At 41.2% G+C, this 72,089-nt stretch overlaps 1 protein-coding gene and 7 non-coding genes across 8 annotated transcripts; 5 read left to right on the top strand and 3 right to left on the bottom strand.

The window, feature by feature from the left end:
- The first annotated feature begins 18,454 nt into the window (after positions 1–18,454).
- Positions 18,455–28,104, top strand: LOC116678242 (olfactory receptor 13C2-like). Its single transcript, XM_032508252.1, is given in 4 exon segments — positions 18,455–19,020; positions 19,022–19,329; positions 19,332–19,373; positions 28,034–28,104. Coding segments are annotated over 4 exon segments (987 nt in total).
- A 10,491-nt stretch (positions 28,105–38,595) lies between these two features.
- Positions 38,596–38,667, bottom strand: trnam-cau (transfer RNA methionine (anticodon CAU)). Its single transcript has one exon. It is a non-coding gene; the product is annotated as a tRNA-Met (tRNA).
- Positions 38,668–40,533: 1,866 nt separating this feature from the next.
- On the top strand, positions 40,534–40,605 carry trnaq-uug (transfer RNA glutamine (anticodon UUG)). The gene has a single exon. It is a non-coding gene; the product is annotated as a tRNA-Gln (tRNA).
- A 2,662-nt stretch (positions 40,606–43,267) lies between these two features.
- trnat-ugu (transfer RNA threonine (anticodon UGU)) lies at positions 43,268–43,340 on the bottom strand. The gene has a single exon. It is a non-coding gene; the product is annotated as a tRNA-Thr (tRNA).
- Positions 43,341–44,283: 943 nt separating this feature from the next.
- trnak-uuu (transfer RNA lysine (anticodon UUU)) lies at positions 44,284–44,356 on the top strand. The gene has a single exon. It is a non-coding gene; the product is annotated as a tRNA-Lys (tRNA).
- Positions 44,357–45,750: 1,394 nt separating this feature from the next.
- On the top strand, positions 45,751–45,823 carry trnar-ccu (transfer RNA arginine (anticodon CCU)). Its single transcript has one exon. It is a non-coding gene; the product is annotated as a tRNA-Arg (tRNA).
- A 20,264-nt stretch (positions 45,824–66,087) lies between these two features.
- Positions 66,088–66,159, bottom strand: trnae-cuc (transfer RNA glutamic acid (anticodon CUC)). Its single transcript has one exon. It is a non-coding gene; the product is annotated as a tRNA-Glu (tRNA).
- A 973-nt stretch (positions 66,160–67,132) lies between these two features.
- On the top strand, positions 67,133–67,249 carry LOC116678244 (U5 spliceosomal RNA). Its single transcript, XR_004329204.1, has one exon. It is a non-coding gene; the product is annotated as a U5 spliceosomal RNA (small nuclear RNA).
- Positions 67,250–72,089: the final 4,840 nt, after the last annotated feature.

Here is a 72,089-nt window from a genome sequence, read left to right as displayed (position 1 = left end):
CAACTACCAACGACCAACAAACAACAACACTTCTCACAAGAAAGTAAGTGATACAGTTACATGATGTGGTGGTTGTAACACTTTGTTATAGTCTGGCAACAGAGAAGCTCTGTTCACGAAACTGCAGGCTAACCTACTAGCTTTGTGCTACTAGCTAGCTAGTTAACTAGCTAACTAGCTAGTAGCACGACCAAAGTTTCTTGCTGTATTGAGCATTGTGTCTTTAAAAATAGCGAGTTTGACACAATTATTGTAACGCTATGATAACTTTAGTTACTGTCACAGCTGAAAATATTGATTGAGAATAAATGGTCAATGTTTCAGATTGAACCTACATCCAGCTAATCACCACAACCAGTGATACATGCTTTGCCTGCATTATGTGTTTTGTGTCATGTCAACCTGCTTGCGGTTTTTCTTTTTTTACAAATAAGACCTGTTACTAAATTTAGTTTATTTTGCTGTGTCCCATTTAAAAACTACAATTAGAAATCCTGTCACATGCGTTGTTAACACTGCACATTATTTGATTTCAGCAGGAACACATTTGTTGCAGTACAATTGTACACGGTGAAAAGGAAAGATAGGCAGGATTACACGAAGCGCTGGAAGAGGGCCCAACGAGAGATGCTACTACTGGACCGGGCTCTTCTTCAACAACAACAACAACAACAACAACAACAACAACCACCACCTCATCAACACCCTCTGCAGCAAATGGAGTGTGAAGAGGAGCCAGAACTTGCTGTAAATTATGCCAGCAGCTCTAAGGGGGACAGCAGCAGCGTTGCTTCTGCAACTTGTCAGGAAATGTGGGAGACGCCCATGGACAAACTTATGAATGAGACCAGTGACTCCTGCAGCGAGAAATGCAAGCCACAAAGTTCACTCAGAAACGTCTTACAACACTGGGCCTTAAAACACCAGATTCAGCACTATGCTCTTGATGATCTTCTCGTGGGACTGAAAGCCAATGGGCATCCAGAGTTACCTTCAACAGATACAGTTGCTTAGAATTTCGCATTTGCAATGAAGTACAATTTAATGATAAGGAGCACTAGAGTAACATAACGTTTTTGTTGTTGTAAACAGAAGAACTCACACAGAGGGAGGTGAGTCATCCCACAGAGGGAGGTGGCTCAGACAGGAAGATGGAAATGAGAGGTAAGAAGACTCAAGTTGTTCACATGCGTGTGTGTATGATAACTGAGTACTAAACAAACATTTTTTTCCCCCTTAGGCATGAGGGCATCCATAAACGGAATGAGGGCATCCATGCACCTCATGGCACAGGTCATCCATGATCTGAAGGATCAGACAGATGAGCTCTTAAAGCGCTCCCTGTCACCTCCTGCTCCTTCTGTTGAAGACTTCCTGCTGTCTCCCTGCTCGACTGTCACCGAGCTGCAGGAGTTTGACAGGACTCTTTGTCAACCGGAGAGGAGGAACAATATGGTAATTAAGTGGCCATAGTTCTGCCCTAAGATGAATGCTATATAATTGCATAAAATCCATTATCTTAACTGAACTGACTTCTCTTACAAAATGAGATTGTACAAGCTCTGCACTATATGTATCATTTGTTACTATATGTTTTACAGCAACTTTTCCTGTCAACCCTCGGTGGTTGTACTGGAGGTGATGCCATCCGCCGCATGCTGCAGCGAGTTGCAACAAACGAGGTGCTGAAACAGTACAGCTTGCGGGGAAGAAAAACCAAGAGGGCCTTCCAGGACCTGGCTGTATGCAGGGTTATAACAGGCAGGTGTTATTTTATTGTTCATATTAGTGTTGTGCTTAGCTTGGCTGACAAAAGGTTTTAATTTGACTTACAACTTTGCTTCATTTGGACTTCTACTCTAGCGGCCTGCCAGAAAAACTTCCCTGCGCTGACTGCTGCAGAAGCGGAGGTTTTGATTGGGCAAGTTCTGAAGTTTGCCCCACACAGACGGTAAACTGAAGTTCTTCTGCGTGATGTTCATGATATATTGCTTTTGTTAATGTGTTCATTCTTATTATTACATGTCTAACTTTTGTTTATTTCTTTATAGGCCAGCTGAGAAGGACTGACCGTGAAACCATGGAGCCCCTTTTTTTAGATATTTATATATATTTTCTTTCTTTTTTTTCTTATTTTGCGCACACTTTACAAACACATCTTTATACATCTTGCACTATATTTACAATACACCCTTATCTTTTTTGTATTTATTTTGTTTGAATATTAAAGTTTTGAAATGCCATCAAGTTTGCCTGTACATTCATTCCTACTAATGCTAGTGCTAATCTATGGGGTTGGTTTTCTGACAACTGAATACCAGGATTTTAATTAAAGTCTTAACAGTAACAGCTATTTTACGTTGTGTTATTAGTTGGAGAAAGCTAAAATGTTTTATAGTTCATTCTAGATTGTGTTTCTGGGTAAATGATTGTTTTGGTAAGTCATTCTTCTTACTCTAACTTTAGCATTGACTTGACTGTTGAATTCAGTAAGTGCTACTTGTTGGGGCAGTTGAACATGACAATGCTACAGACTAACTGAAGATGGATGTCATTGTAATCACATTCAGATCGTCTCAAATGGAGACACTGATGATTATTGGGTTCATAAGTGCTTCTCTTTGGGGTTGTCTTGGTAGTGATTCATCATCAGACATATCTCTGAGTAAATGCAGAGACAGTCTATTTCACAAATCTTCCCAACACTAGTAAAGCACCAGAACTACCCAAACACAAGCCTGACTGGAGTTATGTATGCAGTAACTGCTACTTTTTGGGGTAGTTTTGCTGACCTGGAGGATGGCCTCCATAAACACATGTTTAAAAGGGATTTTCTCCATTACTGGTTGAACAATGCTGAAATGTTTTTCTAAGTTACTGCAAACAGGTTATGAACATTCGTGCAAACAGGTACAGCACCACTTTTTGGGTTATCGTGGTCGAGTGTTTAAGGCGATGGACTAAATCCTTTGGGTTGATGATGTTGGAACCTTGGTTGCCAGAGGTTCCCAAACCTTCTCTCGATATGTGAATCACAGATTTTCCAGTCCGACTAACAGAGCAGAGTGGCACAGCGGAAACGTGCTGCGCCCATGACCCAGAGGTTGATGGATTGAAACCATCCTCTGCTAATTCATATGCTTTTTTTCAGCTATAAGTCTGTTTCCTGTTTGTTGATGTTTAACGATGCATCTCTTGCTGCAAGTGTCTGAAGTGAAATGTCTACAGTGCTCATATCTGCCGTAACACCCATAAAAACTGGAGCACAATACAATGAATATACTCCACAACAGTACACGTACATAAATACTGTAAAATAGAAACTGCAAAACATGTACTGTTAAAGTGCTTGTGGTCCTGTCTGATAGTCTGAGGTATAAAAGAGAGAGCATACCGCTTAGTTTGTGTCACAGGAGGTCTTAGTCTACCACTACGTTCTATAACCCTACCAGTCAGATTACCACAGGAGGTCTTAGTCTACCACTACGTTCTATAACCCTACCAGTCAGATTACCACAGGAGGTAATATCTTTTAGCTCTTTTAAAGACTCTACCATAATTCCTGCTGGTTTCACTTCAGACACTTGCAGCACCTGATCTTTCAACAGACTTGACATTGAAACAAAGCATAGGAATAGCAGAGGATGGTTTCGATCCATCGACCTCTGGGTTATGGGCCCAGCACGCTACCGCTGCACCACTCTGCTCTGTTATTTGGCCAGGGGCTGGAAAATCTGTTATTCACATTTTGACGGAATGTGGCAACCAAGGTTCCACCATCTCACTAAAAAATTATCTTTGGAAATTGATTTTAATGCCTTAATTAATTAAAAAGGAAAATCCAACCTGTAAGGACACAAGCACTTTGCCCATCGATGGTGGTATAGTATAGTGGTGAGCATAGCTTCCTTCCTAGCAGACATGGGTTTGATTCCCAGCCATTGCAGTAGCTTCTTTGTGTGGTTACTTGCTTTATTGTCAAGAAGTAACCAGAAAGGGTAATTGCCCAACCCAATTTGATAAATATTAGATCTCTTTATGCTACAATAAGAAGCATATCAAATCAATCAAGCTGCCTCCACAAGGATCCACAGACACAGGCAGTGCACTACGATTTGCACATTGCCCGTGTCGGGTGACTACTACTAACCATTGAAAAGTTCATGAACATTTGTGCAAATAGGTCTAGAACTGATGTTCAGGTTGTTGTGGCCGAGTGGTTAAGGCGATGGACTACGATTCATTGGGATTTTTACTTGTGCAGGTTCAAATTCTGCCAACAATGAAAAGCATTCTTCAAGAGTGGTAGCAAACCAATGACACATCACAGTATACCAAATCGCAGATGTGCCTTCATGAACAATGTTGTGTTATCTCATTGGTACTGGAAGCAAGCCGTGTTGTGCAATGCATCTCTTAGCATTATTTTCAGTCTGATTTACAAGATTTGCAGTGAACGTTGTGTTTTTCCAGCAGAAAGGCAACAGGTGTGGTACACTTTTCGACTATGATTTATACCATAGCAGTGCACGCATTTTGCCCATGTTTGATTTCCAGCCACAACAGTTGCATGTACAGTTTTGAAGCCATATACAACATTAACATTACATGTTTTACCCAGGTTTCTCTTTTATTCAGTAATATTTCAATTTCCTTGCGGGAGTCATCCCAAAGGATTAATAAAGATAATCTAAGTCTATCTCAGAAAAAAGAAAAAAAAAATCTGAAAATCTTCAGGGGATGTAGCTATTGGCTTTTTCCTTGCCCTTCCTTGCTTTTTCCTACAGCCCCTGATGATCAGAAAATCCCTCCAGGGGGGGGTCCTATGTTATTACATCAACAACAATGGGAAATGTGTTCATATACTTCGTCGCCCTTCGATAGCTCAGTTGGTAGAGTGGAGGACTGTAGACTGTAGCAAGAATCTGAAATCCTTGGGTCGCTGGTTCTAATCCGGCTCAAAGGAGAAGTCTTTTCAAGAGTTTCCCTTCACAGATCAATAAAGTCTTTCTGATTCTGATGTAGAGATGGACAGACAACCCAAAAGCATAATACTTCTTGCCAAGACAGAACAAGAAAAAAAATAGAAGAGGTGGGGGAGATAGAGTTAAGCCCTGACAGAATAGAGCACTTCAGACAAAAGATGTGAAATAGTGCCAAGTGTGAACAGAAGAATTGGAAAAAAAAACTAGCTTCTCTTTTCTCCTGTTTTGTACACAACCCAAAGTTTTACAAAACAAAAGATAACTTTCCCCGAATCCCTCAGTTGAATCACAGTCAATATTTGTCTCACAAACCATCTCAATGTCCAATTTAAATAATTTATCCAACAGAATTGAAACTTTAACTTACCCCCGCTGTTTGAAATTGATTCCTTGTCGTTTGGATTTCCGAGTGGAATCAGCAGAGCCCTCCTTGGTGGGAGAAAGCAAAGACATAACAAATTCAGTTGTCTCCTACAAGGACAAGACACTGAGGAAAGATACAGAAGTCATATACTCTGAAAGGCATTGGAGATCTTATCATGAATAATTAATATGAAAATCAGTGGTTAAATGTAAATTTTCATTACAAGTTACTGTTTGAAAAACTGAAAAGAATAGTTATTGAGATAGAGGCAGATGAAGTGTTTATGACCATCAATGATGACAAAAAGGATACATCCGCTGTCGGGGTCTGATTTAAAGGAAATGGTACTGTTTTAAAAGTGTTGGGGTTCTAGTGTTATACTAATGAGAAGAATTTGACAAATCTAAATCAATCTAAATCAAGTCCAGAACTTACTCGTTCAAATTTATCTGTCAAGTCCTGACCTTTCCCTAACTGGGAATTGAACCCGTTGATTTGCACAACATCTCACATATTTCTGCCTTGAATGGACTGTATACATTGCATAGATTGTATAGCTATATATATATTATATTAACGGTCTACGATACATCGCTACGTGCTTTACATATACCGCCCTGTATCACACAGGAGGACACAGGAGGACACAGCAAGAGGAGACAGCAGCTGATCCACTTTGGGGCTGAAAACGCAGACGTTTCCTAAAAACGTTTTCCATGTGTTCATGTTGTAGCTACCCATTCATTATTGCATTGGTACTGTATTATTGTAATCATTTGTAATTAATTCCTGTTCATTGTTCATGTACTTGTATATTGTTGTTGGTTTTGATACGGGACACTGATGATATGTGAGGGGGGGGGTTACTGGCCAACATGCATCAGACTGGTCTGGAATATCAGAACAGCTGTAGTTAATTTGTTTGTTTGTGGTGTTGTGTGTATTTTTTGTTTGTTTTATACACATGAGTGCCTTTTTATGTGTGTATTGTATGACATGTTAGTTATGGTTCTAATAGTTGATAATGGTTCTGTAACATCATTTTATGTAATGTTTTTGCCTGTTATGTTCGATTTATCAGCAGTAAACACAGATTTTTGTCAACAAAATGTTTGTACTACACAGATAAGAACATCTGCCTCTGCAACACCAAAGTGAACATAAAATAACTATTAAATATATAAATATATACATGCATATGCCACTGTTGTCAAAACCCACACAACCAACAGACAGAGACGGCATCTTGGAAGTTTGTGACAAATACTGTATGGTGATGTCACCAAGTGGTGTCCCATTTCATAGGGGTATGTATTCACCCCTACCCCTACCCCTTGGTTTCAAGGGCCAAGGGGTAAGGGGTAAGGGGGAGAAATGGGATTCAGCCTAAATCCTGTCCACTTCCGGGTTCGGCCCCGCCAGATACAGATACAGATAATTCATATGGTTAACAGATACAGATACAGCTGTACTTGCTCATCTTTATTAAACACTTCTTGAGTTAATCTTCCACTTTTTTGCCTTTTTACGTACGTAACTACAGCTCTGATTTAATAGAGAAACAATGAGGTGGATCCCCCCCTTGTGTCCTGGATTGTTGACTACCTGACTGGCAGACCACAGTATGTGCGCCTGCAACACTGTGTGTCAGACAGCGTGGTCAGCAACACCGGGGCCCCGCAGGGGACTGTCCTCTCTCCCTTCCTCTTCACCATCTACACCACACCCAGATAGCAAAATTGTTGTGGCCCGGATCCGACTGACACTTGACACTTTCACCTGGCCCACATACCGCATGGAATGATGGCACTTGGGCGGTCCACTCCTGCTTGCCAGAAGTGAGCCGCAAGCAAGCCGTAACCATGCCGCGTGTCAACCAAGAACAAACCGAATAAACCAGAACTGGCCCAAATCTGGGCCACAGTCCATTTTTTTCTGGCCCAGGTGTGGCCCACATTCCATTTTCTCATCCAGCCCGAATACCGCGTGCAATGATGGCGTTTGGGCGGTCCATTTCTATTTGCCAGATCTGGGCCACAAGTGAGCCATAACCATGCCGCATGTCAACCAGGAACAAACCAAATAAACAAGAACTGGCCCAAATTCGGGCCACAGTCCATTTTTATTTGGCCCAGATGTGGCCCACATTCCATATTCTCATCTGGCCCACATACCGCATGGAATGATGGCGACTGGGCGGTCCATTCCTGTTTGCCAGATCTGGGCCACAAGTGAGCCGTAACCATGCCACATGCCAACCAAGAACAAACCAAATAAACCAGAACTGGACCATATCTGAGCCACAATCATTTATATTCTGGCCCAGATGTGGCCCCCATTCCATATTCTTATCTGGCCCACATACTGCATGGAATGATGGTTGGAGGGTTTGCTAGATCTGGCCCACAACATGCGGCATGTCAACCAAGAAATAAACCAGAACTGGCCCTAACCTGGTCTACAGTTAATTTGTATACTATTTTAAGTATACAGTAGTATTAGTATTTAACTACAATAATCCTAGTTAGCTGCATTAATGTCAACAATGTGTTTGCAAAACCATGAACAACCTACCAGGTAGGCTCAACTACTCAAAAAACCAATGTTTTTAATAACGATCAAAATCAAAGATAAAAATCAAGTTAATTTCATAATTATTGTCTTTAATGAATTAAGTGTTTTTGTGTAAACAGAACATGATTCCATTAGCTGTGCATTAAGGGTAAATTAGCTCACACAATAAACATCAGTAAGCGTTATGCTACAGCTGTGAACTTGGAAACGGGAAACCATGCTAACAGGGTTTATTGAGCTTCTTCCCTGGGCTCCTCGCCTCCCATCGGGCAGTCTTGCAGGCCTGCAAGGAATAAACTCTGACTCAGTAACAGACATTGATGACTCAATATGATGAAGGTGAAGTGCAAAACAAAAAAAGTATTTGTAAACCAAAAATTATGTTTCAGAAAACAAATTACAATTTTGAGGAAACAAACCTATACAGTAAAGCTCTGCTTTGAGCTCAGAGAAATTGGCCAGGTGAAAGATGAGATTATCCACATCTTTTACAAGAAGCTAGCAAGAACCTCCCTTCTGTCTGCATTACACAGGTAATCTGGAGGTAGTTAGGTGCCATCACAAACCACATGGTCCCCTGTGGAGTCAGCTCTGATTATGTTCTCTATGTGTCTTAACAGCCAAAGTTAAGGTAGTTATAATGTGCTGTATAACCCGAGACAGGAAGTATTACGAATGCTAAACTTATAATACATTACATCCACCACTTATAATACTTGTTATACACCTTGTTATAAGTTGTGATGCATGATTATAAACTATAAGAGTTTTATAAAGATGTACGTACTATAATTTCTAATGTCGTAATATAATTTAGACAGAAACTTGACAGAGAGCAATGTACTTTGTCAAGCTTTGTAATTTTTTTTTCTCAAAAGCTGACAATGTTTTTGGTTTTGTTAATTTGGTTTACAAATACCCTTTTTTCTGTTTTGCACTTCAACTCTGTAGTAACAAACAGCAGGTTAGATGGTACAGTTACTGTGTATTCAGACCAAATGCAAATGTAATCCATTGAGGTTTTTAGGGACGCAGCGATTACTGGATTTCACTATTAACTAATATTTAAAACGTCAAGGGTAATCCGCTACACCCAGTGTTTCCGTTGCATGAAACAAAACTATTGCAACTTGCACAAAACTAAAACAAGGTTATACGAGCGGTGCACCAGCTGAAAGTGTCATGCTTATGAGAAGCTACTGCACACTGGCTAAACTCTGGCAGAGCTTTTTTCCACCAAAGAAACGGCTGAAGTTGGCAGTGTGGGAACATTTGGAGTACACCAAGACTGACTGACGGGGACGTTACTGAAGATGACGGATCACATGTTAAAAAACTTGCCGTTAAAAGGCTGCTGCTAAAGGACCGAATACCTACATTAAACTTGATGCAGCACCTGTGGGTTCACCACCCAGCATTTCACGCCCAAGTAAAGGTAGGCCTAATACATTATATTAAATAACGTAAGCGTCACTTTTAATCAATGCCGTAGTGGTGAGAGTGAAAGATCTTCAAGTCGCTGAATATTTAACATTATAGCATATTGTCTTCTTCTGTCTGTGTTAAGAAAATGTTTCCAGGTGTAAAACCCTAACATAACATCAGGAGCTTATAGACATTCAGGACTATACCAATTAACTACATTTCAGTTAACACTGCACTCAATTTCTTTCTATCATTTTCACTAAAACACAGGCTATGTGTGGATGAGAGATGATGACAGTAACATTACAGTTTATACCCCTCCTTTATAGCATTTTCCACTGGGGGATAAAAGTTAACATTTCTTTACATTAATAATACATATTATTGAAATAATTGTTTTTGTAATTAAATACTAAAGTAAACTTAAATCATTACCATGTTGTGGATATAATTAATGCATAATTACTGTGGTGTGGCACAAGCCAGTGAAATTAATGGGTTTTGTGTGGTGGGTGAGGAAGGTTACGCCTGCTTTGTTTGTTTACGTTGCACTGAAAAGCCCAACTTATCGCTATGACATTGATTATAAGTGACACATTTATATTTAATTTCCCACCAACTTGCCACGTTATTTACGTAACTCAGTTATTATGTACCTTTACCAGTCCCTCCAAGATTTCACAATGTCGCCAATTCACGCAAATTCAACCAATCACCGCAACTTTGGAGCGACCTGCAATTTTGACCAATCACCGCAACTTTTCCACAATTTGACCATACCGGAGTTTCCCAGTCCCACATGCCAGACTTTGTATCAGTATGTGACTTGACTTTGTATGTAATTGTGCCACCCGCAGCCCTAAATTCGCATTTGGTAAGAAAAAACAGTAGCTCTAAAATTTTCTGTTTGTATTAAAATTATTACACACATATTGCAAAATAGATATAATAATAGATATATAATAATAATAACTGACTTACGTTTTTTTTGGACAGTCCGTCTTCGTTCTTCTCTTTTTCTTCTCCCTCCGTCTCGGTCGCTCGCAAGATGAAGCCATCTTTTTATGTAGGTTTCTGCCTCTTGATCTGTGGCTGATGCTGTGAGCCGATTGTTTCTGACAGTCCCTAAACATAGAGAACATTGTAAAGCCATGGATGGAGTACTCAACTTTTAAAATCTGAGGATCTAAGCTTGGGCCAGCTGCTTGCTGTGCTGCGTCCTGTTCATGGTCCATTGACCCCGGGGTAGAGAGTATGGCGGTACGGACATTTCATATCATGATGACCAAATTTATCACGGTATTGTAAAGATGTGCTGATACACACAATGAAACCATTTGACCAAGTTCTATAGGGCTTGGGCAATTCGTTGAGGTAATCGGCGTAACACTTACCAGTAATTACATCTTTCAGTTGCAGACTGTGGAAAGCTGTTTTTCCATTGATGCCACGCCAGTTGAGCCGTTTGGCAAGGTCTATGAGAGAAAGATTCAAACAACTGGTTTACTCTCTTAACAGCCCTTTTCCTTAAGTTGCTGCGAGCAATATTCCACTTTTCCCTCTCCATGACACAGCAATCACACCAAGTTCTCTTTGATAATTAGCCAACCTGTAGGCTAACCTGTAGGTTGTCAACAGCTCTGCAATACAAAGAAGAACCAACATTTTACATTGATACATATTTTAAATAGCAGCAAGTATATCAGATGGAAGCAGCTTACCTTAATGGTGATAGTGCACCTGCCACCCTGTCTTCACGCCCCGAAATTTCTGTAACAGTAAGTAACAGTATTATGAATCAAAACATCATAACACAGAACAGAGTTTTGGTGAAGGAAATGTATTACTGATCATCTCATAAGATCTTTGAATTGACCGGTGAAGCATGTATGTGTGCATTATTGTAGAAGTGCAAATAACAGACTTAACGTTGACTGTGCGTAATGTTAAGTGCATTATTTTTTACAGTCAGTCTACATAACAGCAAGAGGAGTTGAAGCTTACTTACAAAACAGTCATGCGTGCGTGCAACATTTTGAAAGGTGCCAGTTTAACGAAGAGACGGCTGCCTGCCGGATTTTCAGTTTGTCAGTTTTCGATACTAGCTACATACTGCAATCACGGGACTGGGACATTAGAGTATCATATATAAAATTTAAACAACTTAACGTTTAAGTTGTCAACTGGAAAATTGATGCTGTCTTTCTAGACACAGCTACGTTGTAAATTAAGATCCAGCGTTTTCTTCTTCTTTATCCCAAAGTTAAGTTACATCACGAATGCCTTTGCAGTTGCCAGAAATGTAGTTATTCCACGGTCCGTGCCATGAAAGCAGCTCGTCTCTTAATGTCTAGCTATCGCTAGCTAACAATGAATTCATCAAGACAAGGAGCACTGCTCTGTAGCTAACAGCTAATCATGGCAACGTTGCCCGGGGGAAAAAAACATAGAAATTGTTGTTGTGAAATAACGTTAACATGCCTGTACGGCCTTATGCTTAAACTTGTGACGTTAACGTAATGTTAATGCATTGAATTTGCATTTTAAATTACTGCATGAATGGTTAGTGTTCTGGTAACATCAGCTAGCACTGAGTTAAGTTACAACCATTAGCTAGCTTACGTTAGCTAACTCACGTTTCACTTAAGCATTATTATTGTTCTTACACTGCAAAGACAAAGCATCAATTTATTTATTTTTATTTCTAAACATTTGCCTTGAAATGCCAAAGTTGGCAAGAGTTGCCTTTGAACTGCAAAATAAGTTCTTAAATAATGGGACACAATTTGCTGACTTACCATTAGCTAACCTTAAGCCCAATATCATGCAAAGTAGGAATAACCAGAATAGCTAAATATATCAATTGCCAGCAGAAACATTACATTAAAAATTTACCGTGACTTTATTTTGCTATGCACCGACCGTTTTCCCCCAACCTCTGTCCGCAATCTTTGGGCGCCTTTTTCTCGCAATAACGGCTGCGTTCAAACCGAACGTGTTGTGTTCAAAAGGCCTCGTTAATGGGAAAACTCCAACTTGAATTTACGCTCACTCACTCATCACACAACCTCAAGATCTCAGACATATTGAAATATTGAATTTGAGCTGAACAAGAGAAATATTTTTTCTGTCACTAAAAGATAAAGCCTATTCAAAGTAGGTTTTCCTAGTACCCCACTTATACAGCCTAGTGAAAAGATGGGATGAATTCCCCCTGTGCTGATGGTGTTGCTAGTCAATAAAGAGTAGTTGAAAATGACAATTTTCAGCCCAAACTGTTTTTTTTATTAGTTTTTTAATGTCACCCCCATTTTGGCTCAGTATATTTTCCCAAGAAGAAATGTGCAAGTTTTGCACATATGGCAACTCAAAATGATCTCGGCCAAAAGACGAACATACAGCACGTTTGAACCTGCGCTCGCTCAGACACTTCATTTACACAGTAGGCTACAAAACATTGTCAACTGTAACAATCTGCAGTTGTGTTGTACACCATACACATAAAAACAAGTATGCCAGCACTAAATTAAACTCTGTATTGTGCAACGTAGTGACTGATGGCTTCCCACTGATCTGGGGTCAAAGACTCACCAGACTGATGATCTCTTGATTGTTGCTTCTTTGCTTGCATCAAAACATTATTTTTGCTGTCAACAGGTTTGCTATTATGGGACACATGTAATAGCAAACCATGTTGTTCCTTAATGTTCCTTGTAATAGTAACAGTGGGCTGAAAGATGCCCATGCTGCATTTGGAAGAACCCAAACGTTTTTGAGCATAAAACTTATAATTTCTTGCATTCTGGAGACTGGAGATTTTCTTCTTAAATTTACGGTGGAAATGTGTTTTTTTATATGAGGGAAAACTATTTTGCATTGCATGTTTTCTTAAACCTTTTTAAAGCATTTTCATTAGTTAATTAATATTTGGTGCAAGCTACTGTATTTTTTAGAACAGTGATGGTGACAAACTAGTCATTTCAAAATGTGTCAGTACGATGTCCCCACCACATCAGCGTAAATGACAGCAAGGCATGGCAGTGGGACACCTCAAGCAATTGTTGCTTTTGATAAAAGTAAAATCAATCCATGTCATTGTATTTGACAGGGACAGTATGATTGTGTTTTCATATTAAATTTATGATCAGAGCAGTAATTGTTTAATCATACACCTGACAATGTGCTTTCAAAATCCTTTGTGCTAATTGATGAAGGCAAGGGTGGTCCCACCAAATATTGATTTGATTTAGAATTTTCTTCACTCACTTTGTATTCTGTTTATTGATAAGTATCACATGTCTATTTTTGAAAGCACTTGACAACACTTTTTCAGACTTCTGCACAGTACGTTCAGCTACATCGTACTGAGCAGCTTTCAGGTGTGATGTGTAACTGTGTGAGGGCCTTCCTGCAAATGCTCTCAGTGAACTTCCCTGAATAAATGAATGTTAAAAGAAGTCAGTGCTTTCTGAACTGAGTCTTTACCTAAAGTTGCACAATACTATTTAGCAATATTTGGTCCATATTTGCCATACCATATGTGGCCCACTTTAGGCTCACATCAAGATTAGCCAGTGCAAATTGTGCCAAATCTTTACCTAAAGTGGCCCATGTCTGTTTTAATCAAATTAGAGCAATGCATGAAATGCCAAATGTGGGCCACATTAGGCTCACATCTTGATTACCTGGTGCTGGCTGTGCCATAAAAAGCCAAAAGTGGCCCAAATTGTTGTTAACTATTTGGGCCACTTTTACTACATCACATGTGGGCCACTTTAGGCTCACGCCGAGATTAGCCAGTATGTGACCTTTAGCTAAAGTGGCCCATGTCTGTTTTACCATATTAGGGCCACACATGTATTGTTTAATGTGGGCCACATTAGGCTCACACCTTGACTGGCCAGTGCTGGCTTTGCCATAATTTTACCAAATGTGGCCCATAATTGTTGTTAACTTTTTGGCCCATGTTTTGCACATCACACATGGGCCACATTAAGTTCAAATCCAGATTGTCCAGTACGGATTGTGCCTGACCTTTACCTAAGTGGCCCACGTCTGTTTTACCATATTAGGGCCACACACGCAATGTCAAATGTGGGCCACATTAGGCTCACACCTTGACTGGCCAGTGCTGGCTTTGCCATAAATTTAACACATGTGGCCCATAATTGTTTTTTTAATATTTGGCCCCACTTGCTGCATCACACGAGGGCCACTTTAGGTTCACATCCAGATTAGCCAGTACGGATTGTGCCTGACCTTTACCTAAAGTGGCCCATGTCTGTTTTACCATATTAGGCCACACATGTATTGTCTAATGTGGGCCACATTAGGCTCACAACTTGACCAGCCAGTGCTGGCTTTGCCATAATTTTCCCAAAAGTGGCCCATATTTGTTGTTAACTATTTGGCCCACATTGCTACACCACATAAGGGCCACATTAGGTTCACATCTAGATTAGCCAGTACGGATTGTGCCTGACCTTTACCTAAAGTGGCCCACATCTGTTTTTTATATTAGGGCCCAAACATGCAATGTCAAATGTGGGCCACGTTAGGCTCAAACCTTGATAGACCAGTGCCGGCTTTGCCATCAATTTCCCAAAAGTGGCCCATAGTTGTTTTTTAACTATTTGGCCCACATTTGCTACATCACATGTGGGTGACTTTAGGCTCACATTCAGTTTGTCAGGGCCGCAAGTATGCCGGGAGTGCCGCATCATTGCCTGAAGTGGCGCGCAATCGTTTGCTATCTGGGTAGAGCAGCCGGGGCTAAGACTACTCTTCATCAGTGTTAGCATTGCTAGCACAAGCAGCGGCTTCTTGCTGCTCTTTAGTAACGTTGATGTTCGTGTTGTCAGTAGCCGTCGTGAAAAAGGTTGTTACCTTTGGAAGTTTTGCCAAAAACGTTCTGCTTTCTTCCCGCTTCTTCGTTTTTTCAGAACCACTTCGGTAGCTTCCGTTAATTTTTCAACCATCTGTAGCCTCCAGCTAACAGCCTGCTGAGCCGTTTGTTTACAAACACATGCAGATGTGCAGTAGGATAATGGAATAGTCCAATGTAGTGGGGACTGGGGGGAGTTTCTCATCATGAATTAAACAATCGGATAGCACTTTAGCGTATCAATGTTTAGAGATATAATTATTGGTGAAAAGTAAGACAACAAATCGTAACCATAGGTTTATAAGGCGTTTTTGGGGGCCCTTGGTAGCTTGGGGCCCAAGGCAATTGCCTACCTTTGCCTAATGGTAAGTCCACCTCTGGGAAGAGGCATGTGATGACATTGATGTTGATGCAATTCAGGGATGGATAAGGACCTCAAGGCGCTTCTTTCCCTCGATGCCTGTGATGTTGACGAGGTGTTGTGACCAGACCCGGTTGTGCAGCAAGATGCTGCCTAATTATTTTTCTTGCCTCTTTTTTTTTTTACTGTGATATAGTTTTTCTGAAATTTTCTTTTTCAGTTTACTGCTTTTTTGTAAGAATATTTTTGTTCAGTCCCATGTAAATATATCTGCTGTGCATTTGTTGCGCGTACTTGTTTACTGAAGTGAAACATAAAATAATGTTTTAACAGCATGTGTGTGTATCTGCAAATATTTCTGTGCATGTGAACAATCTGATACATATTTTAGTATTATGGCAAAGCATACTAAAGATGGGGGTGCTTTTCATTATGCCCAACAGTGTGTAGTTGGTTAGGCAAAACTCTGGTAATATGAATGAAGTGTGTGCTATTTCATGCAAAAGTTTGATTTTGATAATGCTATGTGTGGTTTTGGTTGCAGTGCTTCATTTTGCAGGATATATGAGGTATTTTGCAGTTTGGCTTTGTGGTTTTGTGAATTGTGTTACCTATTTTGATAAAACCAGACTAGTTTGCAAAATTGTGTGTTAGCAACAGGAAAAAACTGTAATCACCAGGACTGCTAAGACATGAAAGGGGAGAGAAAGGGCAAAGACATGCGGGAAACCTGCTGCAGGTCGGATTTCAACCCTGGGCCTCTGTGTGGAGGACTAAACTTCTTCATGTGGGCGCAATTATATTTACTTTTTTTGATTATATTTTGTATTCAATAGATATTTTACTCCACCCTTTTGTGATTCCCTTTTAATTTACAACGGTCTTAACAAACCTTTGTAATGTTATAGGAAGTCAAAGTATGGTCAGAAAGTGAATCTATCAAGTGAAGTCGGATTGTTTTTTGTTGTGTGTGTGTGTGTGTGTGTGTGTGTGTGTGTGTGTGTGTGGTGTGTGTGGTGTGGTGTGTTGTGTGTGTGTGTGTTGCAATCTATATAGACAACACCAGTATGGCGTCCACAGAAGGCCACAGCTGATGTAAGGAGACTGTAAGGAGACTGTCATTAGAGTGGATGGACACCAGGCCAGGCCTCGGGGGGGCTGCAGCCAGATAATTATCACCCAGTGGTCACAGTGTTCGGCCTCAGGGGACAACTGAGAAACAGTTATCACAGCCGGCCCTGGGACTGGAAGGGCTCTTAATAAGTAGCAAGGTTGGCTGAAGTCATTATCAGAGTAATTGGTCAACAGGTCATTATTTCTTCTTCTCATGAGAACAATTAAACACATCAGCCTGCACTTTAACAACAATCTTCAATCTGCAAAAATAACATTGAAGCAACACTACAAAACTTCCGAAATGATAAATAACAAGAATTTGTTCTCCAACCAATGAAAAGTTTAATTAAAGTGACATTACTGAGTCATTTTGCTGACTTCAATAATAAATTGTTATTATTGTTGTTACTGTTATTACAGGAACTACACCACACACAAGTAGAGGAGGAAGAAGTACTCAGAACTTTAATAAAAGTACCACAGTGTAGAAATACTCTTACAAGTCTTGCAGTCACCATAGGACTGCTTGATTATGGAAAGAATTATTTTGGTTAATACTGAAATGATTATTAGTTACTCGTTGACTTTTGAGAAACTTGTTGCATTTATTGAAACAGTGAAACAAATCAGTACAAAACCTTGAACTTATACATTTATCTTCCTACTTTTCCCCTTTTAACTTTTTAATATAAAAAAGTACATGGGTGCCTGAGTGGCCTAGTGGTGGAGCGCATGTGTAGAGGCTCAGTTCTCAACTCAGAGGTCGCAGGGTCACTTTCCTGCATGTCATCTCCCCCCCCCCGTTCATGTCTTAAGCTGTAAAAAATAAAGGCCTAAATGCTAAAAGAAAAAGTGATTTAGCCTGACTACACGGTTTGGAGTGCAGTCTCTTCTGTCTCGCATGCACGCTCTTGCTCGCTCATTCTAGATTCCGGGAGATTTTAACTAATTTGCGGGCATCAGGAAGCCGCTATCAACATGCGGGAGACTCACGGAACTTCCGGGAGACTTCGGATGTCTGCAATATTAAATTACGGAATAAACTGAGTTACACTTTGTAGTGTATTCTTGTGTTTTTAATAGGTTTTCAAAGTAACTTGAAAGTAAAACAAAAAATATGAAATATATGAAAAAAATGAAAGTAAGACAAATTGAAAAGCCTAACAATACTTACAGGTTTATGGCATGAGGTTTCAGGAGTTTGATCACACAGACTCACATTACCATAAAAATCTAAATCTAACAACATGTATGAGTTCAGGCCTCCAGTGTCCGATCAGGTTGTTTACATGTAAGAAGATTTTCCTTTGTCTTGTCCTGTCTTAGTGGTGTAAACTGGCACGTTTCTGACCATTGCAGACCGGTGCGTTGCAAATAGTTGAAAATTTCAACTCATCACTTTGAAAATCGTTGATCAGAACAGGTCCTAAGAGGGCAATTATTAACTTGACAGAGTGATGTAATCTGAGCAAACAAAGTTTAACAACATGTATGAGTTTAGGCCTCCAGAGTCTGATCAATTTGTTTACATGTTAGTAGAATTTCCTTTGGAGCAATTAATGAGATCCATGGAGGTTGATGCAGTCTAATAAAAACCTCAAACAGGTCAAAGATCCAGTTCTGTGTTTGTTGGACAACACCAGTGTATATTAAGGTCAGGTACTGATGACTGAATACGACAATATCAGGTTGTATCAGACTTCTAGTAATTTACCTGTTTTATTCATTAACATTTTGTTTCAGACATGGATAATGAATTAAATGTAACATTTATAACTTTTGATGGGCATGTGGAAGTGCAGAAATACAGATATCTTTATTTTGTGATCATGTTTACAGCATATATTCTTATAATTTGCAGTAATTCTACCATTGTGTGCATCATAGTGATTAGCAAATCCCTCCATGAGCCTATGTACATTTTCATTGCAACTTTGTTAATCAACTCTGTTCTTTACAGCACTGCCATCTATCCAAAGCTTTTGATTGACTTTTTATCTGAACAACAGACCATATCTTATTCAGCCTGTCTTTTTCAGTGGTTTATATATTACACTCTAGGGGGTTCAGAATTCTTCCTGTTGGCAGTCATGGCTTATGACAGATATGTGTCTATATGTAAACCTCTGCAATATCACATTATCATGAGAAAAACAACTGTTAATATTCTCCTGATTTTTGCTTGGGTTCTGCCCACTTGTCAGTTTTCAGTGGGACCGTTGCTGATTGCTAATAAAAAACTCTGTTACTTTATCTTGAAAGGAATAATTTGCAATAGCACAATTAACAAACTTCACTGTGTAGTTCAACAGTGATGAATATATATGGATTGATTCTTTTGTAGGATCTGTACCTCTCCCTGTACTCTTCATACTCTTTACATACACCAGGATATTTATAGTAACCTATCGAAGTAGTAGAGAAGTCAGGAGAAAAGCTGCACAGACCTGTTTACCCCACCTGTTGGTTCTGATCAACTTTTCCTGCTTGATGGCATATGATGTACTTCTAGCTCGACTGGAAACTGATTTCCCTAAAACTGTACGTTTAATAATGTCTTTACAGCTAGTAATTTATCATCCTCTTTTTAATCCAATCATGTATGGACTCAAAATGAAAGAATCTATAAACACCTCAAGAAATTGTTCTTCAAAGTGCGCTCATGTCTTTACAAATTATCTGTACTCTGTTTTAATTTGCACATATATGGACTGAAAATGAAAGAAATTCATAAACACCTTAGAGATTAGTCAAGACACATTTAACTTATATATAAACAGTATATTGGATAACATATATTGTTTAAACTGTATACATTAATTACAACATAAATGCAAAGATTCTAGGAAGTCCTTTAATTTAAGTAATTGTTTTATAAATTAATAAACTTAAAAAGCATGAGCTCCAACAGTGTGATGTCAATTTCTTTCCTGTGATTTCTTGATTGAGAATGCATATTGCATTTTCATGTTTGTTTCCATAGTAAATAGACTATTGACAACCAGCACTGACATTTGAATTAGTACTATTGTATGTAAAGGGTTAGAATTTTAAACAATAATACAAATTTTATTGTGGAAATAACAAGAATTCAAAAGAAATTTGAAATCAGATAAACTTCTTCCAAACTCTGGACATTAGAGGGCTATATGAATGCTCCTTTTACCTTTCCAGATGTCTCTGTCATCTAATTATGATGGAGTCACATAACCTATATTGTTTATCACATACTGTTAATGATTTCCGGCCTCTACAGTCTGATCAAGTTTGGAAGTTTCATAAAATCCATGGAGGTTGAAAGAGTCTGAAACAGTCTGACTAACACACTAAAACAGATCACAGATTACATTTCTGTGTTTGCTGGACCAAGATCAGGCACTGAAGACTGAATAAGGCAATCTCAGGTTATGTGAGACTTTCAGTATTATTCCTGTTTTTTTTTCATTACCATTTCATTTGGACAACCTTAATGGATAATAAATAAATAAGAAATTATGTATATACTTGATGCTATGCTATCTATCCAAAGTTTTTTCTTTTTAAAGATTATTTTTTGGGGCTTTTTTAGGCCTTTAATTGACAGAGAGTTGAAGATATGAAAGGGGAGTGACATGCAGCAAAGGGCCGCAGGCCAGACCCGATCCCAGGCTCTCTGCGTCAAGGAGTACATTTCTATATACAGGACTCGGTCTACCAACTGAGCTATCTGGTGCCCATTATCCAAAGCTTTTGATAGACTTTTTATCTGAACAACAGACCATATCTTATTCAGCCTGTCTCTTTCAGTGGTTTATATATTACACTCTAGGGGGTTCAGAATTCTTCCTGTTGGCAGTCATGGCCTATGACAGATATGTGTCTATATCAGGGGTGGCGAACCTGCGGCTCTTTGCCTGCTCCTGTGAGGCTCTTGCTGCGTTGCTGGGTTTAAAAAAAAAAAGAAAAAACATGTATTTATATAAATAAATATACTGTGTATATTAGACCCTTTTGCGTTTGGTATCGCGTCGGCCTGTAACATTATAGGACATAGGACAATAACTATGTGGTTTGTTTAAGTGGTGTTGCCGTAGCTGTATTGTGTATTGACAATGCAAGGTAGGTGCTGCTAGCGAGTAAATAATGGCAGAGTCCCGAGGGAAACGTAAAGCTAAGCGCAAATATGAAGAGGAGCACAGGACATTTTTATCTGAGTGGGAGGAACTGTATTTTTTTGTGGAACGAAATGGGAAGCCTTTCTGCTTGATTTGCGAGACATCGCTATCGCATTTTAAAGCATCAAACCTGGAGCGCCATTTCACCTCACTCCATGCTAACATCGCCCGGGATTTCCCCAAAGGCAGTGAACTCCGCAAGCAGAAGGTTAACACGTTGAAACGGCAGTCAGAGAAGCAGACTCAACTTTTTCGAAAATTCGCAAAGCACTCAGAGACTGTCACGTTAGCATCATATCAGGTAGCATGGAACATTGCTCGTGCTAAAAAGCCATACAGTGAAGGGGAATTTGTGAAGACATGTCTCAAAGATGTCATTGCTATCCTCGCGCCAGAAAATGACAATTTAAAGCGGTCTGTGTCAGACCTGCAGTTGTCACGGCACACAGTTGAACAGAGAATATCGTATATTAACAAGTCCATTGAAACACAGTTACATACGGACCTTGAGAAATGCATGTATTTCAGCATTGCTTTGGATGAGAGTTGTGACATTCAATATAAGCCTCATTGGCAATATTTGTACGGTCTGTGTCAGAAGACTGCACAATTAAGGAAGAGCTGCTTGACATTGTGCCGTTAAAGACAGGACCCGTGGCATCGACCTGAAGAGACACTCGTGACTGTTGCTGAGAAGGCAAATTTGCAGTTGTCCAAACTGACAGCAATAACCACAGACGGTGCACCAGCTATGTTAGGCGCTGCAAATGGCCTTGTTGGGCTGTGTAAAGCTGACGACCGTTTCCCCCGGATTTTTGGACATTTCACTGCATCATCCATCAAGAGCATCTGGTGTCTAAGAAGCTGAACTTGGACCACGTCATGAAACCAGTGCTGGAAATTTTGAATTTTATTCGCACTCATGCTCTCAATCACAGACAGTTCAAAAACCTAATAGCTGAACTTGATGAAGATCTTCCCAGTGATCTGCTTTTTTTCACTGCAATGTGAGATGGCTTTCAAGAGGTAACATGCTTTCCCCGTTTTTTTGAAATGTTGAACCCAGTGAAGCTGTTTCTGGGAGAGAACATAAGGAATACCCTCAGCTACATGACCCCCAGTGGATTTCAGATTTGGGGTTTTTGGTTGACATGCTGCATCATCTGAACAAACTGAATGTAGATCTGCAAGGAAGTTAAAATGCTGCCTGACCTGGTGCAAAGTGTTTTCACATTTGTCAACAAGCTCAAGCTATTCCAGACCCATCTTCAAAAGAGAGAGCTCACACATTTCCCCTCCTTGTTGAAGGCAAGTGGAGGAGCAGCTGATGTCTTACAAAGGAGCACTGTATGCTATGCAACACTGGTTGAAAATCTTTTTTTTTTTTTTTAAGATTATTTTTTCAGGGTGTTTTCCTTTATTAGGATAGAGACAGTGGATAGACTTGTGAAACGGGGAAAGAGAGAAAGACACGCAGCAAAGGGCCACAGGCTGGATTCGAACCTGGGCCGCTGCAGGACTCAGCCAACATGGGGCGAGCGCACTTACTCAGTGAGCTATAGGCCGCCCCAGAATCTTCAGCAGAGTTTTGAGGACAGATTCTGCAACCTGAGGGAAAAACGGCCACAGATCACCTTCCTCATTAACCCTTTCACTGCTGAATCAGACTGTTTGAAAGCCCCTTTAGTGACAAATGAAGCAGCGTCCCAGTTGGAGATGATTGAACTTTGTGAGGATGACAGACTGAAATCTGTGTTGAGAGAAGGAACCACAGAGTTCTGGAAAACAGTGCCCACAGACAGATATCCCAATGTTAAACAAGCTGCACTCAAGCTAATGTCAATGTTTGCAGCAACGTATGTCTGTGAATCAGTGTTTTCTACACTGAAACAAGTAAAGTCAAAGCATCGTTCTGTTCTTACCGACACACATATGAAAGAGTTGCTTCGAGTAGCCACAACTGAGTACAAGCCAGACCTGAAAAGGCTTGTGGATACCAAAGACTGCCAAGTTTCCCACTGAATCAGTCTAGGTAAGAAAGAAACCTATAAAACTGTTTTGCTGTGTGTGTGGTGTGTTTTTATTTATATATATCAGCTGCTGTTGTAGTGTGGGCGTGCATGTGTTGTGGCTCTTTGCTATGGTGCAGGTTTTTTTTTGGCTCTTTATGCTGGACTGGTTAGCCACCCCTGGTCTATATGTAAACCTCTGTAATATCACATTATCATGAGAAAAACAATGATATTCTCCTGATTTTAGCTTGGTTTCTGCCCGCTTGTCAGATATCAGGTGGACCATTGCTGATTACTAATAAAAAACTCTTTGTGCTAAAAGGAATAATTTGCAAAAGCACAGTTAACAAACTTCACTGTGTGACTTCAACAGTGCTGAATATACAGCATATTGATTTACTCTTTTTGTAGGATCTCCCTGTACTCTTAACATACACCAGGATATTTATAGTAACCTATCGAAGCTGCACAGACCAGGGGCCTGTTGCACGAAAGTAGAATAAAGATATCCAGGATAAGTGAAAAAGCGCAGCTTAGTGTGATCTGCTCATCGCGGCTTAATCGTTAAAAGCTTAAAAGCTATGTCGAGCCAGGTGGAGATAGCTGGGATAAGTGCACGTTCACGGCTTTCTCAAATAGACCACGGTATCGAGCACAGATTTACTGATGCAGAGATGAGAAGACGCAATGCGCCATATGTTTTACCCAATGAGCAGCAGCTTCTAATGGAAAGTAACAAGGAGGAAAGAATATAACATGCAGGAAGGTAAATACGGCTCTTATCAAACGGAGAGAAAAAGCCCAACAGACTATAGCGGACCGACTGAATGTGTATGGATGTAAAACTATCTCTTTAGCCTATAGTCACTCCACATTTTTACAAAGTTGTAGGCTACACTGTGTTTTAATTGCTTTAAATATGCTAGTTTCATGTTTCTGTTTTTATGTGATAAATGTGCTGGTTTTACTGTAAAGTGTCTTTGAGTAGCCTACCATGTAAAGCACTATATTAATAAAATGTATTATTATTTAGCCTTTGCCTTAAAAGTGAGCAGAGGGAATAATGTACCTCGATAAAGTGACCCTAAGGACTCTAGGCTTAATTTCAAACCCTTATTCACAACGTGAGAACCTGTTTTAAAACCATATGCACAAATCTGTATAAGCTATGTCTAATACTAAATATCTTTGTACAATTAATGTTCATACAGAACAATCAGAACGGGCCAAACACTAGAAAAAGAAGTAAGTGACTTCAATACACGCTGTAAGCATATATGTAAAACAATACGTATGTTTTTTTTTATTCTTCTGACGAGTCACAGCGTAAAAAAAAAAAAAAACTACACTATACACAGTACATATATAGGCCACGTTATTGGTCCAGGGATGTGAGACTAATTGAGAAGGTTACCAGTCTGCCATTAATATCATCTGAGAATATCGCTGCATCAATATCGTCACACTTAATCTTCAGAGCGCGTCCTGTAACCTGAAGCTGAGACCACGGACGCTGCGATGCTCATCTCTACTTTTACAGAGAGAGTGGACACTGACGCGACCCGCAGGTCTGCCGGCAGGCAACAGCCACCGGCCGCACGCCAGGCAGCCTCGACATAGTACCGTCCCACCGGGAAAAGTCCCACTCCGCATCTGGGTGCCAGGGCAACCATTTCTAACATCTAAACAACTGTAGTAGGGTTTAAATCAAACTCAATAGTGACAAGTAGGCTAATGCATTTTAATAAAAATAAAGCAGAACACATGCATAAGACAACGCAATAACTGTTAAACACGTTTATTTTGGATCAGCTGATTTGACACATGAGACTCCAGGATTAATCTTAGCCTGGCTGTTAGCCTGCTCTGGACCAGGCTAGCCACAAAAAATAAATCTCCATGGTTACTTGGCTGGGCTTAATTCAATCTGGTTTCGTGCAACCGAGTCCAAACTAAATTCATCCAGGATAAGTTGAACATCCCGGCTTAATCCCTTATCCTAGTTTCGTGCAACAGGCCCCTGCAGTCAGGAGAAAGATGCTTTTATTGTTTTCATTTGGAGATATTCTCCTCACCCAAGAGGGAGGGAGCGGTTTATGTAAAGGTAAATGTCAGACAAAAACAAGCAGTGTTAAAAAAAAAGTACTGAGGTAGTAAATATTAACAGCTAAATGTACTTTAAGTATCAAAGTAATATGTGACACGGAGGCCCCTTGGAGAGATACCTGCTGCTGTACAAGTTGCTGATCTTCAGCTCATTAGATGGTCAGTTAGCTCCATCTAGTGGACAGATAGTAGAACTCCATCATCTGATGAAACTCAGTACACAGAGACCTCAAACTGTCTGACAACAACAGGAAGGTGACAAATGTGAAGGAGGATCAGTCATTCCTGGAGTCTGAACTGGTCTGATGGTGGTTACTCTGTCTGTCACAATAACAGAGAAACAGTCCTCACTTCCTGTTCTGTCTCTAACAGAGTAGCAGTGTATGTGGACGTTCCTGCTGGCTCTCTGTCCTTCTACACAGTCTCCTCTGACTCACTGATCCACCTCCACACCTTCATCACCACATTCACCCAGCCTCTCTATCCTGGGTTTGGGTTCTGGCCTGGTTCCTCAGTGTCTCTGTGTCCTCTGCAGGACTGAGAGTCTCTCCTGTGGACAGAAACACTGACTGAAGATCAGCTGCTGAAATCAAAGTTCAGTCTGTTCACCATCACACACACTCTGCACTGTGAAGCAGATCTGATCAGATATATCATAACAAGAGAGACTTTACCCATGTTGAACCCAAGGTTTCCCTCTTGCACTCAACATGATCAGTTTTCTGTGTGAGGTGGATCTCCTCATGTCATTTTGCTTCACAAAGTCATAATTAAAGCCAGAAAGTCAAAGGTATAACTACTAGGGGGGTCAGTAGCTCAGTCCGTAGGGAGTTGGGTTGGCTGATTTATTCATCTGACTTGTAGAATAACGTCAATGATCGACTTGTTTTAAATGTCGGGGAATGTGGAACAACTTAATGCAAAATGAGTTCAATAAAACAAGGCCACATGCTGATTATTTGATGATGTATTCTTCCTGTTGTGTCTATGTTTACACTCCTAATTAAAAGGTAAAGTTTCCGTCCACTAAAGGTTCTGTTGTTGTCTCTGACAGACTCAGATTATTATTCTAAGAGTCTGACAACATTATGGGATGGATCCCTACAGAGATAGACCTTTAGTTAAAGAGTAAGATCCTTTTGGTTTAACATGAAACAGCCCCGAAACCACCGTCACCAAAACCACCAGACTCAATGTAAATAATCACTACTTTTAGCGTGTATAGAGCAGCATATCTCCACCAGACTCCATGTAAATAATCCCTACTTTTAGTGTGTATAGAGCAGCATATCTCCACCAGACTCCATGTAAATAATCACTACTTTTAGCATGTATAGAGCAGCATATCTCCACCAGACTCCATGTAAATAACCACTACTTTTAGCGTGTATAGAGCAGCATATCTCTACATGTAAATGGGTGAATTAAGAGTTATTTCAACCAGACCAGAGTGGTGATTGTTGGAACGGTGGAAAGATGAACCAAGACGGCATTTTATATAATTTTTTTTTTTTTCTATCAACTATAAATGAAATGTTTAACATTCATAAAATTGCTGTTATTTAAATGTTGCCTGATGGAAACATACATTGAAATGCTTACATTTTATTTAGTTATTTCTTTTTATACTTACACATGTTTTAAATATTTAAGTAATGTACATTATTTGATACTCAAGTAAAGTACAAGTACCTGGAGTTAAGTCCAGTTGTTGAGTAAATGTCCTCAGTCCCAGTCCACCTCTAACTGATTCATTAAGTGAATGTGGAGCTGTTGTTCCCCTCCTGACCTCCAGGCGGCGACCTTCTTTCATTTTGAACTTTATTCTGAAAAACCCTGACTTGGAGGAAAGCGGAAGTCTCGCTGCTTCACTGTGATCTCGGGCTGGCTGCAGGATAGCTGTGTTCTTTGTTCTTAGTGATATTCAAGAAGACAGAGCTCCAGGTGAACCCGCACACACTCAGGTAAACACTTTGATAACTGCCCTTTACACGCCGTGTGTTGTAGCTTTTTGTGTGTGTTGAGGCGTTTGTGTGTATTGTAACTTTTGTGTGTGTGTGTTGGAGCTTTGTGTGTATAGTAACTTTTTTTTGTGTGTGTGTGTGTGTGTGTGTGTGTGTGTGTTTGTTTGTGTGTGTGTGTGTGGTGTGTGTGTGTGTGTGTGTGTGGTGTGTGTGTGTGTGTGTGTGTGTGTGTTGTATCTTTGTGTGTGCTTTGTATCTTTTGTGTGTGCTTTGTAGCGTTTGTGTGTGTGTTGTAGCGTTTGTGGTGTGTTAGCGTTTGTATGTGTGTGTGTTGTAGCTTTTGTGTGTGTGTTGTAGCTTTGTGTGTGTGTGTGTGTTGTAGCGTTGTGTGTGTGTTGTAGCTTTTGTGTGGTGATGCAAGGCAAGGCAGTAATGTAGAGCTGTTGTGTGTGTGTGTTGTACTTGTGTGTCTTTGTGTGTTGTAGCTTGTGTGTGTTGTAGCTTTTGTGTAAGTGTGTTTGTAGCATTTGTGTGTGTGATGTAGAGCTTTTGTGTTGTGTGTTGTAGCTGCTGTGTGTGTGTGTGGTAGCGTGTGTGTGTGTGTTGTAGTTTGTGTGTGTGTGTGATAGCAAGGCAAGGCAGTAATGTAGAGCTTTTGTCTTTGTGTTGTAGCTTGTGTGTGTGATGTAGAGCTTTTGTGTGTGTTGTAGCTTTTGTGTGTGTGATGTAGAGCTTTTGTGTGTGTGTGTTGTAATTTTTGTGTGGTGTGTTGAGCAGGGCGAGGGGGGAGGAGGGGCTGGTGGGCTTATTGTAATTGATGTTGAGGGTCGTTGAAGGTGGCAGGCTGGGGGGGGGGGGGGGGGGTAGGTTAGGGGAGGTGTGAAAGAGGGGGCTGGGGGGGGGGTGAAGAGGGCGAGGAGGCAGAGTCCAATCTGTTAAAACCAGATTCAGCTCATCTGCCCAGTCCTGGTCTCCGCTGGCTTGGTTTCCCCCCCCCACCTCTGCTGTGGCCTGAGATGTTCTGCAGCCCTCTCCAGACGTCCCTGGCCTTGTTCTGTTCCAGACTCTTTTCTAATTTTCTCCCATAGATGACCTTCCCCCTCCTGATCTTGAGCCGGAGTTCCTTCTGGACTCTGTGCAGCTCCTCTCTGTCCCCTGATGCAAAGACCCTCTTCTTCTCATTCAGCAGAGCTTTTATCTCAGAGGTCCCCCAGGTTTTGTTGTTGGGAAAACACTGGACCAACCTGGAGGGCCCAGTGTTCTCCACACAGAAGTTCATCTAGTCTGTGATGCATTTGGTCATGCTGTCTGTGTCGGTGCCGTGGGGGGTGCAGAGTTCTTCCCAGTCTGTAGTTTCAAAGCAGTCTCTGAGCATATCACTGACCTCCTCAGACCACTGCTTAACAAGCCTCTCCACAGGTTGTTGTTTGGCCCCCACAGGGGGGTAGTCTGGGACCAGGTGGACCAGGTTGTGTTCTGAGTGGCCGAGTGGGGGGAGAGAGGTGTATGCATCTATGATGTTTGCATACAGTAAATCCAAAGTTGTGACGCCCCTGGTGTGGCAATTAACATACTGGGTGAAGGGGGAGGGGGGAGCAGAGGACAGGGAAGCATGATTGAAGTCCCTGGAGATGAGGAGGAGGGAATGGGGGTGCTGGTTTTGAAGTTGAGAGACAACAGTGTGAATCTGATCTGTAGCTGCAGCAGCAAACGTTCACACAGCCACGTCTCGGTGAAGCACATGAGGCTGCACCCTCGCTACTCCCTCTGCAGCCGGGTCAGCGCCGTCAGCTCCTCCAGTGTCTTTTGTGTGTGTGTGTTGTATCTGTTGTGTGTGTGTGTGTGTGTTGAACCGTGTGGGCCACTGTAGCAGTGTGAGGGGAAATGACCTAATAAAGTTGTGTGTGTTAACTCCAAAGTCCATGTTTTCCCTTTAGATTTCTTCCCAGTGTAAGCAGCCACAGTGGAGATCTGCTGGACTTCAGGACCAGAGAGGAATGGAGGAGGACAACCAGGACCAGGAGCAGCGGAGCAATGAGGTCCCCAGAAGACCAGCAGCAGACTGGGCCTCTGATAGCAGCCACGTTCAGGTCAGTGTTCTCCTATCATACAACCGTACTGGCTTGGCCCTGGTGTCTGCCACTGTTCCACCAAATGCTTGCTCGTGTCAAATGGTTGTCTCTTTGTAAAGTAGATAGTGTGGCGTAGACCTACTAGATCTGTCCTGAGAGGACTCCTGCTGGAATTTGACTCTGAAAATGAAATGTCTGCTGCAAATCAGCTGATGCGATAAGGTTGTTGCCAGTTTTATTTAGGGATGCACTGATCTGACTTTTTCAGTCCCAGTCCCGATGCCTGGGCTTTGTGTATCTGTTGATACCCGATACCGTTGTTAATTAATAATGAACTGTAGACCTTCCACCTTATACCATCCTTCACCATGTGGACGAGACTGAATGCACCAGACTCCTAACTGCACATTACTTTCCTAACCCAGACTAAATAACATAGTAATGTAATGGACTGAATTCTAACTTGGTGGTGCTGCTCCCCCCCCTACGCCCCCACCCGAGGGGCAGAAGTACGTAGGAGGGCGGAGCCAGGCGAAGGCTAACTCCTGATCAGCTGTTACTACACATCATCTTCTTTGCCAATGTCTTTAGCAGACCCCCCCTCCCCCACACACACACATTATTGTCCATTCCCTATCCTTCTCACGCTCATTGGCCTGCCACAGATTCCAGATCGATTGACGCGCCCCTTCCATGTTTAATGTGTAAAAAAAATAAAAAATAATGTGGGTTGGAGGGCAAATTTACTGGTGTCACATGTGCGACTGGATGTAAAATTCAGATGCACACTCTCACATTTTGGCTGCAAAATACGAGCATTTGCACTGTCAAAATAAAAAGTACAAAACAGGACCTTTAAGGAACAAAAGCTCGTCACTGGGGTGGTACCCTCAAAGGTACATTGTTGTACCTTGAATAAGAGGATCAAATTTGTACCTCACTTGTTTGTACCTTCTAAGGGACAGTATTATACCTTTGAGGATCAATAATGTACCTTAAACCAAGGTACAACAAAGTACCTTTAGAAAAGGTACAGTTTTGTCATATTAAGGTACCGCCCCAGAGACAAAGCCATTTTGAACCTTTTAGTTGCAAAAAAGTTCCTTTTTAACACCTAAAGTGAAAGGGGAAAAAAAGGCAAACAACTAAGTGAATTTTAGACATTTATTTTAGTCCTTTAAACGGAAATGTTTAATTCACAGGATCTCAAACACAACATGTAACATCCCAAAATAAAATGCAAAAATGTTTTAGGATGTCATGTCCAATATAAAAAACATTTAAAGACACTTTATTAACATCTTCATACCGCCACGTCAAAAACAAAGAGAACAGTCAACAATAGCAAAGAATAGCTGCATGGCAGGGAATAAATACAATAGCACTATTTATCTCTCAATTTCGTGAACATATGAGCAATGGCTCGTCTCACTATAATGTCTTTATGCTTCCTGTAAATATGTTGTCGGAAAGACTTTGCCACACGTTATGGCAAAATGTGGCTCATGTGCATGGTGCAAGTCCGATGTGCTGGGTTAACTTCCCCAGTGTGAAGGCTCTTCGAGAGCATTTAGGAAAGCTGAAAGGTGGAGGCATGGCTGCAGGTACAGGCTGGTCACCAACCTCAGACATTTTTAGAACATATTGCTGGATGAAAATCAGGGTGTTCTTCAGACGAGATGGATATTCCACGTTGTAGACGAAGTAAGCACAAAAAGTAGAAGTAACACCTTCCTCCAAAACCAGCGTCCTGCAGACTGGCTGCTCATCCAGTTTGGCCACTGCAGGGACCCTTAGAGAGAGAACAGTCCTCCAGTCAGAGACATCATTAGGATAGGGTGACGGTGGCTGATTCTGGAAGAGATATCACATCATAATGTAGTAATCACTCAGTTAAATGCAGAAATCTACTACAAACATTCATAAAAAGATTTGTTAAAAAAACACACACACGTTCTGTGTTGTCATGAAGAAAACTAGGGACAAGAAGAATTGAATCTAGTAAAACATGGTCAGCTAGAAGTCACTCACACCTCCCATTAGTTCTTCTAACCCCCCCCCCCCTTGGGTCTACCAAAGGCGTCCTCAGCAGACAGTAAGCTGGCGACCAGAGCAGGAAAGGAGGAGCAGCCTGCAGCAGCAGTGAAGGAGGAGGAGTATGTGGTGGAGAAGGTTTTGGAGCGCAGAGTGGTGAAGGGAAGAGTAGAGTTTCTGCTGAAATGGAAGTGCTTCTCAGAGTAAGTATGAGTCTAGAATAATCATATTTGGTGTTCATGGTCCTGAGATATATAATATATTTACATACTGCAAAAGAGTGAGAATGGATTGTCTAAAAACAAAGTGTGAGGAGATGTTCTTCTGTCTGCACTCACCTTTCCAGTGAGGAGAACACATGGGAGCACAAGACAACCTGGACCTGGACCTTATCGCAGAGTACCTGCAGAAACACAAGGAGGAGGAGGAGGAGAAAAGAAGGAGGGCAAGAGGAAAGGTGTCAGGGAGGAGGAGGTGAGTGAAGGAAAGAGGGTACTCCAGACTGCAGAGTCCCATAAATCTAATCTCAATATTAATGAATGCACACAGAGGGTTTCAGACATGCTGTGAATGATGCTTCTGGTTTTACTTAGCTCGCTCCACCATGGCCCCTTACTAACTCACTCACTCAGTCTGTTGATATACAAACGCAGATAAATGAACATGCATGTATTTGGGGGGGTGTATGAGGGCACCCCCCTTTTGACCAATCATTACATCTTTGAATGTAAAAACCTTTACATACAGTTGTGTTCAGAATAACCGCAGTGTTTTTAAAGAAGTGAATAATGCTCAAAATCCTTAGAATAGCTTTTAATTCCATAATACAAATGCATTGGGAACACTGCCCATTCATTTCCAAATCAAATATAACCAACATTGATCAAGTCTCTGTCCTACCTTTACAGGAAGTGAAGAAAAAGGAATTTTAGCAGTATTTGCATTTTTCTTTACAAACTCAAATGTTTACTGTATAAACTGAAAAATGTGTCAGGGTTTGAATCCCTGCACTAATATTTAGTTGCATAACCATTATTTCTGAGAACTGCTTCATATCTGTGTTGCATGGAGTCACCTGTGAACAGGTTTTCCAGCCGAGGACCATTGAACTACATCCCATAATTCCTCTGCATTACTGGGTTTGGACTCAGAAACAGCATTTATGATGTCCCCCTACAAGTGTTCTTTGAGATTGAGGTCCGGTGGTTGGGCTGGCCACTCTATAACATCCATCTGGTTCATCTGGAACCAAGATTTTGCTCCTTCCTGGTGTGTTTGGGTCCTTGTCTTGTTGAAAGACCCGTTTCAAAGGCCTTTCCTCTTCAGCATAAGGCAACGTGACCTTCAAGTATTCTGATGTATTGAAACTGATCCATGATCCCTGGTATGTGATAAACAGGCCCAACACCACAGAATGAGAAACATCCCATAACCAGCATGCTTTACTGTCTTCACAGTGGACTGGGGCTTGATTTCAGTGCAGGGGGGTCGGAGGACAAACTGTCTGCTTCTACTTGACCCAAAAAGAACAGTTTCCCTCTCATCAGTCCCCAGAATGTTGCTCCATTTCTCCGTTGGCCAGTCAATGTGTCCTTTGGTTGTTTCCCACGTCGGTCAGGCGTTGGATGCCATTTCAAGGCATTTGAAATTATTTTGGCAGAGCAGCTTATAATCTTCTGCACTTCTTTATATGTTTTCCCCTCTCACATCAACTTTTTAATTAAAGTCCTCTGTTCCTCAGAGCAATGTCTGGAACGAGCCATTTTGCTGAGTATTTCAGCGTGAAATGCACTATAACCAGCATGCACAACATGTACTTCCTTCCTTCCTTAAATATGTATATATACAGTATATAGATTAAATATAGGCCATAACTGACACCTGTTTCTTCACAGAATCAATCAGCTCACTAATTGAACACAACACTATTATTTTGAACATGCTCCTTTCAATTACAGATTCAATTCCACAGAATGAGCAGCATGCAGGTCATGACTGTTGGTTTTCTAGGACTTTTATTATTTGCCTTGTAGAAATATCACTTTTACCAAAAAATATGATTGAGTTTAGTGATGCTATTATTTTGAACACAACTGTACATCAAAGCTATTTTTTAAACATCCTTGACCACGACATATGCGCCTGTGTTTTTCAGAGGAGTCAGTGATGCTCAGCAGTTTTATTCCAGAGCACAGCAGAAAGCTCTGCTGAGCTTCAGAAATGCTTGAGGAAATGGAGCTTGTGTGGACAATACCACATTACACTACCATATTACTTACTTACACAATACTGCTGGCTATACACATTTGATTTAGCAAAAACGACAACCTCAAACAAAAGGTCAAAGGTCAACTGGTGCCCCTCATTGCTAATGGCTATCAGGGACAATGGTTCCAATTCACTTTACTGGAGTAGAACTGTTTCAGCAACATGAAGACAACACAGTAACCCTTACAGATACCAGTGAGAGCTAAAAATCTTTTACAACTTTCCCGACACTAAAAATCCTGAATGATCCCCCATTTGTTACTAAACATCTGGCTAAAGGCTGGCAACAAAATGGAGACCACACATAAATTGATCAAAAGTAGTTTATTTATCACAAACTAACCAACACTGGATGTTACATTTACCATAATGCAACTCCATAATAGTGATGTTGGCAGATAATTAAGAAAGGTAATGCGTCAGTCAAACAATGTTCCATAGACATGCTCTAAATGTTGTTTCTAGTTTAAGATGGAGCTCTACAGCATGGCACCTCACTAACTCACTCTCTTGGTTTTTCTGTCTGTTGATAGAAACGGAGAGGAAGAGGAGTCAAACGTCACCGCTGTCAGCACTGTGACATATCCTTCACAACATCAGGATATTTAAAGATTCATCAGAGAGTTCACACTGGAGAGAAGTCGTACAGCTGTAATCAATGTGGGGCAGCTTTCATACTACAAAGTACCCTAAAAACACACCAGCGCATTCACACTGGAGAAAAGCCGTACAGCTGTGAACAATGTGGACAAACCTTTTCTAAGAGTGGTAACCTTAAATCTCACCATCGTATTCACACTGGAGAGAAGCCGTACTGGTGTGAACAATGTGGGAAAACATTTTCTCATAGTGGTAACCTTAAATCTCACCAGCGCATTCACACTGGAGAGAAGCCGTACTGGTGTGAACAATGTGGGAAAACATTTTCTCATAGTGGTAACCTTAAATCTCACCAACGTATTCACACTGGAGAGAAGCCGTACTGGTGTGAACAATGTGGGAAAACCTTTTCTTGTAGTAGTAGCCTTAAAACTCACAAACGCATTCACCCTGCCTCGTTGTGAACATGTTTCAGAGCCAAGCTGTTTCCTCCTCCTCATGCCCTGATAGCTGTGTTGTTGTATTCTGATCTTCTCTCCACATTGAAGGCTGACCAGCAGTAACTTTATCTTCTGATCAACATGTATGTTATTGTGGATCAGCTGGACTGTTTTCTGCCTGTCCTCAGAACCCTTTACCATTTAGACACCAGAATCGGTGCCTGACCCCATCCTTTTAAAAATAATTTTTTTAATGTATATATTATTAAAAAAACAAACATTTAAGGAACATTTGAGAACAGCTTGTTTATTGCTATATGGTCCAAAATAAATGGAAAAAAAATGTAATAACAATAACGTATTTTTTCGAGCAATTGCTGCTAAATGACAAAAACAACCACTAGATGGAAAAGGGCAGCGCTGGTATTTCAGTAGAACCGAAACGAGGCCCCAAAATCCCCGTTACTATTTGGTCCGATAGATACCGGGTGTTAAGGCACCGGTGCCGTACTAGCACCGGGTTTCGGTACCCAACCCTAACCACAATGTACCCACCGTGGGAAGGAGAAGGCCCAAAGGAGAAACATTAAGACGTTTACAGACGTTTTGGTTGGAAAACGTAGACATGTTTGAAACTTTTTGATTTTGTAAAAACTTTCTTCTCATCTCTAGAAACATACATCTTTTTGGCTGGCAGAAAGTCATTGTAATTTTTATTTTAGGAAAACATTTTTGTCACCCTTAAATAGTGGGTTTAGAAATATTTGTGTAAATTGGTCCTCTCATCATTACCAACAAACTAGAAGTTGGCCATTTTTAATTGTTCGCTCTCAAGTTATTGTTTTGTAGTTAAAATAAAATAAATTAAACGAGGCCTCGTGCTGATTATTTGTGACTTGATTTGGTGGATTTATCCTTTCTGCCGTTTCTGTGTTTAAACTCCTTGATAAGAGAACGTTTCCATCCACTAAAAGTGCTGAAAGACTCAGATTATTATTCTAAGTGTGTGACAACATTATGGGATGGATCCCTACAGAGATAGACCTTTTAGATAGAAAAATGAAGGTGATTTTCTTACTAAACCAAGTGATATAGCAAATTGTGTCAATGATTATTTTGTAAATAAAATAATCTTAAAAATACTACACAGCTACACAACACGGATTTGTCAAAAACATTGATAAATAAGATCATGGAAAGTAAAACATGTAGCTTCTGATGAATTGTAAAATAAACCACCTGGTGTGGACTATCTTGAATATAAGTGGATTAAGCCAATAGTTTCAATCATTGTTCCTACTATTGCTCATATAATTAATATGTGTTTTATGGAAAATATATGTCTGCAAGCATGGAAGATATGTAAAGTTGTGCCAATACCAAAGAATAAGAAAATGCCTTTCTCTGGATCAAACAGTAGACCAATAAGCTTATTACCAATTCTCTGTAAAATAATGGAAAGAATTGTTTATGAACAGATTCAGTTTTATTTTTTAAATAATAATTTAATTACAGTTTTTCAGCTTGCATACATACAGAGGAAAACACTCAACTGCCACTGCCCTGACTCAGATGGGTGATGACTGGTTTAAGGATATGGACGAGAGGAAAATAATAGGTGTTGTGATGCTTGATTTTACTGCAGCATTTGATATAACTGACCACAACTTACTGTTTAAAAAAATTGGAATATTATGGTTTTTCACAAACCGCATTAGTAGTTTGTTTGGCATGTGGTGTTTTTATGGCAACAGTCCCAGATTGAGCTGTCTGATTTTATTGGAGGAAAGACTACTTTTGACGCAAAACATTGTACCAAGATTGGAACTTGAATTTTTTGGTCAAAAGTGACAGCAGATAAGCCTAGTTTCCACCATCTATTGGACGACAGACTACTTTTGCCAAAATTGGAAATTGAATATTGGTAAAAAGGAAATGCAGCTTAAGAAAGGAAATTCACCTTAGATTTGTCACTTACTTGAAAGGCTATGGTCAAGTAGATTGGCATGGGGTCTTTTCACGGCTCCACTGCCCAATTCAGAATTCCGATATCATTTGACTACAGGAAACATTTGATACAAAATATTTTTACCAACACACAGACTTTATTTTGCCAGTAAAACCTAATAGTAATATCGTGATGAATTTGCCACATAGGTGACAGTCTCTTGTCCATCACACTCAATAAATAAACCACATTGGTCAATCCATACCTCCACTTCGATGCAAAGTAGTCTCATCCGGGACCTCTCGCACCCGAAGCTAGAATCCTACCCCTAGACCAATGAGCCACGTACAAACATCATATTAGCAATTTTCCATCAAATAAATGTGATCAGTCGGTGACTCAAAAGGCATTTGTTAAGTAGTTTGTTTGGCACATAAGGTCTTTATTGCTCCACTGCCAGAGTGAGCTTTCTGATTATATTGGACTAAAGACTGCACCCCAAGCTTCAGGTATGGGTGAGAGAGCGCACCCCTGCCTTTGTTGGCACAAGCGGTAGACCTGGTGGAGACCTTCATGGCCGCCAGGCAAACTGGTAGAGGCTATCGTCTGGGCCTTCAACAGCAGGACGTGAGAAAGAATGACCCAGCAGACCAGCAAGAGCCGGAGAGGACATTCTCTGGTAAGTCTGTGGGTGGTAGGTGTTGTGTGTTTAAGCCCTCCAATGTCCCAAGAAAACCCAGTGTTAGTCTCATTCCAGCTGTAGCACCCGGGTAATAGTATGTCATGGTTGTGGCCAGCCAGGTCACATTAGGCCCAATTGCTCAGTGAAGCAAATGTCTGATTCCAGAATATGTTGCATACCTGGCACCTCTGATGTTACTGTCCCTGTGAAAGTAAAAAGGAAAAGACAGTACAGGCTTTAGTTGACACAGGCAGTAGTCTGTCTTTCGTTCTTACGTAACTCTATCTCCCCCCGCCTCTTTTTTTTGTTTCTTGTTATTTCTTGGCAAGAAGTATTATGCTTTTGGGTCGTCTGTCCATCCGTCAGGCCAAAGAAACAGATACCAGCATGTAACTTTGCAAATCAGTGGCTAACCATGGCCGCCATCAAAGATGTCATTTGGACCTCCAGAAACTTCCTGGTAAGAAAGCACATGCAGATCCCATTCCCTCAAAACTTGAATCAGAGATTTTCCCGCACCTGGACTTGATCAGACAGTGAATATGCCAAAGAGATGTTCACAAGTTCAGCCGAGGTAAATACTCGGCCCACATTCACACAGACCTAAAACTACTCACTTAATGCTGGTTACAATATTCTAAAATAAAAAATGTCAGAGAAAAATTGCAAAGAGTGAAGGGTGTTGATAACATTTTTTAACAAGGTATTTGCTAATTATTGCTTCAGTAGTCTCCTTCAATATCCTTCAAGGTAAGCAGGAAGCTCACATAAATGATAGTTATAAGGTCTACCAAATGTTTAACTTTGCTTAGGGTGCGCTAGCTCCTGGATGGGACTACTTTGCCTTTCGAGACACTGACTAGTCACATTTACTTGATGGAAAATTGCTAATAAGGCGTTTTTAAGTGGCTTGTTGGTCTAGCGGTATGATTCTTACTTTGGGTGCGAGAGGTTGTGGGTTAAACTCCCAGACAAGCCCTGAAGGCAGGAGCTGTTACAAACTTAATCCGTAATTTACTGTCCAGTTTATCGTTAATTTAACACAGATGAGGAGGAAGCAAAATTGTAGTACAGCATGTTGGCAATTCTTCATATCCTGCTTCAACTGCACGCAATGGAATTTTTTTTTAAATGTTTTGTGTCAAAAGTAGTCTGTTGTAAAATATAATCAGAAAGCTCAATCTGGCAGTGGAGCCCAAAAAACACTACATGCCAAACAAACTACTTGACCATTGCCTTTCTATTCACTGACAGATCACAGCCATATTTCCTTGATGGAAAATTGGAAAACTTAAGTTATTGTTCTGGGGCCCAAGCACCTCCGTGACGCATTATCCAAAGAGATAGTTACTCTGGATGGCATCACCCTGGCCTCCAGCACCACTGTGAGGAATCTTTTCACCTACGTGATATTGCAAAAATGAACATTTGTATAGATATAACATGTATTATGGTCCAGATGTATTGGTGTTACAACAGGTATAAGCACTGTAGTTCTCTTAAATTTGACATGCCATTAAGTTCCCTATTCACTTGCAGCAACAGATGCTTTGCTAAACATCCAGAGACTGGAAATAGACTTAGTGCTGATACAAATGATGAGATTTAGCAGAGGATGGTTTCGATCCATCGACCTCTGGGTTATGGGCCCAGCACGCTTCCGCTGCGCCACTCTGCTCTGCTGTTTGGGCTCAGGGGATGGAAGTTCTGTGATTCACATTTTGAGGGACAGTGGCAACAAAGGTTCCAACAGCTTACGGGTGGCAAAGTTTAACATTTTGTAGACCTTGCAACTTGCGTATCACTTTGCTCAGCCTCCCTGGTCTACTCCAAAGTGGTGGAAAGGAAGCTTCAGCCAATCCTCCGCCAAGTTGCCTCTTATGTTTTTAGTTACTTCACCAATACATTACAATATTACATTACAGTTTGTCAACTACCACCATCATTGGGCAATGCACTGTTTACTGCAAATCTTGCATTACATCTGGTCATTAAGAGTGACTTTTGCATTAATTACCATGAACACAAGGATGCTTTTCTCTTTCAGAATGAGGGCTTTTGCAGCACACTTATTGGAGATGCCGGGGATTGAACTCCCGTCTCTCTGGAGGCGTGGGTTCAAACCCACCACTGCCTTTGGCATCTATTACATAGCTGGAAGCCAACCAATGTGTTGTCTTACAGCTGTGTCATTTGGGCTGAACTTGGTGAAGTAACTAGAATCATCCATCAATCACCTTGCTGAGATTGTTCCTTGTTAACCTGAGGTTCAACGATTGGTGAAACCTTCCTTTCCAGCACTTTGGATTAGAAAATCAACAAATCATTGTGATAATTAATCGTGATCTCCATATTGATCAAAGTAATTGTCATTATCATTTTGGCCATAATAATGCAGCCCAAAGAGATCTAATGTTTTATCAAACCAGGTTGGGCAAGTAACCTTTCTGCTGACTTCTTGTTAAATAAAGCAAGTAACATCACTCAAAGAAAGCTACTGCGATGGCTGGGAATCAAACTCAGGTCAACTGCTTGGAAGGCAGCTATGCTCACCACTATACCACCATCACTGGGCAATACAATGTTCACTTCAAATCTTGTAATACATCTGGGCATTGAGACTGTGAAGTGCGCTCTATCACTGAGCTACAGCCCCTGATGATTCCGAAATTCCCTCCAGGGGGGTCATGTGTTATCACATTAACAAGAATGTGAAGTGCGTTCATTAATATTGTTGACCTTCAATAGCTCAGTTGGTAGAGCGGAGGCCTGTAGAGGCACAAATCTGAAATCCTTAGGTTACTGGCTTAAAGAAGCAGTCTCTTCCAGAGTTTCCATTCACAGATCAATGTAGTGATTCTGATGTAGAGATGGACAGACGACCCAAAAGCATAATACTTCTTGCCGAGACATAACAAAAAAAAACAGGAAGGGCTCATTTAAAGGTTTTATTGCTTACTTAGCCATATAATTGTAACATTATTTATTAATATAACATTAAAAATAATCCCATGTTAGTCATATTTTTTATGTTTTAATTTTTTAAAAAACTATTAAAGAAGATAAGGATAAACAAGACAAAGATAGGACGGCTGAGCGTTCCAAGGCTCTGCTTTTAGGTCGCAGTCTCCACTGGGGGCTAGGATTCAAATCCCACTTCTTACATGAATTGTTTACCTCTAGAACTAATTTCAGAGACATGGTATTGGGAAGCTTGAACTCAGCTATTCTCTACATTATAGTGGACATTAATTTGCGCAAGATACTGAATTGAAAGTACAGCCGCCCCTTTTGTGAGCATCTGCATTATCAACCCATGTAAAGTTACCATGTGTACACAGTAGACCTATCTACTGCTGTATTCATTGTTTGTGGCAAGAGCTTTAAAACCTTTTCTTGATTTTTCTTGTTCCACATCCTGTGTGAACGCTTAGCTTACTAAATGACTTAAGTTAGCCAGTAATTGTTGTGTGCCTTCAATAGCATAAGTGTTAATAATATGGAAGAAGCTGCCTGGCAAACCAATGTTGACTTTCAGAACAGTGGTTCCATGGTGTAATGGTAAGCACTCTGGACTTTGAATACAGTGATCTGAGTTCAAGTCTCGGTGGAACCTGATTTTAAGCCAGAGTACTGGTGGGGGAAAAAAATCAACCTCTACACTGTCCACATCTAGGCTAATGGGTAAAATATTCTTGGCTGTTTGACTGAAAACAGTATGTTGGTGGTGGCATGTTGCGCTGTGACCTGTACTTCATGTTAACTTAAAGGAGTTCCAAATTTAGACTTAGTTGAACATATTGAGGATATTTCCACAATGTTTACCCAAATGTCAGTCTATTTCCCATCTAGTAGGCACATTTCTGGACACAGGTGGACATTTTGGACAGAAACATTGGTGGATCTTGATTCCCACCACAGGATTTAACCTGCATTGCACATTGGTGTACAGAGTCAGTGAGATGCCTTCACATCCCGCGCAATGTATTGCCATTGTCAAGCACATTTCCACTCTGGTGACATTCTTCCATGTCCCCATAAACCCATATATTTGGGCTGACAATAGGGAAACCTTCCTTTAATAAGTATGACCTGGATGACTGAGAACATAACTATATTATGACATAGTTGACTTACCATATTATTATTTCTGAGAGATCCTACTACACGTTGGAATATTCAGTCAGGATGGCTGAGCAGTCCAAGGTGCTGCGTTCAGGTCGCAGTCTCCACTGGAGGCGTTGGGTCAATACGGTTTTTGTTTTGTTTTTTGCTGTTTGTTGTGGTGGTGTAACTTAGGGGAGGTGATAAGATAAGTTGCTTGCAAGGGTTACACAGTCATCAGCACACATTTGCACACCGACTTTCAACAGTACATTCCCTTACCTACTTCACATACGCTCCTTTGGTTGCTCGGCCATTCTTATCAAATGTGGCTGCCAGAAAGGGATGGGGACGAAGATGGTGCATCCTGTTTAATTAGTTACACAGTTAAGCAGTTACACTTATATTCCATGGTCTTTATTTTATTAGCATGTTTATTGAGCTAAATTAGAGGCAATTAGGGTGTTTGTGGGGTTGAGGGTATTCTGGGGTTGTTTAAATAAAGTAGGCAGGACTAGATTATAGCCGATAGATATCAGCGATCCACCCATTACCTTAATTCTTATGCATTGTACTTTTCCCTTGCCGGGTGAGTTAGGGAAACTGTTACAGCATAGCTGAGTATTCTGTCCACCTCCACACGCGTAGTCTTCTCTTCAAGCAGACTTACTGCCTCCTGGTCTTGTCTTGACCTGGTTACCACTTTCTCATTTTTGTATGGCAGCACATCCAGCTGCTAGAGATTCTCAACAATCTGGAAGAGCTCCATGTTGGAAGGAACAGTGGACGTCAGAAGGCACTGTTGCGGCCGTAGCTGTTGCTCCACGATCCGTGCTGGGCCCTGAAGCGTTCCCCCCCATTCTGGTTTGAATGGTGAGTGGTCCACCTGGTGGGCCAAGCTTCACTGGCTCTATGGGGGTGAGATGTGGATGATCAGCACCAATGAGAAGGAGTGGTCTGGCGTTCTCAAACTGCTGAATGGAGAGACCTGCCAGGTACGGATGAAGATGGATGGATGGATGGATGGATGGCAGGAAGGAAGGAAGGAAGGAAGGTAAAAGTAGTATGGAGGTGCTGTGACTTAGTTGGTAAACAGGAGATCCTGGGTTCAAATCCCAGCAGCACCTTTTTGATGCAGGGATTACCTCTGTTTGCGTGTCATCATCATGTCAACCCAACCCCTGTTAAAGTACCCTGGTAGCAAATGAAAATGGCATGTTACAATTACACAAAAACATCAATAAAATACCCACAATGTGTTTTTTTTGCCTGATGACTAGTTAAATTAATAAACGCACTACTTTTGCTCCACTACAGGCCTGTGTCTGTCAAACTGTTCCATTTCACTCACCACTGAGTAAGAATTAATGCTCCGCACACAAAACCATCTCTTGGCAGGCAACTTAATTACAAGTCAAGGGATGAAACACAATTTGATGTAATTTCTGCAACAAAACATTGCTGTTGGGATTTGAACCTAGGATCTCCAGTTTACTAGACAGGCACTTTAACCAACTGAGCCACAGCACTTCTGGGTGCAAAACTGGATGCGCGGCCATATTGGAGGAACTCTGTGTAAACAACTGAACAGAGTACAGTGCAGTATTGTGCACTTTGGACACTTTATGTGAATGTAGCCATGTCTAAACAACAGAAAAGCATCCAAGATGCAAAGGCATACAGGGAAGGACGATATTTCGAGAAATTACAGTTTATTGGTGGTGATCTTTACGAGTTGGCTCCCCTATTCTTACATGATGACCTGGTGATTGTTCCTTCAGTTGCATGTCACGATATAGTCAACTAATATCAAATAATCAATTTATTAATTTTTATTAAAGCAGCATCGTAGACGTTAAAATCAGGCAGTCAGCGCCTAAAGTGCCTTGGCCGGTAAAGTTCATGTTTATTTCACCTCTGACCTCAGTCAGCATCACATGCACCTGAAACCCCACCCAACAGTGTCACAGGGTCCTGGCGTACACCTGGGCCACGTTCAGCCCCAACAAATCAAGGTTTAAAAGCATTAACAAATGGGTTCAATCCATTTTCCTTTTGATATTTATTGGCCCTCAACAGGCCAAAACTGGGCAAAATTAAACATTGCTTGTTAATTACTACAGCAAAAACAAATGGATAAAATCTTTGTAGTGCACATACTGTTAGTGATAACCAGGCACTGCTGGAATTTGGACCCAGGATCTCCTGTTTACAAGACAGGCACTTTAACCACTAAGCTACAGCACCTGTGACATTTTTGCCTGTCATGCAAGAATACAATGAGCTAGTGAACAGGGTTCCATCCATCCATCTTCGTCCACCAGCTCCAGAAGGGGACTGGACAAAATTCCCTTTTCCGAGAGGTTGGAGATATAATCCCTCCACCTAGTCCTGGCTCTTCCCTGTGGCCTCCTCCCAGCTGGACATACCTGGACTACCCCCTGAGGGATAGCTTAGTCTGTAGCCCATCAGTCTTTTAATCTGAGGGTCCAGGGTTCCAGTCCCTGTTCAGGCGTACAGTTGCACATTCTGCTTGCTGCCATGATAAACTGTACACTTTGGCACCCTTAATACGTTCACACTCTGTTGTATCATTAAAGTAACATGTGCAAGTCTTTAAAAAGAAATGTGGCTGTTTTTCATGCAGGTTTGCATCATAACAATACGGGTGCTATCTCTAAATGAACAATGGCCAACCTACATCCATCTTGTTAGCACCCAAATCTCTGTGCTGATCTCCCTGCTTGGATGGCAAGTCATCTGGTGGATTTTTCCCGTCAAGAGGAAGAGAGTTGTTTTATTATACTCACTAGCAGTAAAGTTTATTTGTCTAGAGCCGTAAAATTGCATTAGGTTATCAACGTTTTCAGCGAAAAAGAATACAGCTCAAGTCCCTGGTAAGGCGACAGCTTGATTCTGGGATATGTATGAAGTGCTCGCTAACGTCATCTGTCATGCAGGTTTGCAGTATGTTCACAGTCTGCTAGTGGCCATGATGAGTTGTGACTTTGAGCTTTTTAACCGTTTTGGCCAATTTGGCCAATTTTCAACCAGTTTGTGCAATAACAATTGGTGTTCTCAGGCAATGTGCAAATCGTGGTCTACCCTCCTGCTGTCCAGAAGACCATGATCATGGCAACAGCTCAATGGTCTCAGGAGATTGTTTTTTCCACATCCAGTTCCTTTCGAAGCCTGGGTAGCTCAGTCGGTAGAGCATCAGACTTTTAATCTGAGGGTCCCGGGTTCAAGTCCCTGTTCAGGCGTAGAGTTGCATATTCTGCTCCATGAGTTGTCCATTTGACATACCTGAACTGTTAAGACACTGCCTTGTTTAAAGAGAATTGTGGCTTTTCAAGCAGGTTTGTATAATAACAATGTTGCTGGTAAGTCTAAATGAACAATGGGCAACCTACATCCATCTTGCTAGCACCCAAATCTCTGTACTCATCTCCCTGCTTGGATAGTATGTCCAAGGACATACCACAAATGTTCTATAACCCTTTTCATTGGTTTGCTACCACTCTTAAATAATCCCTTTCATTGTATCAATCTCAGAAATAACCAAAGAAGTCCATTCATGCGATAGTGCCAGTGTTCAACCACCTGAATGTCACTGTATTTTCAGCATCATTTGTGTTATTTTTGTTTTTAAAACACCTGCCCCGTGTAAGGGTTGGACTCACAACCTTCAGATTATGAGACTGACGCGCTGCCAACTGCGCCAACGAGGCTACGAAAAGCATTGCAACGGTTTGCAAAATTTCAGAAAAACTAACAATTTAGTCGTCAATCTTAATAAAAACAATGTACGTGGAGACCTATGTACTCACACAAAGGCTAAGATTGACCCTAGATGCTTTGTCATGACCCCATGAAACAACCAGGACAAAAGACCGTGTGCAAAGGTTGTATACATGAATGCAAGGTGTATGCATGGATGAGTGTGAGGTATGGTGTCAGCGATTTATGCTGGACAGAGTAAAACTTACAAAGATGAGCGGGAGAGGTGCTGGACTGAGAGACCTCTAGGGCAATCACAGATGCACAACCAATAATAAAACACTACTGAGTGAATGTGTTCAGAAAATAAAGAACATTGTTCAGAAAGCTTAATGAAGCTTCATTTGACCGTAACTAATAACCACCTGAACCTGGTAAAAGGTATGAGGTACTCCTGCATAGCTAGCCAGTGATTTACCTACTGTAGATGGTGGTCGGCGTATCAATGAGGCTCGAAAATGTGCAGATGGTGATTCAGAGGAGATGTAACAGTTTAAAGTGAAAAGTAACTATATTTTCTAAATTGTTGCCTACAGTGCCAACGAGAGCTCTTCTCTAATATTACCGGGTACGCAATAGCTATTCAACTTTAGAAGGTATTGTTGATCTCAGAAACAACGATAGACGGCACCATCTTATCACAACGCCCATGTTTGTGTTTCTTCAATGTTTGCAAAAACATTCACATGAACTCGCAAATCAATTGATGAGAAGGTTCAATGTCAAGGTGACTGTGTCCTCATGTCTGTCCATCTGATTCTTGTGAATGCAATATCTCTGAACGCCTAGAGGGAAGCACTTTAAATATGGCTTACATAACAACTTGGAGTCGCTGTATATGTATTTCTCCTGAACTGTTGAGCTTGGGGGGTGAAAAGCCCCAGTGGCCTAATGGATAAGGCACTGGCCTCCTAAGCCAGGGATTGTGGGTTCTAGTCCCATCTGGGGTGAATTTTAACACAGTGGTTCAACAGAAGCGTGCTGGGCCCATACTTCAGTGGTCGACGGATCAAAACCATCCTCCACTGACCATCTTTTGTTGGTGACACAAGGGTAGACATTCTGAAAGGGTGATGCATCAAGAGATTATGACCCTCAACCTGATTTCCATAGTGAGATGAATCATAATATAACTGCTGGAAAAGTTGTTGACAGCCCATGAAAAGTGGCAAGTCATGTTCTGGCAGATTACTGTCCATATTAAAAAATCGACATCCACTACCCTGTCAGGACCCTGTGGTAATGATGACTTTCCAGTGATGTGATTGGTAATTGGTTGGGCTGTTTACAGGTTTTGATCATATCCATCGGTTACATGGACGGGACTTCAATACCCCGGTTCCACCAACTGATCGCAGTCTTGTCTTTGTCGTTCAACAACTATTTTATCTGTCATTTTAATTATATATATGTATGCATGAATGTATGTATATATATTTATTTATTTTAATATTTTACATGTTCAAATAAACTACTACTACAAACAAATTTGCAGTAACTTGTGTCCTATTTGGCAGCCTAAAAACATGCATTAGGCCGTTGGAAGAATGTGGAATGGAAAGAGATCATTGATGCTTTCACGATAAGTCAAAACAGGAACCCAGAAGCAGATCAGGACAAAGTGTTTATGAATAATAAGGTGAGTATTTATTGAAAAAAAAGCAGTGTAGCAACAGGTCAGTCCGGAAGGTAGGCAGTGGATAGAATGGGTGGTAGGAGGACAGTGCAGGTCCAGGAATGTAGTTGGAGTTGACGGATGAAATGATTACGCTAACGATCCGGCAGGGAATGGATGTCAGGTCATGGTTTAAATGGAGCAGAGGTGGTGATCAGGACCAGGTGTGCAGACTGCAGGTGACAGCAGGTGTGTGTAGTAGAGAATCAGCTGTGATACCCAGAACACCGGCAACACCAAGTCATGACGCTGGAGTCATGATAGTACCTCCCCTCCGACGAATGCAACCGGGCGGACTGCCAGGAGCACCAGGATGGAGCCTATAAAAGTCCCGGAGTAGGTCCGCGTCCAGGATCTGACGCCGAGGTATCCAGCACCTCTCCTCAGGACCGTCAGCCTCCCAGTCCACGAGGTACTGGAAGCCCCGCCCGTGACGTCTAGAGTCCATGATGCGGCAAATAGTGTAGACCATGTAATGGGAAAGAAAAATCTTCTCTAGGGGAAACAGGATATAAGACGGGGATGCTACTGTTTTAATTTTGCAAGAGGTTGTCACACTGTTACTGCGTTAACTCTGTGAAAACTGTCTTCCCACTTGGTTATTCTCTGCAGGGAATAATTAAATCTCACCATGTTCTAAACCTTGACTCAGTTGCACAGCTGTCTTTATTTTGTTTCAACAAAGTCTCACTCTCCAAAACAATTCCTCTCCTGCTGTACAGAAACTTTAACAACATTCTCTATTCTGTCAGGCCTTAACCCCACCTCTTTTTTTTTCTCTAGTTAGTTTTGTCTTGCCGCCAGCCGTGGCCAGAAGTATTATGCTTTAGGGTCGTCCGTCCATTTCCACATACGTACGCACTTCCCATTCTTGTGAACGTGATAACACAGGAGCGAGGAAGGAATTTCTGGAGGGAATTTCTTCAAATTTATCAAATTATATTTTGGAGGTCAAAGGTTTAAGGTGACTGTATCCTCATGTCTGTCCATCCGATTCTTGTGAATGCAATATCTCTGAACTCCTAGAGGGAAGCACTTTAAATCTGGCATACACAACCACTTAGAGTCATGGCTAAACTGATTTAGATTTTGCATTTTCAGAAGAGCACCTTGTTTTCTTTTAGCTGAGAAAAAGGCTTGCACTCACAACAAGGTAAACAAATTGCACTTTATTGCCCTTATTAAACGTTTAGGCAATTTTAGCAGTACAATACAAAGATAAACCTACACGCAGAATCTCTCTCAAGGAGAGGTTGAAGGTCCCATAGCATGAAAATGTCACTTCATGAGGTCTTTTATATGATTTCCCCAGCCTGCCTATGGTCCCCCAGTGGTTAGAAATGGTGTTACATGTAAAACAAGCCCTGGGTATCCTGCTCTGCCTTTGAGAAAATGAAAGCTCAAATGGACCAATCTGGAATCCTCCCCTTATGATGTCATGAGGACCAAGGTTACCTCTCCTTTCTTTGTTTTGCCTGCCCAGAGAGTTTGTTGCGTGCATGAGAAAGAGAGAGACATCATGTCTTGCAAACAAGCAAAGCATGGCAGTTGGTCTGAACAGACCTCAACAGATTTAAAACCACATTCAGTCACAGAATATATGAAATGTCAAAGATTATTAAATGAAATTCCACAAAGTAGGAAAACATGACGTTAAACTACAAAACAACAATAACTTGAACACGTACAATTAAAAATGGCCGACTTCTAGTGTGTTGGTAATGATGAGAGGACTGTTTGGACCAATTTACATTATAAGGGTGACAAAAATGTATTCCTGAAATGAAAATTACGCTGACATCCTGTAAGCCCAAAAAAATGTGTATGTTTCTAGAGATGAGAAGAAAGTTTTTACAAAATAAAACCAAAATAAAAACATTTTCAAACATGTCTTTAAACGTCTTAACGTTTCTCCTTTGGGCCTTCTCCTTCCCACGGTGGGTACATTGTGGTTAGGGTTGGGTACCGAAACCCGGTGCTAGTACGGCACCGGTGCCTCAACACCCGGTATCTATCGGACCGAATAGTAACGGGGATTTTGGGGCCTCATTTCGGTGCCACTGAAATACCAGGGCTGCCTTTTTCCATCTAGTGGTTGTTTCTGTCATTTCGGAGCAATTGCTGGAAAAGTACATTATTTTTATTACATTTAATTTGGACCATATAGTAATAAACAAGCCGTTCTTAAATGTTGCTGTCTGTCTTTTTGTGATCCTTTTTATTTTAAATATATACATTTAAAAAATGTATTTTTAAAAGGATGGGTTCAGGGAGGAGGCCTCGGGGAAGAACCAGGACTAGGTGGAGAGATTATATCTCCAACCTGGCCTGGGAACGCCTCGGGATCCCCCAGTCGGAGCTGGTCGATGTGGCTCGGGAAAGGGAAGGTTGGGGTCCCCTACTGGAGCTGCTGCCCCCGCGACCCGATACCGGATAAAGCGGATGAAGATGGATGGATGGATGCTTCAGGCACCAATACTGGTGCCTAAATGGTAAAGGGCTCTGAGGACAGGCAGAAAACAGTCCAGCTGATCCACAATAACATACATGTTGATCAGAAGATAAAGTTACTGCTGGTCAGCCTTCAATGTGGAGAGAAGATCAGAATATAACAACACAGCTATCAGGGCATGAGGAGGAAACAGCTTGGCTCTGAAACATGTTCACAACGAGGTAGTGTGAATGCGTTGGTGAGATTTAAGGTTACCACTCTGAGAAAAGGTTTTGCCACATTGTTCACAGCTGTACGGCTTCTCTCCAGTGTGAATGCGCTGGTGAGTTTTAAGGCTACCCCTCTGAGAAAAGGTTTTGCCACATTGTTCACAGCTGTACGGCTTCTCTCCAGTGTGAATACGCTGGTGTGTTTTAAGGTGACTACTATGAGAAAAGGTTTCCCCACATTGTTCACACCAGTACGGCTTCTCTCCAGTGTGAATGCGCTGGTGAGATTTAAGGTTACTCCTCTGAGAAAAGGTTTCCCCACATTGTTCACAGCTGTATGGCTTCTCTCCAGTGTGAATGCGCTGGTGAGATTTAAGGCTACCACTATGAGAAAAGTTTTCCCCACATTGTTCACAGTTGTACGGCTTCTCTCCAGTGTGAATGCGCTGGTGAGATTTAAGGCTACCACTATGAGAAAAGTTTTCCCCACATTGTTCACAGTTGTACGGCTTCTCTCCAGTGTGAATGCGCTGGTGAGATTTAAGGCTACCACTATGAGAAAAGTTTTCCCCACATTGATCACAGCTGTAAGGTTTCTCTCCAGTGTGAACTCTCTGATGAATCTTTAAATATCCTGATGTTGTGAAGGATTTGTCACAGTGCTGACAGCGGTGACGTCTGACTCCTCTTCCTCTCCGTTTCTATCAACAGAGAAAAACCAAAAGAGTGAGTTAGTGAGGTGCCATGCTGTAGAGCTCTATCTTAAACTAGAAACAACATTTAGAGCATATCTATGGAACATTGTTTGACTGACGCATTACTTTTCTTTATTATCTGCCAACATCACTATTATGGAGTTGCATTATGGGAAATGTAACATCCAGTGTTTTGTCAGTTTTTGATAAACTACTTTTGAATTGATATTTATTTATTTGATTAGGACAATGCACATTAATGAACATTTCTGTAAATGCGCCAGTGTTAGCCAATTGCCTAATTTTCAACTGTAGTCCTACCTAGGATGCATGTTTTTTTATGGTGGGAAGAAACCGGAGCACCCGGAGGAAACCCATACAAACTCCACACAGAAAGGCCCGGAACGCCCTGGATTCGAACCAAGAACCTTCTTGCTGTGAGGCAGAAGTGCTAACCACTTAGCCACCGTGCGTTTGATCAATTTATGTGGGGCCTCCATTTTGTTGCCAGCCTTTTAGCCAGCTGTTTAGTAACAAATGGGAGATCATCCGGGATTTTAGTAGATGTATGTATAATTTGATATAAATGAGGTTTGTTGACCATGAATTCCAAGAATAAATGTAAAACATTTTATCAAACCAGCTCAGGTTTTTAAAAAAAGCACCAAAAGCTGTAAAAAGCAACAAAAACATTGGAAAAGCACGGAAAAATATTAATTTTCAATTTTGACCTGGAAGGACAAGTTCATGGTTAACGGGAAGACGACACAAGGATTAAAGACATTTGTGAAACCCTCTGTGTCATTAATATTGAGATTAGATTTCTGCGACTCTTCAGTCTGGAGTACAGTCTTTCCTTCACTCACCTCCTCCTCCCTGACACCTTTCCTCTTGCCCTCCTTCTTCTTCTCCTCCGTCTCCTCGTGTTTCTGCATGTACTCGGTGATAAGGTCCAGGTCCAGGTTGTCTTGTGACTCCCATGTGTTCTCCTCACTGGAAAGGTGAGTGCAGACAGAAGAACATCTCCTCACACTTTGTTTTTAGACAATCCATTCTCACTCTAATTATCATTCCGATTATTCCTTTTTTTCTATTGCGATCTTGTAAGGTTATTTGTTGGTCTGCAACATAGTGTCAAAATACCAAAACCTTTAACTTTGACGGCATGATACCATGCTGACACTTTTGTGCAATATGTAAATATATTATATATCTCAGGAACAAGAACACCAAGTATTAATATTCTAGACTCATACTTACTCTGAGAACCCCTTCCATTTCAGCAGAAACTCTACTCTTCCCTTCACCACTCTGCGGTCCAAAACATTCTCCACCACATACTCCTCCTCCTTCTTGCCCTTCTTTGCTGCTCCGGTCGCCAGCTTGCCGTCTGCTGAAGGTGCCTTTGGTAGACCCAAGGGGGGGGGACGACGACATGCAGAGATAATGATACAAGGGTTAGAAGAACTAATGGGAGGTGTGAGTGAGTTCTAGTTGATCGTGTTTTACTAGATTAAAACAAGGCAGGCCTGGTCGCTTCTTTAAGGGAATACAGTGGGGTCCAAAGGTTTTGGGCAAGTTTGAGGTGCAACGCAGGGCTGAACAAGTAATCAAATTTTAATCATGATCACGATTTTGGCTTCCCACGATCAAATTTGAGTAATCAAGCGATTTTTTTTTTCATTTCATAGAACGCTCTTGGTTTTTTGGCAAAAGCCCATCTACCGCTCCGTAAACCACTGTCTGATCATGAGCCAGTCAGAGTCGTTCCCTGCACTGTGCAGCTTAGTTTCTAGATGGAGACAGTCACAGAGGACAGAGGAACGGGAGGAAAACTCAACAGATAGCAGTGTGTTATACGTCGGTCTCAAGGTTTACCAGTTTACCAGTAAACGCACCAATTTGGCCCGTCTGTGTTATTCAGAGAACAGCAGTGACCAGTGCTAGTCGGTGCTAGTTTTTGTCTGTTAGCTCACAGATCTCTAGGGCGTGAGTAATATTTTTCCTCTAGGTCGCATCTGCTGCCTCTCCACAAACAAAGCAATGTTGTTTATATCAATATGGTTTAATTTTACGTTACATTACCCATTTCTTCTGTTTCTTCTGGCTCTCTCCTCTTACTCTCTCTCTTCTCATTCTCCGTGCAACCACGCCCCGTCTCTGTTGCTGGTTTGCTTGTTATTAACACAGCTGTATATTGTTAAGCATGAGAGGCAAACCTGTATTTGTACCAGTTTTTCCGTGGCAACTTTGCTATCGCAGCCGCCATGGCGACAAACACAGAAGAAGTTATTGAATGCAACTAACTTCAGTTGGTAGAGCAACAGCCTGTGAGACGGAGCTGCTGGACCCATTCATAATGGGTCAGCCGTCTCTCTGTGAGTACGTCCATCCCCCCCCCGCCTCCCTAGCTCTTTTAATCAGTTATTAATGAAAACAAGTGAAGGAGCTTTCAGAGAGATACTTTTTTTTTTAAATATATCCTAGGCTATTTATTTCAGATAATTTACATTTCCATGTGTTGCAGTTATATGTCTATACAACATACAACTTCAACATAAGAGTAGAGATGTGAAAGCAGTTATAAACAGCCTATGTGACTTTAAAAGGTGTTTGGTTAAAAACAACAAATAATCGTGATCATAATATTGATCAAAATAATCGTGATTATCATTTAGGCCATAATCGTGCAGCCCTAACTCAGAGTTCTGCATTCATAACGGACTGGAGGAAAGGTAGTATTAGTTGAATGTACTTGGAGATAGATAGATACTTTAGATAGACAGATAGATAGATACTTTAGATAGATACTTCAGATATAGATAGATACTATAGATAGATACTTTAGATATAAATAGATACTATAGATAGATAGATAGATAGATAGATATGGCGTTTTTCCACTGCTGGTAACAGCTCGACTCGCCTTGACTCAACGCATTCTACGTCCGTTTTCCATTGCAAAATGAGTAACGCCTCAGCGTGGCTGGTCACCATAGCTAGGCGTGATGATGTAATATTCAACGCGACTCACAACAGCACGTCGGCTACTCGCCACAGCCAGAAGAAATGTTTTGTTTCAAAAGAAGCTGAAGGAAGCAACAAAAATCACCGCTAAAAGAAACAGGAGTTTGGGAATTCTGACGGAGTTCAGACGTCGACATGACAGTTGTTCGCCGACACAAAAGGGTAAGTTACGTTTCCTGGTAACGTTAGCTAACATCTGCATGTGTTAGGGGCCCCGGTCAGTATTTACTATACGTTAGCGTTATATCAAGTACATGAACTTTAGCAACCATGATTACACACCAACATGTGTGCTGTGTACTGTTTGTGTTTCAGAGCATTCACGCTTTGCAAACTCGCCGCCGCAGACCGTCTGGTGGGCGATGTCCGACCGGTGAGATCTCTGGTTCTGACCTGCTGGGCTTTGTATAATCTTTATGAGAGTCATGGAGAGGCTTATGACAACGACTGGGATGTATCTGGGCCAGCAGAGCCGGGGGGGGGACACTGTCCCAGGGTGCAGAGGAAGAAGACCGGGATGTACAGGAGGGTTTGATGCGCTACTTGAAAAGTTAAATAAAAACTTTTCTTTGATAAATTGTCTTGTTTTTTTAAAGTAACAGTGTGCAATATTGGAAATGACATAAAGCCCCTAATAGCTCTTAATATTGAACAGTTGAAAAGTGAGAATATTGCAGAGAGTGGATAATCTCGGTGTCGGTGTCTGGCTAGATTTTTTTTATAAATGTCCCGTTTGTTCTGGACACACACTCTGAACTCTTGTTTGCTAAAAACGCAGTGATCCGACCAACCAGCAGTCTGCAGGTTTCCACGTCACCTTTTGGTATCGCCTCAGCTCGCTTGGAACCTCGACTGAGGTAGTACTAAAAAAAAAAGTACCTGGTAGCAGGTCCCAGGGACTTTTTTCTGTAATGGAAAACCAAAAAAGGCGAGTAGAGTCGAGGCAAGTTGAGTAGATACCACGCAGTAGAAAACCGCCATTAGATAGATAGATAGATAGATAGATAGTGTAGATACTTTAGATAGATAGATAGATACTGTAGATACTTTAGATAAATAGATGATAGATACTGTGGATACTTTAGATAGATAGATGATAGATACTGTGGATACTTTAGATAGATATACACTGTAGATACTTTAGATCTAGATATATCCTGTAGATAGATAGATACTATAGATAGATACTTTAGATATAGATAGATACTATATATAGATAGATACTATAGATAGATAGTGGATACGATAGATAGATACTATAGATAGATACTTTATTCATCCCGAAGGAAAATTTAGTGGCAAGACAACATAACATGAACACATATTCACACATATACACATAGTGCACTCTCTTGAACTATTACAACTTCTTTAGACCTTTTTATGTTACTGTACTTTATTGGACTTTATTTGGACTATTTCAGGATTTTCTGTATGAAAAATTGAAGTACTGTGAAGTGAATTTCACAGTATAAGAATTAATGGTTTAAGAAACAAGCACCATGGACTGCTAATCAGCCTTTTAGCTTCTGCCCGATGCTGCTAGCATTTAAAACTCCTCTCAAACTGACTAAAAACACGGAAAAATGACGTTAAATCAGACAACACAACACATATTATAAGAGAGCTGAGCCTTTAACGCTAGCAGTTAGCCACGAAGCTAATAGCGTAGCTAGTAGTTAGCCACGAAGCTAACAGCGGAACTAGACGTTAGCTTCGTGGCTAACAGCGGAGCTAGCAGGTAGCCACGAAGGTAACTGCGGAGCTAGCGGAGAAGCTAGCAGTTAGTCATGAAGCTAATAGCGGAGCTAACAATAGAGCTGACCCAGCATGTTAACGCATGCGCCGCTCGGGCTTCTATTCGCTTATTGTTCGCACGCACTCTGGCTGCCGTGTAACAGAGCAGTTATTAAGATATTTACTTGGACGCGTGCGGGTTCGCCTGGAGCTCTGTCTCCGAAAAAACTCACCTAGAAGCTCGCCAGCAAACAAAACACACAGCTATCCCGCCGCCAGCCCCAAAACTTCCGGTTTACTTTAAGTCGGGGCTTTTCAGATTAAAAGTCTAAAAGACTGAAGGCCGCCGCCTTCAGGTCATGTAAATAATCACTACTTTTAGCGTTTATAGAGCAGCATATCTCCACCAGACTCCATGTAAATAATCACTACTTTTAGTGTATAGAGCAGCATATCTCCACCAGACTCCATGTAAATAATCACTACTTTTAGCGTGTATAGAGCAGTATATCTCCACCAGACTCCATGTAAATAATCACTACTTTTAGCGTGTATAGAGCAGCATATCTCCACCAGACTCCATGTAAATAATCACTACTTTTAGCGTGTATGGAGCAGCATATCTCCACCAGACTCCATGTAAATAATCACTACTTTTGCGTGTATAGAGCAGCATATCTCCACCAGACTCCATGTAAATAATCACTACTTTTAGCGTGTATAGAGGAGCATATCTCCACCAGACTCCATGTAAATAATCCCTACTTTTAGCGTGTATGGAGCAGCATATCTCCACCAGACTCCATGTAAATAATCACTACTTTTGCGTGTATAGAGCAGCATATCACCACATTTATTTCAGCTTGAATGTGTGATACACCCTTAAGGGATAACATAATATCCAGCGTAGCGTTTAGTACGAATTTCAAATTTTATTGGTGAGCAATATTAACGTAGCGGGGAAACAAAGAAAGCGGAACCAATGTGCGGGTATCGGTACACCCCGGTGCCCAGGAGACGGACACTTTCCTCCTCTTTGGAGATGAGGATGGCGGTTTGTTTTCTCACTCTCTGATGCCGTAATTCTGCTTTCCAGGTTGGTACTCGGTAACAATGACAACAGCCGGTTTCCTTCTGCCATGTGTCTGGTGGACTGAAGCTGTGGGGGGTTAGTTATGGAGTTTATGATGTGTAAAGGCGAGCTAAAGAGACGCGTTTGTAACCGCGGGAAACGGGTTTCGTAAACAATAGAGCTCGCGGCTAGCTAACAGGTGTGTATCGGGGTGGGATCATAGACAGTTAAAGAAATGGACCAACAGGTCCCGTTGCTTCCATTGAGACCAGTGAAGTCTATTTGAAGCTGTTTCCCGGTGATGCTGAGCGTTACTGCGCAGCCTCCAACTGAGCTTGAAGACGTAGATGTGACGTGGGCAACCTGTCTGAAAGCTGTAAGTCTTCTGGTAGCTGTGCAAGAGAAATCTCAATCATTCCCCAATCAGCAGAGACGGAGAGGTAGGTATATGTTAGGAGATAACATAGGTACAGGCTAATTACTGCTAACTAACATGCTAGTTAACATTAATATAGGCTCAGGCTAATTAGTGCTAACTAACATGCTTGTTAACATTAACATAGACACAGGCTATTTACTGCTAACTAACATGCTAGTTAACATTAACATAGGCACAGGCTAATTACTGCGTATTAGTAAAGGAATGTATGATAAGTTGAACTATTATCCCCAGGTGTATGATGGTTCATGTGTTCCATGATGACATTAGTATAATGGAGGAGTTTTGGAGGTAGAAAGAAGAAATATATATTATTATTGAAACTGTTCAGTAAGGGTGATATTTATTTTGGTAAGGACGAGACTATTTCTGAGAAATTGAGTGTGGAAGATTTTGCCCCCTGAAAAATGGGGAGTAAAGAAAATGGTGTTACGGTTCTTAAATTGAAGTGAAACATGTTTTAACGAGGGGAATGTTGTTGTTGAGGACTGTTTTATGCTTTTGTGTTTGGGAGACTTTGTAATAAACAGAGATTTGGAGACGAGGACGGCGGTTCGTTCTCTCACTCACTGACTCCGTGATTCTGCTTTCCAGGGTTTCTCCTCTGAGAGTTAAGTAGTGAACCCCAATCAAGGAAAATCATTTGTTACCCCGGTTACTCAATTTGAAACCACCCCCTTGGGGCAGACGTCAAGCTGGCGACCGGAGCAGGAAAGGAGGAGGAAGAGGAGGAGCAGCCTGCAGCAGTGAAGGAGGAAGAGGAGGAAGAGCCTGCAGCAGTGAAGGAGGAAGAGGAGGAGCCTGCAGCAGTGAAGGAGGAAGAGGAGGAGCCTGCAGCAGTGAAGGAGGAAGAGGAGGAGCAGCCTGCAGCAGTGAAGGAGGAAGAGGAGGAGGAGGAGCCTGCAGCAGTGAAGGAGGAAGAGGAGGAGTATGGGGTGGAGAAGGTTTTGGACCGCAGAGTGGTGAAGGGAAGAGTAGAGTTTCTGCTGAAATGGAAGGGGTTCTCAGAGTAAGTATGAGTCTAGAATATTTAAAATTGGTGTTTTTGGTCCTGAGATATATATATATATATACACGCACACATTCTACAGCATAACCTTCGGCATTGTACCATGCCCTCAAAGTTGAAGGTTTGGTATTTTGACACTAATGTGCAGACCCGCAAATAACCTTACAACATGGAAACAGATAAAAGGAATAATCCAAATTAGCAGCTAGAGTGAGAATGTATTTCCTAAAAAACAAAGTGTGAGGAGATGTTCTTCTGTCTGAACTCACCTTTCCAGTGAGGAGAACACATGGGAGCCGCAAGACAACCTGGACCTGGACCTTATCACCGAGTACCTGCAGAGACACGAGGAGACGGAGGAGAAGAAGGAGGGCAAGAGGAAAGGTGTCAGGGAGGCCTCGGGAGACTCAGAGGAGCGAGGGAGCAAGAGGAAGAAGGAGGAGGTGAGTGAAGGAAAGAGGTTACTCTAGACTGAAGAGACCAGGAATCTAGTCTCAATATTAATTAATGCACACAGAGGGTTTCACACACAGAAAGAGACACACAAACACACACACACAGAGAGAGAGACATACACACACACACAGAGAGACGCGCGCGCACACACACATAGAGATACACACACACACACACACACACACACACACACACACACACACACAGATCTCAATATTAATGAACACACAGATGCTTTCACAAAGACCACGCACATAGAGAGAGACGCGCACAAAATTAGAGAGAGAGAGAGACACACACACACACCACACACACACACACACACAAACACAAAGAGACACGCACGCGCACACAGAGAGAGACACAGAGAGAGAGAGAGACTGTCTTGATATTATTACTGTTGCTGTGCTTCTTATTGCGTAGCTGATAGATTTTCAGATTGTTTAATATGACTTGTGCAGCCTCCATATTCAGGTTGTTGATGTTCAGGTTGTTGCCTAGCAACGTGTAATCACCAGTTAACAGACCAGCCTGTGGAGCCACCTGCTTCTCTGTTAAAGGTGTATTACACTGTTTGCTCCGTTATGGATGTATGTGTTGTAATAGATGAGGCTTGTTCTCAGTTTGTGTTACTGAGCAACATGTTACAGTGTTTCCTCTGTTGGTTTTATTGTGGTGCATCGTCATGGTAACAGTTCTTCTGCCACGCTATCAGAAATGGGGCTGATGCACGTTGGCTGCCGCTCACATTACAATTTAACAAGTCTTCAGTAGTACACCAATGACTGAGAGGTTATTGGGCCGTCCAGTTACTCATCATGATGTTGTGTTGATGGACGATGAAACGAGCAGCTCCACCAAAAACATCACCGTGGGAGACGGCTTTGAAACGCAGATACCAAATTCAAGCTAAGAAATGTACATTTAAAGCTAACGTTACATAAACATAAAGAGGCTAGCTAGCTAACTGTTATCCATCTCACGACTTGACTCTTTGCTGTTGGGGCAGACCCCCCCCACTGCTAAAAACACCTGAAGGAAACACTGTCACATGTTCATTATTACAGAGAAATGGATATAATTCTTAGTGTTGTTCCTTGTTCTATGCTGGTGGCGATAACATTTAGTTTTGGTAAATAACGTTCATAGTAAGTCAGATGTTTATTAAATTCAATTTTATTTCAATAACAACAGTTATCTCACTGCGCTTTCCAAAAAGAGCAGGTTTAGACCGGACTCTGGGATGTTATTTACAGAAACCCAACAATTCACCAAGAACAAGCACTAGGAGACAGGGGCAAGGAAAAACTTCCTTTAAGAGGCAGAAACCTGGAGCAGAACCATGGCTCAGGGGATGGTGGGGGGGCGGCATCTATCTTGACCGGTTGGGGGTGAGAGAGAGAGAGACATGGAGAATTGTAACAGAGGGTGTTGAGCAGGAACACAGAGGCAACAGGAGACTCCAACCACACATCCAGACTCCACAGCACCAGAACCACAACCACCTGCAGGAAGTGACAGGAGGAGGGGGAGAGAGACACAAGACTACGGGAAAGGGAATAAGTCGAGTTAGTAACATGTATTAATGGGATGAGGTTGCATGCAGATGGAGAGGAGGAGGGAGGTGCTGGGTGCATCATGGGAAGTCCCCCAGCAGTCTAGGCCTATAGCAGCATAACAAGGGATGGTTCAGGACTCTTCTGAGCCAGCCCTAACTAATTAATACAAATTGGTTTTAACTACATCTCAGAGATTTGAAAGCAGCAGAACTGAGTAGGCTACAGTTTAATATGTGTATTTATTACAGTTATATTGTTTTCCCTCGATATTCAACAACGTTAGGGCATGCTGCATAGTGTCACAATATTTTCATCTGTATTTATGTCATCTTTTAGTCTAACTTGTTTAATATGTAAATAGTTTTTTCTTTCTAAATGATCTGATAATGTTGTGGAGCCGTTGTTTTCACCTTGGTTTGACTAGTTTAAAACTGTACCCCCCCCACACCCCCACCAGTAACATTTCTAACTCAAGGCTAAACTGAAAAGTGTGCAAATGATTTAGTGAAATGAAAAAATTTAGAATATTTCAGAACTTATAAAAGTTATGAGAGCAAGTCCAGGGTTTAAGAAGGTTGTTCACTAACTCTCTCTCTCTCTCTCTCTCTCTCTCTCTCGGTTTGTCTGTTGCTATAGAAACGGAGAAGAGGAGAGAGACCAAAATGTCAACACTGTGACAAATCCTTCACAAGATCTGGATCTTTAAAGATTCATCAGAGAGTTCACACTGGAGAGAAGCCATACAGCTGTGATCAATGTGGGGCAGCTTTCACAATGAAGAGATCCCTAATATACATCAAAGCAGTCATACTGGAGAGAAGCCGTACAGCTGTGATCATGTGGTAAAACCTTTTCTTGGACTGGTAGCCTAGTAGTCCACCGACGTGTTCACACCGGAGAGAAACCGTACCGGTGTGATCAATGTGGAAAAACCTTTACTAATAGAAGTCACCTTAAATCTCACCAACGTGTTCACACTGGAGAGAAGCCGTACAGCTGTGATCAATGTGGTGAAGCCTTTACTCATAGTTATGACTTTAAAAAACACCAGCTCGTTCACACTGGAGAGAAGCCGTACAGGTGTGATCTATGTGGTAAAACGTTTATTTTGAGCGGTGACCTTAAATCTCACCAGCGTGTTCACACTGGAGAGAAGCCGTTCTCGTGTGAACAATGTGGGAAAACGTTTTCTCTGAGTGGTCACCTTACATATCACCGACGTGTTCACACTGGAGAGAAGCCGTTCTCGTGTGAACACTGTGGGAAAACGTTTTCTCAGAGGGGTAACCTTAACTATCACCTGCGCATTCACACTGGAGAGAAGCCGAAATAGTCTGAACAAGTACATTATCTTTAAATAGAGATGGCAAAAGTACTCAGTTCCCGTACTCAAGTAGATGTACAGATAATTGTGTTAAAAAATACTCTGGTAAAAGTAGAAGTACTGATTTAACTTCTTTAATCAAGTAAAAGTAACAAAGAAGAGGCTTCTAAAATTTACTTGAAGTATAAAAATAAAAGTAGCCTTAGATTGACAAAGCTACCTGGACCAGACACGTAAAGAAACTACAGTGGACATGGAAAAAAGGCTCTTTATTCTTTATATGTCATTACCTACATTTTAAATATCTGTCTGCCAATAGGTCTGAAATCTATATAAAACATATAGCTTATTGGGTCTCCAGGTTAATAAGATTCTGACCAAGTAGCAAGATGAATTCAAGTGTTATTATGTGAGAAGTATGTGTGTATTCCCATCCAATTAGGTTCAATTTGGTATTGATGACGCTAAAATAATAACTAACTCCAATAAATTTACTTTAAACTTAGTGAGGACTAGATTAGGACTGGGTTTAATGATTATTCTGGTTTCCAACTTCAGCCCACGTGTGTCTGTTAAAACACGACGGAGACAACTTCTCTCTGTTGATGCTTGATTACAATCAAGCATCAGTATAAACATGGGGGGGGGGGGGGCAGCTCTGCTATGGCTGTGTGTGTGGTAATAAAAGAAATGAATAACATCGTAAAGGCTACCATACACAATGCATAGGAATCATAAATGCTATTAAATAATAACAATAAACCCACTATTAATAACATTATCTTAATGAGCAAGGACGTTTAACAATCGCCATTATATTGAATCAACAGCCAGGTGCAACCTGGGTAACAGCTGCAACCTAGCTAACAGGTCCAACCTAGCTAATGGGTGAAGAACACAAACAAGGTAACTTTTAAATGTGTCGGAACTACAGACCAATACAACAACAGGCTTAAATGAACTGACATCAGTTATATGACTTACAGTTCTCAAAGACGCACACGATCTCAGCTGATTATCCTCCAGACAGCTAGTTTCTTTTTCTTTTCTTTCACTTTTTTCTCTGTGTGCCGTGCGCGCCCGCTGGCGGTGTGAGACGCGTGCCCGCGCTATTCTCTCACATGCACTCACAATCACACCTGATAGACGACATTTAGTACAAAACTAAAGTAACGAGCCAATTTAGTAAAATGTAAGAAGTAGAAAGTACCGATATTTGTGTTAAAATGTAAGGAGTAACAGTAAAAAGTAACAACAATAATTGGTAAAAAATCTACTTGAGTACAGTAACAAAGTATTTGTACTTCGTTACTTCCCATCTCTATCTAGATAGATAGATATAGATTGATATGTGTGTATATGTTAATTTAATCAAGTATCCTGTAATGGATACTTGATTGGGGGTGATGGACATACTCATAGAGAGACAGCTGACTCATTATGAATGGGTCCAGCAGGCTCGGTCTCACGCTGTTACTCTACCAACTGAAGTCCCCTGCAGAGTTAATACCTTGTACCCCCCCCCCCCCCCCCCCCCCCCCTGGCAAGTATCACAGCTTGGAAACGCTTCTTGTAGCCAGCCAAGAGTCTTTAATTCTTGTTTGAGGTGTCTTCGCCCATTCTTCTTCCAAAAGTCGTCCAGTTCTTTGAGATTTCTGCTCCTTTAAGGTCTATCCATAGATTTTACATTATGTTGAGGTCAGGAGATTGTGAAGGCCATGGCAAAACCTTCAGTTTACTCTTGATGTAATCCACCGTGGAGTTTGAGGTGTGTTTAGGATCATTATCCATTTGTAGAAGCCATCCTCTCTTTAACTTCAGCTTTTTCACTGATGGCATCAAGTTAACGTCCAAAACTTGCTGAAATTTGTATTGAATCTATTTTTCCTTCTACTCGTGAAATGTTCCCTGTGCCATGAGAACAGCTGATTGTATTCAGGGGGAAGTTTGCGAGCTTTTGACTAATTCTGGGATTTCTAACCCATGTATAATCATTTGTTTTATTAATTTGATCTGTCTTCTTCTTAAATAAACTGAACTGAGTTGAACTTTGACATTTAGTTTCTTCTTATTTTACAGATTTATTCTTTTTTATGACACTCTTATGAAATCATACTTCAGTTTATCGCAAACATTCAACATCAACACACATCTGGAGATACGTGGTTTTCATTGGACAAGAAGGGAAAAAACCTGAAAAGTAACTAGAAACTCCCCTCCAGAAAATGGCGTAGTGTTGTGGCGATGTTGTGCGTCCATGTTTGGTTAAAACCTCGGCGCTCTGTATCGACCTCTCTTTCTTTCCCATGAGCTGATGTTTCTGAGGGATAACAGCTGATTCCCGTCCATGTTAATGTCTCCCATTCAGTTCGCAGCTCGTCGCCACAGGGGTCAGACCGTTCTCTTAATACATCCATGGGTCCGACCGCTCCCACACTTCCACTTCTTCTACTTCTTTTTAATTGCGCCTTGCAACCACAGAAGAAGAAGCTGCATACATTGGCACAAAAAAAATGCCCAGGTCTGGTGTAGTGGTTATAGCCGGTGTGATTTTTTTATTTTTCTACCTTTCAGTTTTCATTAGTCAAACTTCTTTTCACTCAGTAACAATAGGATTTGTAATGTAGCAAAATACAATCCTTTACCTTAAAGTCAAGTACATTTTAACTTGAAAAATACAAAATACACAACAAAACTGCTCAATACAGTAAAGTAAGTAATGTATTTCGTTATTTTCGACCTCTGCCAATATCTCACTGTCCTGTGTGTATTAAATGAACCGAACTGAGTGAACAATGTGAGTTTCCCCTCACCAGATATACGTATAAAGGGATGTCATTCCTCAACATCTGTGTTACTTCTTGACATTAATAGAATAATTCTACAACGTGTGAGTTTCTGGTGTCGATGTGCATTTGATCCGATGGCGCTGTGACATCTTCATAACTTCAGAGTCAGACAGACATCAGAACCAGTCCAACCTGGTCCAGGAGCCAGTCAGTGTGAGAGAAGTCCCCCATCAGATGATGGAGTTCTACTATCTGTCCACTAGATGGAGCTAACTGACCATCTAATGAGCTGAAGATCAGCAACTTGTACAGCAGCAGGTATCTCTCCAAGTGGCCTCTGTGTGACACATACATCGACATATACATTGTACATTTAGCTTTTAATACTTACTACCTTGATCCACAACAGCCACTGTTTCTAATGTGGCCCCTTGGGTAAATGAATTGCCCCCCCCCTTTCCCTAGGACAATGTATGTAGGAGACAGGCTAAATTAATTCTCATACATCTGCTCATACGGGCTACTTAGGTATGTAGAAGCTAGCTGCTAGTCTGGGCTGTGGACATTAGCTGTAGAAGCTAGCTGCTAGTCTGGGTGATTTGCATTATAACTGTTTATGTTTGTGAAGAAAAGAAGGACGGCCCTCAGAACTAACCATGTTTGGTACTTTCACTTTCAAACTCCTGTTTGAAGACGTTTTATGGACGGTCTGAACTTAAATTGCACATTAAACCTTTCTAAGAGTCTTGAAGGTCATGTGTGACATCTGTTAATGAGAATAATGTATCCCACATCATTACATGTGTATGTATTTGTATAGATTTTTCTTTAATTAAAAAAAAAAATAGTTGAAATTTATGAGTTCTTGCTGCCAGGGTTGGTCTCTGTCTTAAAGGGCTGAGGATGAATACTACGTTTCTGTCTTAAAGGGCTGAGGATGAATACTACGTCTCTGTCTTAAAGGGCTGAGGATGAATACTACGTCTCTGTCTTAAAGGGCTGAGGATGAATACTACGTCTCTGTCTTAAAGGGCTGAGGATGAATACAACGTCTCTGTCTTAAAGGGCTGAGGATGAATACTACGTCTCTGTCTTAAAGGGCTGAGGATGAATACTGCGTCTCTGTCAACCATCTTCATGTGTTCATCACGTCTGCCTGTGATGAAGAGTGTTAATGTTCAACCTTTCTCTCACTGATTTTAATCAGAAATACTTTATTGATCCCCGAAGGGAAACTTTGTGTTACAGTTGCACAAATAGTAGAAATACAAATAAAGAAAAAAAGAAATACAAGGAGTGTGGATATTTACATAGTTAAAGGATTATTATGATACAGTATTTACATAATTAACATAATTAAGGTGTTGCAATGGTGAAAAGTAATAATAATAATAATAATAGTAGCAGTTGAGTATTGCAAATATTACAAGCCAGTGTTATTGCACAAAACAGATAATATTGTCCAGTTTCAACCTCTCTAAGTGTCTGTGTGTCAGACACTTAGAGCGAGGAGTTATAAAGTTTGATGGCCACAGGCAGGAATGACTTCCTGTGGCGCTCTGTGGTGCATTTTGGGAGAATGAGTCTATCACTGAAAGTGCTCCTGTGATTTAGCAGCAAGCCATGGAGTGGGTGCAAGACACTGTCCAAGATGGCATATAGTTTGGACAGTGTCCTCCTCTCAGACACCACCAACAGAGAGTCCAGATCCACCCCCACAACGTCACTGGCCTTGTGGATCAGTTTGTTGAGTCTGTTGGCGTCCGCTAACCTCAGCCTGCTGTCCCAGCATGCAACAGCAAAGAGGATAGCACTGGCCACCACAGACTCATAAAACATTTTCAGCATTGTCCTGCAGATGTTGAAGGACCTCAGCCTCCTCAGAAAATAGAGACGGCTTTGGCCCTTCCTGTAGAGGGCTTGAGTGTTCTTGGCCCAGTCCAGTTTATTGTCTAAGTGCACTCCCAGGTATTTGTAGTCCTCCACAATGTCAACACTGACTCCCTGGATGGAAACAGGTCTCACTGCTGCCTTGGCTCTCCTTAGATCCACCACCAGCTCCTTGGTCTTTGTCACGTTGAGCTGTAGATGGTTCTGCTCACTCCATGTGACAAAGTCCCCCCCCCCACAGCTCTGTACTCAGCCTCGTCCCCCTCGCTGATACATCCAACCACAGCAGAGTCATCAGAAAACTTCTGAAGATGGCAGGACTCTGTTTGGTAGTTGAAGTCTGTGGTGTAGATGGTGAAGAGGAATGGCGCCTCGCTAGAGCTTCAGAAGGCAGGACATGACAGATTACACATCTGTCACATAGTCAGTTTGTATTCTTAAATACCAAGTCTCTTGCTGTTCCTTGACTAGTTGGCCCCCCCTGCTCTGCATCGATCCAGGTAAGTAGAAAGCAATCTGTTATGCACCTTTGTATTGCACTAAAATGTCCACATTTGGAATTGAATCCAACAATAACATTACTTGACACTCACATACATTGGTTTTCAGGTAAAAAATGTAGGTCAGGGGTTTAGTTACTGTTTGAAAAAGGAAAATAATTGTTAGATGAATTATGATATAATTGCAGATGAAGTATTTATGACCCATCAAAGACAACAAAAGGATACATCAGTTGTCGGGGGGCTGATTTAAAGGAAATGATACTCTTTAAAAGTGTTGGGGTTCTAGCGTTAAACTAATGAGGAAGAATTTGACATATCTAAGTTAACTAAAAAGTTTCTCTTTCAAATGTTACATCTGTATCTGTCAAGTCCTGACCATTCCCTGACCGGGAATTGAACCCGGGCCGCGGCGGTGAGAGCGCCGAATCCTAGCCACTAGACCATCAGGGAGTCACAGCTATCAAGTTTGTCTTTGTAGATCTGAGTTTCCTTGCAATTACGTTGCACTATTTTGTCTAATTGCTTAGGTCATAATATTTCCAGAGACTTAATTTCTTTCAGGTGGTTAATAGTTATGGTCAAATGAAGCTTCATTAAGCTTTCTGAACAATGTTCGTCATTTTCTGAATGCATTCACTCAGTAGTGTTTTATTATTGGTTGTGCATCTGTGATTGCCCTAGAGGTCTCTCAGTCCAACACCTCTCCCGCTCATCTTTGTTAGTTTTACTCTGTCCAGCATAAATCACTGACACCATACCTCACACCCATCCATGCATACACATTCACCACTGACTAAACTGACTACCACCATCATTGAATTATCATTTCTTTTGTTGTAGTAATATAATCGCATTTCCTTCAACCTTTGCACACGGTCTTTTGTCCTGGCCTTTTTGGGGTCATGACAAAGCATCTAGGGTCAGTCTTAGCCTTTGTGTGAGTACAAATTCCAAAAACATTGTTTTTATTGAGATTAAAGACCAAATTGTTAGTATTTCTTAAATTTTCCCAACCATTGCGACTACTTTCATAGCCTTAGTTTTGATCCATCGACCTCTGGGTTATGGGCCCAGCACGCTTCCACTGCGCCATTCTGCTCCATTTTTTCAGGCCTTCAGGTTCGGGAACCTGTGGCATCCAAGGTTCCAACAGCTTACGGGTAGTAAAGTTAAACATTTGGTAGACCTTGCAACTATCTTTTATGTGAGCTTCCTGATTACTCACACATTGATTATTCACATGTAACACTTGTGATTGGCTGGTGTTTTAAAAAAGGGCATTGTGAGTACAGATATAAACATCAGTAAGGAGTCTACCAAGTTGCCTCTTATCATTTTAGTTTGGACACCCAGTGAGGCTTACCGCGATGGTTTGGACTGGGTCGACTAGGGTTTTCTGCTGCTCTCGAGCAGACGTCAGGACTCACTCTGGTTTCTCTTCATAACGCACAAGTCTTATGCCTTTTACTAAAGACTTCCTTGGAGGGGAACGCCGATGAGTTGAAACTATTTTCGGTGAGCTTTGCTTTATGGCCGAGCCTTTTGTACTTGCTTTTGCTTACCTTTGCTTTTACTCATCAGCTCTGTTTTTATCCCACCCAGAAAAGTGATTTTACACCTGGAACGAGCCATCTTTTATTTCCTGTGGAGGTCCAAGTGGGAATGGGTGCAAAGAAGAGTGATGAAGTAGCCAAAGAACAATGGAGGGAAAGAAGTGCCAAACCTGTTATTGTTTTTAGGGAGCAGATTTATAGCTATACACATAACAGCAGCCACAGTAGTTCATGGCATAGCAGGGCACTGCACGGTATTACAAGGCACCCCAGAGCATAGCAAGATGTAACAGGGCTTTGCAGGATGTGTAGCAGGACCAAAGCGACAGCTGCAATCATGATTTTGGAGCCTCCCTGATCCAAGGAAACATGCTTGGGGGAAAAGAACATAAGGATTCTGTGGAATGACTCGCCAGAGGTAGGTTAGTAACAAGCATTTCTGGGACATGGATGCACACAAATGGAAAGATAAAGGAGAGAGGAGCTCAGTGTGTCAAAGGAAGTCCCCTGGCAGTCTAAAACTATTACAGTGTAACTAAGAGAGACAGGGTAAAGAGAGGAGCCTGGTCGGGCTAGAACTCTCCCCTGCTGGATCGGGCAACACTGCCCTGCCTCCATCTAGTTTTATTATATTATTGACTATATGGTTAATGAATCTGACGACTATGAAGAGAAGCAGAATAGAGAAGGGGTGCCATGTCTGCGGCTATACACCCACCTCCGCAGGTCTAGACAAACGCTGCAACTCCTTTGTCAAGCCAATTCTTGTGAATGTGAATATCTCTGAACGCCTAGAGGGAATCACTTTAAATTTGGCATACATAACCACTTGCAGTTGCGGATGAACTGATTTTGATGTTAGAGGTCAATGGTCAAGGTTACTGTTTCATTACGTCTCCAAAACTGTATATGTATTTCTCCTGAACTGGTAAATTTGGTCAATGTAAAGCCCCAGTGGCCTAAGGGATAAGGCGCTGGCCTCCTAATCCCGGGATTGTGGGTTCATGTCCCATCTGGGGTGATTTTCAGCAAAATGGCGCAGCATAAACGTGCTGGGCCCAGAGGCAGATGGATCAAAACCATCCTCTGCTATCTCTCTTTTTGCTGGTGACACTCTGAAAGGGTGATGCATGAAGAGAGTTTGACCCTCAACATGATTTCCATGGTGAGATAAATCATGATATAACTGCTGGATAGCACCATGAAAAGTAATGTTCTCAAGGAAAATCAAGTTCTGGCAGTTTACTGTCCATTTTGACAAATCGACATTCACTATCCTGTCAGGACCCTGTAGTAAAGCTGACTTTCCAGTGATGTGATTGGTAAGTGGTTGGGCTGTGTACAGGTTTTGATCATATCCATCGGTTGCATGGACTTCAATACCCCGGTTCCACCGCTTGATCGCTGTCTTGTCTTTGTTGTTCGACAACTATTTGGGCTCACACCCAAAGCCAAAAAATTACGCTGCACCTCAAAAGGGCTCTCAAGCACTCCCAGCTTTGCTTTTGCAGAAGAGCGCCTTGTTTTCTTTTAGCTTGGAAAAAGGCTTTATCTTCTGACAAGGTAAACAGATTGCACCACTGTGCTACTCATTAGTGTGTTCACTTCAGTTATGTATTAAAGCACATACTTAGAGCTAATGGCCCTCATTTATCAACTTAACGTAGAAACCAGCGCAGATATGAGCGCAGAAATCCTCTTACGAAAGGCTTCATGTGAAATCCATGAAACGTTCGTATCACACCAATCAGAGCGTAAGAATGATCGTACATTGATAAATGCAGCGGCTGGAAACGATCGTAATTTAAATATCACGCCCCAATACATTCTCGGTTTTGAGGCCTCAGCCCTACTATTTACGACAAGGCCAGACGTAATCCGGCTAAGAAGCTGCAGTTTTTTCCCCAGAGCTGTCTCTTTATTGAACTATAATCCTCATTGATCCCACTCCCCTCATATACTGATAGACTTTCCTCTCCCTCCTCACACCTGTCTCCATCTTGTTATCTGCAATACTATAATGTTCACTTGCTCTGCTGACTGTTACTATAGTAACAACTGTTTATTTCTGCATTTTGCACTACTTACCTTGACTAGAATATCAATTTCCACTGCTGACTGTTTCTTTGCAGTAACAATTGTTTACACATACATTTGCAATAACGTACTTTAACTGTAATATGCAATTACTTTCCACTGCACTTTAATTCGTATAACTTCTTCCCAAACTTTATTTGTACTACCTTAAATCATTGTTATTCTGCTCATTTTAGCCTAAATTATTACATATATCTATCTGTAAAAATTATGTTTATAGTAATAGCCATCTGTATGTTATGTTCATTGTACATAGCTGTAAAAATTCTGTTTATAGTAATATCCACCTGTGTATTATATTAAGCACATATCCAGCTGTAAATTTTGTTCACGATACTAGTTATCTATATATTATAGTCATGGGACAAATCTATCTGTAAAATTCTGTTTATAATAGTATTAATTTCTAAATTTATTCAGTACATATCCAACTCCTGCATTTATGGAACCATTGTATATCTTGCACTTACTGCGATTGCACTTCTGGTTAGACCTAAACTGCATTTTGTTGCCTTGTACCTGTACATGTGTAATGACAATAAAGTTGAATCTAATCTAATCTAGTCTAATCTAATCTAATGTAGTAACCAGCGCAGATATGAGCGCAGAAATCCTCTTGTAAAAGGCTTCACAAGATTCATGAAACGTTCGTATCACACCAATCAGAGCGTATGAATGATCGTACATTGATAAATACAGTGGCTGGAAACAATCTATTTATGACATGGCCAGACGTAATCCGGCTAAGAAGCGTCACTTTTCAGAGGTGGAGATTTAAACCCTGAAATCTCAGGTGCTCTGGTGCCGCCAGCTACCACCAGGCCCAGGAGAATATGCCGCCTAAGAAAAATGCAATCCTACCCGATGAGGTTGAGGAGATTGGATTCACCACTGCCAGGCTGAGTGAGAAGGAGAGAGAAGGAGACGCTGGAACAACAAAGGCAAAAGACATAGCAAAGGCATTTATGTTGATAGCGGGGACATTGAGGATTGTCATACTCTGCCGAGCAAAAACAAAACGGCCACTCCATTGGTAATAATCCAGTTCACCAACAGAAAGAAAAAGTCAGCACTCCTCAGACATGGGAGGAAATTAAAAGGCCCCCAAGTTTACATCAACGAACACCTCACCAAGAAAAATGCTGATATCGCCAAGAAAGCATGCATACTTAGAAAACAAAACAAGATCCAGGCAACATGGGCAAGAAATTGTAAAATATACATCAAACTTCATGGGTCGACGCCTGAGGCAGTGAAAGTGATTCTCATCAGGGACATCACCGAGCTGGATAAGTTTGAAGAAGGAATGAATCAAGAGCAACATAGGCCTACATAAGGTAACTGTATACAAACTGAACTGGACATATCAAACACAATGATCATGGCAAACTTGGACTGAAACTTTTCTGTTACATATGATCAACTGAACTTGGAAACTTTCAAATACACAGAACATAAACCACAAGACATTGAAAACAACATTGACCCAGATAATAATTTCTACATTGGTTCTTACTGCCAGTGTGAATATTACACAATTAACAGCAGGGGCCTTATTGCAAACCTTTCAAAAATCAAAAGTTCACAGCAATTGCAATAACAGAGACTTGTCTCAAGGTAGATAGAACAACAGGAGTTGGTGGAGATTGAGGGGTATGACCTGTCATTCATTAATAGGAAACAATCAAAGGGTGGGGGGGTTGCATTATATATTGACCAAAGATATCAATGTCAAATAGTTAATATCTTTTGTTTTAAATACAGTGATCATTTACATGGAGTTTGATGGAGATATGCTGCTCTATACACGTTAAAAGTATTGATTATTTACATGGAGTCTGGTGGGTTTGGTGATGGTGATGTCGGGGCTGTTTTATGAAAAACTATAAGGATCTTACTCTTTAACTAAAAGCTCTCTCTCTGTAGGGATCCATCCCATAATGTTGTCACACACTTACAATAACAATCTGAGTCTTTCAGCACTTTAAGTGGATGGAAACGTTCTCTTATCAAGGAGTTTAAACACAGAAACGGCAGGAAGGATAAATCCACAAAATTAAGTCACAAATAATCAGGACGAGACCTCGTTTTAATTCTTTTATTTTGTATTTAATTCCACAAAGTAGGAAAACATGTTAAACTACAAAATAACTTGAGAGCGTACAATTAAAAATGGCCAACTTCTAGCACGTTGGTAACGATGAAAGGACCAATTTAAACAAATATTGAATTTGTGCTTATTAAACTCACAATGCTCAAAGATTATAGTTTTTAACCAACTTTTGGGAGTTTAGAAATATATAAGGGTGACAAAAATGTATTCCTATAATGATTACACTGACTTCCTGTCAGCCCCAAAAAATTGTATGTTTCTTGAGATGAGAAGAAAGTTTTTACAAAATAAAAACAAAATAAAAAAAGTTTCAAACATGTCTGTTTTCCAACCAAAACATCTTTAAACGTCTTAATGTTTCTCCTTTGGGCCTTCTCCTTCCCACGGTGGGTACATTGTGGTTAGGGTTGGGTACTGAAACCCGGTGCTAGTACGGCACCGGTGCCTTAACACCCGGTATCTATCGGACCGAATAGTAACGGGGATTTCGGGGCCTCATTTTGGTGCTACTGAAACACCAGCTCTGCGTTTTTCCATCTAGTGGTTGTTTTTGTCATTTAGCAGCAATTTATTGGAGAAATATGTTATTACATTTTTTTATTTACATTTAATTTGGA

This window comes from Etheostoma spectabile, unplaced genomic scaffold (assembly GCF_008692095.1).
Source record: "Etheostoma spectabile isolate EspeVRDwgs_2016 unplaced genomic scaffold, UIUC_Espe_1.0 scaffold00006765, whole genome shotgun sequence".
Taxonomy (NCBI): domain Eukaryota; kingdom Metazoa; phylum Chordata; class Actinopteri; order Perciformes; family Percidae; genus Etheostoma; species Etheostoma spectabile.
The sequence above is the reverse complement of the archived record's forward strand: the minus strand, read 5'-3'. Positions and strand labels throughout refer to the sequence as shown.